Source organism: Neomonachus schauinslandi, chromosome 8 (genome assembly GCF_002201575.2).
Source record: "Neomonachus schauinslandi chromosome 8, ASM220157v2, whole genome shotgun sequence".
NCBI lineage: Eukaryota > Metazoa > Chordata > Mammalia > Carnivora > Phocidae > Neomonachus > Neomonachus schauinslandi.
Genome location: NC_058410.1, coordinates 103,495,065 through 103,567,153, shown reverse-complemented (window position 1 = coordinate 103,567,153; position 72,089 = coordinate 103,495,065). Strand labels below are relative to the sequence as shown.

Genomic DNA, 72,089 nt, shown 5'->3' with positions numbered 1-72,089 from the left:
ATGCAGGTTTTTTTTTTTTTTTTTTTAGAGAAAGTGAGACAGAGAGAGTGTGTGAGCAAGGTAGGGAAGGGGCAGAGGGGGAGGAAGAGAGAGAATCCCAAGCAGGCTCCACACCAAGTGTGGAGCCCAACATAGGGCTTGATCTCAAGACCCTGAGATCATGACCTGGGCTGAAATCAAGAGTCAAGAGGCAGATGCTTAACTGACTGAGCCACCCAGGCACCCCTCCCTCCCTCCACACCATTATTATGAAAGTCTACTGGTCAAGGAAGAAAGATGAAATACATTTTATTTGACAATTTGTTTGCTTGATTTATAACTTCAAAATATAGAGACATATGTTCTGTGGGCCTCTATTTATATTCTTGTCCCAGTTTTCACCAAAAGCAAGGATAGGGTCTGGAGAAGGCAGATTTGAGTTGGTCACTTCCTCCGGTTGCTCAGTGCCCATGTTTCTCTGACACTGAGTATGACTCTTGCCATACTGTGTGTGTCTTTAGGATTAAGAGATACATATTACTCATATCATATAGCCCCTGAATGCAAGTCAGCTACTGCACCTGATACCAGCTAGGACACAGCCATCATGTCTAACCCTGAGAGATCACGGGCCATGTTGGACTCACTGTGACACTGTGTCATGTTTGTCCCAGTCTGACCTGTCAATATGGGCTTTTACATAGCTGTCTGTGTCTCATGAAGGTATTTTTCAAGGTTAATTTTGACTGTATTTAAATGTATGTACATGCTGACTGAATGACCATCAGGCATCCCGGTGAAGGTAGTAACCCTTATGCTAGTCACTAGAGTGTGAAGGGAAAAAATGTAAGTAAGATGAATTGGGGATGGTTTCAACTGGAAGAAAAATAAAAGATGTGGGATAATTTAGATATTTTATTCTTTTGCCAACCCAAAGACAAATGAGAATGACCAAGGCAACTGACGTCAACCCTCTCACTTACCTACTTCAAAATTGATGAATTGATGAATTGATGGAGCAGACAAGCAAGTGCTTTGTGGATAGGATGAATAATTCTATTTATAAAGAGGGGAAAGAAAATATAATAAAAGGTCAAGTTCTAAAATCCCATTATGAGGATTGGATCCTCTGTTGTTCGATAAAAAGTCACAAGAGAACCTTCCCTCTCAGACTTAAGCCCAGCACTACAGTCCCTGAACCTTGAATTCAATAAGAGAAGGCCATGCCACCTTCTGATGAAACTGGTTCATCCTGATACTTTGAAGCAAGTCTCCCAGGAACAAGCTGTTGGAGAGAAAGATAGTTTTACTGAAACTGTAAGGGCTGATTTTCAAGAACTGGGAAAAGCAACATTGCTTTAAGAAGGACAACACTGCCAATAATTGAGTTCTTCTAAAGGAAGTTTGAAAAGATAGGATGGTAAACACTCAAAGAGAACTAAGCTTTCAAAGAAGTAGGTGCCCATGGCTGAAAACATAAAGGCTGTTTTTTTTCTGTCTGAAAGATGGTTCAGTTGCTTTTATTTCAGAAGAAATGTCAGCTATTATTTGGGAGCTGTTGATTATCTTGTTCAATGGGTATAGAGAATACAAAGTTCGCAGGAAATGAGACCACAAAAAAAAAAATTCAAAAAGAGAGGAATGTGCATCACGATGGTGAGCAAAATTCAGAGGTGGAATAAACTAGAATCCTAATAGAGTGGGCTTGTGAGAAATATATGGACAAAGTATGGGAGGGGGAATCTTAAAGATTCCCAAGTTTAGGTTTGATAATTTCTTATTAAGGCTACTAAACATAATTCTTTGAAAGTCAGATTTTTCTCCTAAATTATAATTTGAATATAACATCAAGACAGAGTCCATTATTCAAGAACAGATATTGTGTACAGCACCTTCAATTTTGTAAGCAGTAAGAGAAATGTAAGGCACAGTTCCTGACTTCAGAAAGTTGTTTTTTTTTTTTCCCTAGGAGGAATGCAAAACCAAGACCGTGGACTGAATTGTGTAGACAGTAGGAAGAGGGCTGCCCATTGGGGGAATCCGCGTCTGCCATTTACTGCACATGTGACATTGAGGAAGTTTCTAGGCCACTCCGTGCCTCAGCTTCATCCATAAAATGGGGATAAGCACTGTAAACCTCTCTATGGAATTGTTGTGAAGACTAAATGAGTTAATATATGTAAAAGTCCTTATACCAGTTTCTAGCACATAGTAGGTGCTCAATACTTTTGACTGTAATTATCATTATAGTTATTATTTACTTTTTTAAAAGATTTTATTTATTTATTTATTTGAGAGAGACAGAGTAAATGAGAGGGAGAGGGAGAGAGAATCTGAAGCAGACTCCACACTAGCACAGAGCCCGACACAGGGCTTGATCCTACAACCATGAGATCATGACCTGAGCTGAAATCAAGAGTCGGATGCTTAACCAACTGAGCCACCCAGGTGCCCCTACTTACTTTTTAAATAGACTTAGAGACATCATACTTCATTTTTTTTTTTTGAAACATACTAAGAACAGGTTTCCTTCAGTATGGAATAACATGTTTTTGGATATAAAATGAAGAACCATGCTCTATATATTCTTTTAATATAAATGATTACAATTATAATGGTTATAATATATTGCAAAGCAGACACTGGTAAGCACTTCACGTATACTGTATTTTCTTACTTAAATGCTCATTGCCAATTTTCAAGATGGGCATGGATAGGTACATTTTCATTGAGGATCTAAAAAGTTAAGCACTTGCCCATATTCAGCCTCACAGTTAGTAAGTGATGGCATTTGGACCATGCTGTCGTGCCTAAGCAAATTGGGAAACTCAAGGCTGTATCACTTTCTTATACAAGCAGTTGTGTTCTCATGAGAGACTATGGACTCTGAGAAACAAACTGAGGGTTCTAGAGGGGAGGGGGGTGGGGGGATGGGTTAGCCCAGTGATGGGTATTAAGGAGGGCACGTACTGCATGGAGCACTGAGTGTTATACGCAAACAATGAATCATGGAACACTACATCAAAAACTAATGATGTAATGTATGGTGATTAACATAACATAATAAAAAAATAGGATTTTTTTTAATCGAATAAATGGCTATTACTTCCAAAAAAAAAAAAAAAGCAGTTGTGTTCTGCCCGCAGCCCTCATAGCCATCACTTCTCAAACCCTTTGAAATACATTCAAAAAGCAAGAGAGAGCTGAGCCTGAAAACAAAAGAGGAGACACAGTTTTCCCTTGAGACCGAGGTCTAGGGTTAAGGGGCTCACATGCCTGAGAAGATAATTTTCTCCCTGGTTACTTAGGAGCACAAAGTAGGAGCACTTTAAACTCGACCTGTATTCCAAATGTGGTCTGGCTGTCTCTTCCTGGCTCTCAGGGTTCCACCTTCCTGGAAGAGTACAGTCTGCCAATGACATTTTTATTCTCTAGCCCATGAGTGAGGAAGTGCTTAATAAGTCACTCATCTGGAAAGCTCAATTGAGTGAGTTTTTTCCCCCCATAATGCTAACAGTGCAAATAAAAAGGTCTATCAGTCCAAATGAAGCATTGTGATAAGATACATTTTCTCCTATCAAGTTTTGCTGGAAACATTTCTTTTGTTGAAACTAGTGCTTCTCACACTTGTCTCAGGAATTCCTGACATTAAAAATTAGAGCCTTTGTTTGTGCTTATGTTCTTATACTCTTAATGTTTATCAATATTAACTATTTTAGGAATTAAATCTGAAATGGAAAAAATATAGTTGGTAATTCATTTTATTTTATCTCATTTTATTTTTTTAATTTCAGTATAATTAACATGCAGTATTATCTTAGCTTCAGGTGTACAATATAGCGATTCCACAGTTCTACACATTACTCAGTGCTCATCATGATAAGTGTGCTCTTAATCTCCTTCACCTGTTTCACCCATCCCCCAACGTGAGTGAAATCAAATAGTATTTGTCTTTCTCTGACTGACTTACTTCACTTAACATCATACCCTCTAGATCCGTCCATGTTGCAAATGGCAAGATTTCATTTTCTTTTATGGCTGAGTAATGTTCCATTATATATAATGTCATATATATATGTATATATATGCATGCCACATCTTCTTTATCCATTCATCTATGGATAGACAGTTGGGCTGCTTCCATAATTTGGCTATTGTAAACAATGTTACAATAAACATAGGGGTGCATGTATCTTTTTGAATAAGCAAATACCAAGCAGTAGAATTACTGGATCATATGGTAATTCTATTTTTAATTTTTTGAGGAACCTCCATACTGTTTTCCACAGTATCTTCACTAGTGTGCATGAGGGTTCCTTTTCGCCTCATCCTTGCCAATACTTGTTTCACAGGCGTGAGGTGATATCTCACTGTGGTTTTCATTTGCATTTCCCTTGTGAGGAGGTATCCTCTGGTTGAAAGGATCAGCTAAAGCTTCATGGAAGAAGAAACAACTGGACTTGATTTTAAAATTTATATCTGTAAATAAATATGTTTGGAAGACAAAAGCCATTTTGTCATGCCACTTAAATTATCAAGAAGGACTAAGGCAAAAATTATAAGCTTTTACAGTGGTAGTTCTATTTCTTTGCAGAGACCAAATGTCCTCCTTTAAAATGATTTTGCCTGCAATGCAAACATTTCAGCCTATTCTGAATGTGTTAATGAAGCCACTTCCTCTGATGTTAGCCCTTTTGCTAATAGCATGGCTATTCCTCCAGTTCTTGGGCTGGAAAGGTAGGGCTGTCTTTAACTCATTCTTCATGTGTCTATTTGTCATCTGTTTGTCTTCCTTGGAAAAATATCTGTTCATGTTTTCTGCCCATTTTTAATTGGATTATTTTTTGGTGTTGAGTTATATAAGTTCTTTATATACTTTGGATACTAATCCTTTATCGGATATGTCATTTGCAAATATCTTCTCCCATTCAGTAGGTTGTTTTCTTGTTTTGTTGATCGTTTTCTTTGCTGTGCAGAAGATTTTTATTTTGATATAGTCCCAATGGTTTATTTTTGCTTTTGTTTCCCTTGCCTGGGAGGCATATCTAGAAAAATTTAGCTATGTCCAATGTCAGAGAAATTACTGCCTGTGTCTCTTCTAGGATTTTCATGGCTTCAAGTAATACATTGAGATCTTTAATCTATTTTGAGTTTATCTTTGTGTATGGTTTAAAGAAAGTGGTCCAGTTTCATTATTTTGCATGTAGCTGTCCAGTTTTTCCCAACATCACTTGTTGAAGAGACTTTTTCCTACTGCATATTCTTGCCTCCTTCGTTGTACATTAATTGACCATATAATCATGGGTTTATTTCTGGGCTTTCATTCCATTCCACTGATCTATGTGTCTCTTTTGTATCAGTACCATACTGTTTTGATTACTACAACTTTGTAGCATATCTTGAAATCTAGGATTGTGATACTTCCAGTTTTGTTCTTCATTTTGGTAAATCATTTAAAATGGCAATAATCTACCCATCACATGTTAACAAAAATAACATTTTTATGAAAAATAATTGCCCATTCCAGAACAAAAACAAATTGAGTGACAAGAGTGGCATTGGTTTACATTTTTGCAAACCTCTTTGTGTTTAATAGAAGATAGCTGGATCCTCATATTTACTTCTGTATTCAGCCTTTGGAAAGTCTCATCATATGAATGCAAGAAAATGAGAGTAAAAAAGGCAAATTATATTTTAATGTTATGTTGAAAATAGATTTGACCTCAAAGACTTCTCAGAAACTCTAATCACTGGACCATGCTTAAAAACCTCTGGCTTAATGATCTAAGAAGGCAGGAGAAGGCAGACTAGAGAAACACAAAGTGAAAATCATTCAGATATGAAGAGATAAGACAGGGAGGTCACTGAAAAAAAAACCTCTTTAGTAAATTTTGAAGTGTTAGTGTGAGTAAAGAAAACTGCTTTGTTAAGATGCTATTTGTTTCTTCAGGTGGTTACACCAACTTTGAAATGTTTTTTAGCAATTAGCCACTGTTGACAGCTTTTCAGTTCCTCTTTGGGAAATCACCTCTCAGTGGGAGCCAGGACCTGGTGCATCATTTGCCTAGCCCAGTGCAAAATGGAAATGTGGGCTCCTTGTTCAAAGAATTTCAAGACAGTGATAGCAGAGCATTGATCCATTCATGGGCCCTTCAAAATGTAGGACTCTGTGCAACTTACAGTTCACACACCAGTGAAGCTGGCCCTGATGGGAATACTTAGAGAAGAGAATTGTTTTCTGGACTACATTGATAGTGAACAGGGAATTATCCTTGGAAATGAATGAAATCACAGGGAAGCCTCACATCTTTTCCCATCCCTTTCTAGGCCCATTGAGCATTGTCTCTTAAATATAGTAATTTCCATCAATCTTCTCAAATTATCTAGAAAAGAATCTTTGGAAATCTCACAATATTTGAACACTATACTTTTGGAAGGTGAATATGTTCTCCCTGATACCATGCTTACAATTTGGATGATAGCTTCCATCCATCCATTTATCCATCTGTCCATCCATTTATTTTTTGACATAACATTTATCAAGTACCTGCAGTGTGCAAGAGTCTATCCTGGGAGCTGAGGAGTCATTTGGAAGCTTCCATTAAAAGTGTTAATACAGGACACCTGGGTGGCTCAGTTGGTTAAGCATCTGACTCTTGATTTTGGCTCAGGTCATGATCTCAGGGTTGTGAGATCAAGCCCTGTGCCGAGCTCCATGCTCAGTGGGAGTCTGCTTGAGATTATCTCTCTCCCTCTCCCTCTGCCCCTCACTGCCAAAATAAATAAATAAATCTAAAAAAAACACTCTCTCTCTCCCTCTGCCCCTCCCACCCCACGGTCTCACTCACTCTCTCTCTATCTGTAAATAAACAAACAAAAAAAAAACTGTTAATACATTCTCATGGGAAAGCTTAGAACAATTTTCTTACTATTAATTTTCAGAAGAAAGACAAGCATTGTTTCAAATTGTGCATAAGTACTATAAGACTTTTGAGGTCTTAGTAGGTACCCTTATATTAAGTATCAAATACTTAAGAAGGCTCTGGGGTGCCTGCGTGGCTCAGTCGGTTGAGCATCCAACTCTTGATTTTTGCTCAGGTCATGATGTCAGGGTCTGGGATCAAGCCCCATGTTGGGCTCGTGCTCAGTGAGGAGTCTGCTTGAGATTCTCTGTCTCCCTCTCCCTCTGCTCCTCTCCCCACCACTCTCTCACATGTTCTCTCTCTCTCAAATAAACAAATAAATAAAATCTTAGAAAAAAGAAGGCTCTGAGTCTAGATTCTGACCATATGACATATAATCTGCTTGCTATTGACTTCCTCTGCATGCTCTGGAATAATCAACTTTTAAACTTAACCTTTTATAGGAGTTTCAGCTCCCTCAAATCCTTTGTGCAATGAGGTTCCATGGCAGCTAGACTGTTGGAAGGCCTGTCATAATGGGAGTCACCTTCTTAATCCTTTTCCTCAAATACTCACTTGTCCAAGCTTTCATTTGTGCAGCCCAGATCATTCTCTTACTGACCTCCAAAAGAATCTTATGCCTCCCTGCCTCGGTGCATTTGCCTTTTCTCCTTGGCCCATGTGGAAAGCCTTCCCTCTCTTCCCTATCTCATGCTACACTTCCAAATGCTTCCACTTTTTCAAGTTTGATGCCCAGGTATTTTACCTCATTAATTCTATTTTCATGAACCTAATGAAAGGAAATGATGAAAGATACAAACAGATGTGCATCCTATATATTACTATATTATTTACATTACAAAAATTGAAACAATTTGGCTTATTTTCCTAATTCTAAGAACTGTATTATAACACATTTTACCTCTTTAATACATGTTACAAATGATGTATACCTAATGTAATTTTTCCTTTATTCTACAAAATGCTATTTTAAATCCATGTTTCATTTAAAAATAATTGACAACTTAAAGGGAAATATGAATGCTCCTGTGAAATTAGGGAGTACAGTCCACAAAATCATCCTCACTTCTGATGCCAACTGTAGAGTTTGGGGATTCTTAAGGCCACCTTCAGTTTTGATAATTCACTAAGATTCACAGAATTCACCAAAAACTGTTATACTTATGGTAATGGTTTATTATAATGAAAGAATACAGGTGAAAACCATAGGGCAGAGTTCCAGAAAATTCCAAATATGAAGCATCTATTTGTCTCCTTCCAGTAGAATCATGGTCAGCGTGAAATCCCCTGGCAACAATGTGTGATAATATGACAAAGTATTGCCAACTAGAGAAGGCCTCCTGATTCTTGAATGTCTGGAATTTTTATTGGGACTCAAGCATAAATACACGACTGACTGCTTGTGTGACAGTTTGGCACATCCTACTTCATGTTCAGCCCCTCTGGAAGTAAAACAGAGGCCACATGGCCCTAAAGCCTCCATCATAAATCACATTCTTAGACTGCGCAGTGTGGCACAAATCCCCAAGGTAAACAAAGACACTCTTATCAGGCAGGACATTCCAAAGGCCAAGAGAATATCTCCCAGTAGCCAAAGTAAAAGCCAAACCTCTCTTTGGGTAAGATTAATTCATTACTACAGAGCCCTGCAAATGAGGGGTTGGTTAAATTATTAAATACAGTACAACAACGTGATGGAAGAGCATGCAACTCATTACAATTATGTTTTGAAACCTACTTATGACACGGGGATATTTGCAGAGCATAGTCTTGTGTATATCTTCTAAATTGTGTGTGTGTGTGTGTGTGTGTGCTTGTATGTATGTGATGTCTTTTAGCTCACCTGGGCTTTATTTACATTCTTCTGCATTAATGATTTTTTCAGTTGCCCACATTCAGTTTCCATGAAATGTATTTTTTTATTCTCCCATTCAAGTTTTGCATTTCCTTACAGGATAACAAAGACTTCTCCTTCCTTCCTATTACCTTTATCCCCATACCAGGCCTTGTGTCAATGTCTAAAGTCAAAGAATGGAAATTTACCTTGGAAAGTCAGTTGTACAGAGAAGAGAGTTTCTTGGTAAGAATTCTCTGTTTCTCTGCCTATTAAATTTAATCTTTTAATTTGCTGAACAAACCTTACAGAATTTGTGTTAGGACCAGGGGCTATACAGGTGAGTGAGCCATATATTCAATCTTACATCCAAAAGGCTGGGAATCTGGTGACAGAAAGAAACGTATAAAGGATAAGCTACCACATAATGACAAAGGTTTGTTCTCACCCCACGAAAACCCAAGTGCTCCAGCATGTTCCAATCTAGAAACTTAGAAAATAGTTGAGAGGTTACTCTAGCTGAGCCATAGAGGTAGGGCATTTGCAATAGAACAGTCATTCTTCCACGGATCCCATGCTATAGCTTCCAAGACACAACCAGATCCCAGGATGTAATATTAGGATGGGGCCTCAAGTGTCTGTCACCTTATGGACACAGAATCTGAATTCTATTTCTATTCTATTTACTTTGGAGTTTGACCTCTTGCCCTCCTTTCAATTCTCATGTTCAAAGGCGCATTACATTGCTATCCAAGCCATTAGGAAGGCAGGACGGACGTTTGCAGCAGACATCTCAAGTGAGGCCAGGGTTCCCACATTTTATCTTCACTGATTTCACAGTGGTTTACCAGCACCATTTCTGACTTTGCTGTTTGTTTTGGAACGAAGCAAGCAAAACAAAACAATGACAAGATAGAACAAAATAAAAATACATGTTTTTTTTTTCCAACAACGTAAGTGATTGATTGAAGGAATAAATGATAAATATTCTTTAATATATACAAGTATAACAGAGAGACACAAAGTGGAAAATACCATAACACCAGAAAAAAAGACTATAAGACTTGAGGAAATAAAATATCCCTCCCCCTTATACACAGATCTGCCTCGACCCCCAATATGATTTGGTTCTAGGACCCTTAAAATTTTCTTTGGCACCATTTCTAATGACTATCACAGCTGCTGTGTTTAATATTTAAGTCAGCTGTTTCCATGCAGTGTTAGGGGTTTTCTTAAGCACTCCAAAAGTCAGCATTGTTATTGCTGAGTTCAAAAACAAGTTCCACCTTTCTGCTCCATTCAAAGCCCAGGGGTGTGGGGGAAATCTCTATCTACAAGCCAGGCAGCGCACATGCAAATGCACGCAAACACAGGTCCACAGACCAACCAACCACCAAGAAGGAAATGTTTTTCATTTTGGCTTGTCCTGAAGGGCTTGGCAAACAGTGGAGAGAACTGAGATGGGAAAATACCAAAAAGCTGCTTGAAGCATGCATGTGTGTATTTAAAAGAAGAACAGGGAGGTGTGAGTGACTCTGGATCGCAGAGTGTTGAAGTAGATATATAGCCACATTAAATGAAAGGGTCTCACTTTCTTCATCTCCTTGACCATATTTTTTTCTGCCACACGCAGAGCTACTTTTTTTCCTACACCAGATTTACAAATAATACAGAAAGCAAAACCATTTTGATCAGTTGCTTGAAGAGGGAAATATCTGTGAATGGATAATTACTTAGGACTAGTCCACAGATTAATTGGCTAGTGTTGAAAAAATACAGGTCAATCTTCTAGCTGATTCTTTTCTACACTTCCAGCATCTAACGATCAACTGAATCATTTTTAGCTTTTATCCAGTCACCTGGTTTTCTTGTAGACAATTTTAACATGATATAAAAGTTGTCCAAAATAGGGCAAAGCTAGCCTTTCTTCTTATCAACCAAGTGTAATACACACCACACACACTCATGAAGGCACACTCACACACATACATACGTACATACACACACGCAACTTGATAACCAGAACCAAGAATTACGACATGGGGTTATTTTTAATTTCAATATTGTTGAATAGTTCCTTGGCCTTTCTTGACTCATTTTGGAAAATATGAACTCCTCAAGGGCATACATTGTGTTGACAATTTCCTTTCTATCCTCCCCCAGCACCACATCACTTTGGACATTAACAGGAACTCAGAATATGTTAAATGGATATATGTGTGAATGATTCAGAACATAACTCAATCATCAAAAGACTTTAATTAGCAAATGAAAAGATACATTTCAAGTGTATAGAATTCATATGCAAATCTAATACAATGGGCTAGCTACCAACAAAGAATAAAGCACAGTCGTTGCTGTGAAGGAGTGAGTAACCTAGCGGGTGAAACAAGATTAAAGGAGACGAAGAACAGCAAATGATAGGAAAGGAATGCCATAAATAACCCCCTGTAACATCTTGGTGGCTACTTGAGTATTACAAGGTTCAGAGGAGAGGGGAGCTGACAGAGGCATGAGCAGCAGGAATGTCCTCACGCAGGATATGGGTGCCACCTACACCATGAAGAGCCAGGGAGATTTGCCACGGTGGAAGAGACTGGCTGGGCTTTTTAGGCGAGTGAAACCACATGGTGAGTGGTTATGTTATTTACTGATGGGGCCTACGTATTCCAAATCCATAAAAATAACACCTTGCAAGATGGCAGAGGCTAGGAGACAGCAAGAAACTGACCAGGCAAGCTGCGAAGCTGTAGGCTTGCAATGGGTTGGTAATCATGTGGAAAGACAGGATGGGTGAGCAACACATAGGTTCCATATGGACAGGAACCTCACCTGCCTTGTTCATCTTGCTCACTATTATATCCCTGATACCTACAACAGTGCTTGGCCCATAATAGGAGCTCAGCATACTTTTGTTGAGTAGATGAATGAGTGAATCTTGGAAAGGCTCACAGGGAGTCTCAGGTTTGTATACTTCCAAGCAAAACCATCTTTAGAAACCTGCAGAGTGAGTGCTATGTTTGTTTTCCCGAATGGACTGGTCTCAGTAGTGTCTGCTAAAAACACAGACCATTAGAGTAAAGGTTAAAAAAAAGGTTAAAAAAAAGGTTAAAAAAAAAAACCCTCAAAGAATGTTCTTTCTCTTCCCTTCAGAAGTGCATGAAAGTAAATGTCCTTTTCTAAGCTGACCTACTCCACACCCAGGCCCAGAAGAATGAAGTTTGATTGCTCATTCCAAAGTTTGCATGACGACCAGTGTTAATAAAGGTCACAAAAGTATGCAGCCCTTTACAAACGAGTCAGTTATTTATTTTTCCTGTGTCATGTGTGCACTCTGAGGACTGAGTATGTGTGGTAGAGTTTATTGTGCATAATGGCTTCAAATCTAGTCAAGTTCCCAATTTAGCTTCAATTAAACACAAAGAAAGGATCTGTCCCAAGATTTACGGAATATATTCAGAAGGAAGAAATGCCCCAACTAAGAAAACATGGAATGAGTTGATATGTCAATTCATAAGATGAAAATAAAAAAGAGACCATATTTTATTCCTTATCCTAAAACTAAGGGTAACTGATATTTCAGTGTTTTCTGAAAATGACACTGTCCTCAAACCCTCATGCTCTTCACTCCTTCCAACCAGACCTTTTACTTCTGACACATAGAAGGAAATAAAGAGACTCCCCAGTATGCATCTCTTTCTTCTTCTGTGGTCTCACAAGCCCTTCAGGAAAAGATCATGCCCTCCATACAGTAACCTTCAATGTCTGCACTTTGTTTTCTTCTAGGAATATGAAACCTTTTATGATTTCTCCACAACATACTCTCAGCAGCAGTAGGAATATAAATCAATGTTCTCTCCCTCTTTTGGCTTTTTTTCCTCCCGCTCATGGCTTCATGCTTTCCAACACCCAAAAACGGATTTTCACATATGTGTTTGTTTTTCCTTTGTTTGCTGGCAGGTCTCCCCTGTGCCCAGGATCCAGGGAAAAGGGCAGAGAATGAACATGGAGTATTTCCTAGGGCTTCTCAGTGACTCGCCTTTTGACTCCTCCACTGGGAGAGGAAAGAACCATAGTTATCTTCCTATTCAGGAAATTCAGCCTGGAAGCCTGGCTTCCTGCGAGTGTGACCTCACGCTCCTCAGAGGACATTCAACCTTCTTGATGTTCTTGTCGGTCCAAGGATTGTGGGAGGTAAGGTTGGGGAAGCCAAAATTGGAGCCTGTGATGTCTGGCGTGGCTACACATCCGTGAAGGATGTAGGTAGACCCAACAGAAGACCACCAACTATGAATTCTGTGGTCAGTGTTTTAGTGGTTAAATGATGACATTTCTTGCTAGGGCTAAATCAACAGTTGACAGAAAGACATTAACCAAAGTAGAATAAGGTGATAGATATCAGAAGGCATCTCGGTAATCTCTCTCTTACCCGTGTTTCAGTGATTCTTGGATCTTGAGTAGTTTGGGAGCAGAAAGAACAAGGGTTTTGGAGTGAGAGAGTTTCTGAGCTTAAATCTCACTTTTGTTACTTTCTAGGTAAACTTGGTCTCTGTTTCCTCATCTATAGAACTGAGAGGATAATTATAATTAAGTCGCATTCTCTGTGTAAAGAATCTTATGCTGAGTCATGTAAATGGGACGCAGAAGATTTGCAATAGAAGGCTTACTGAGTCTAAATGGTGCTGATCTTTAATAAGTTGATTTGAGTGGACTCTTTCTGGACAAGGTGGAGATGATAACCATGAACATCCAGTCAGTAGTGGCACAAGGAAAATCTACCTGTACCTAGGCACATGTCCAACCAGGAGGCAGAGCTATATCTTAAAGTGGGGTGTGTGCATGTGTGTGTGTGCCCATGCGCGCCTTATCCTGGATTTCCTGCTCCCACTACCTCCTCCTAGAAATGTCGTAAGATAACTGAGCACACGAATACTGTACTTTATCCAGAAGAAGCATTTGCAAAGAAAAAGCTGGAATTCAGTAATGAAGTCTCACCTCTTGGCAGTAAAAGTTGCTGGCCCCTGCCAAGGTGCAGATGATGTCAGATCTTGATCAAAGTTGCTCATTGCCCACATCTATGTCTGCTATGTTTTTTTTACATGTGAAACTGGTTTATCAGCTGCACTGGAGGGGGAATCCCAGAGTTAATATATTGAATTGGGACTTCATTGCACTACTGAGCTGGCATGGAGATGGGAGGAGGAAGAGGGTGTGTGTGTATGTGGAGTTAACACTTCTGTTGGAGTTCTCTTCAGGGTCAGCATCACAATCTTCTGAATATCTGCTATGATGACAAAATCAGCAGCTTTGAGAGGGGTGTGAAGTTTTTGGGAAAATAAAAGTCATCCAGACAATTTTTATGGATATAAGTAGCCATATAAAACAAGGCAGTTTTTATTTTGAAAATTAGGTATAACTCTAAAATTTTAAACTTATAAGATCTATTCCCTCTGTATTTCATATCTAGTTCAATCTCATAGAAAATTTCCAAACTTCTTTTATGTGAATTTTTGAAATAAACATTAAATGTAAGCTTACAAGGGAGAATATATACAGTGGGTCCCATTTGTGGGCAAGGTTAGTCTTAAAAAATATATCCCAAATCTTTAACAATGATTCTTTCTTGAAAGGATGCGGGACTTGGGGGGGGGGCAAAAGTATAATAAGGAAAGGATTTTTTACTTTCTACCTTATATACTTTTTATATTTATGATAAAATAAAAGCTAAAAGTAAGAAGAGTTAACATATACTGAACACATACTATGTTCCATGAATTTTGCTACACGCACTATTTTATTTAATTTTCTTAATTACCCTGTGGGCAGGTAACATCACCACCTCAATTTCACCATCGAGGAAACTGAGGCCTTGGAGGAGCTGAATCACTTGCCAGGCACATGTTGCTGAGTAGAATTTAGTGCAAATGTGGAGTCCAGATTCTGTACTTCTGGCCACCATACTAAACGTCCTCAACTGAACGAATAAATACAAGTTAAAATTCCTTTTTGGGGAACAAAGAGCCAATCTCACTACCTCATAGTCACACCTCCCATACATCTCATGCTTATACTTGGAATGTAGTTTGGTTCATTTCAACACTCAATCAAGTGTGTATTACTGGCTACAAAACCCTTCCCAGCACCTACCATGCCAGGGTGAGGACAATGCGCACCTTTTGCAGGGGTGGGGATGGGTAGAAAACAAGAGAGCCCAGAAAAAGATATCTGCGGCTGCTGGTTGGTCTTCCTTAAAGTAGAAAACAAAAGGCAGAGGGAGAGATGAGCTAGAAAGATCTTGCAATTTAGGAAACTGAGAGCACCACACATTCGGAATCCTAACTAGAAGTTAAAGTAATGCTCTTTGATACACTTTTGAAGTCTGTTTTATGTTAGCAAAATAAAATCATTAGAACTTTCTTCTGGTTTGTAACTGTTTGGTATTCTTCTTTTTAAAAGCTTTCTTTTGCCTAGGGATTTTTTCTTTCGACAAATCAAGGGTCATTAAATTTTTCTATAGGATAATGAATAAGAAAAAGAAATACACGTAATGGGTCCCTCTCCTTCATGGCCTCCTCTGGTCTTTCCCCTCCCTTTTATATTTTTAAAGGTTTTATATATTTATTTGACAGAGAGAGAGAGAGAGCACAAGCAGGAGGAGTGGCAGGATGAGGGAGAAGCAGGCCTCCCGCTGAGCAGGGAGCCCAATGCGGGGCTCCATCCCAGGACCCTGGGATCATGACCTGAGCCAGCCTAAGGCGGACACTTCAGATGGCCTCCCCTCCCTTTTAAACAAGTATTTTCTATACCATCCTGATAGAATGTCCCAATACAAATATTTTGCTTGATTAAATCCCTGGCACAGTGATCTTCATACTCTTAAAATTTGGGGAAGGAAGGAAAAAGAAAATTTAACACCTATAGTGTGCGGCACTAAACAAGCTGCTCTATGGACTTCATTTGAGCCTTCCAGTGACCCTGGATCTTTCCCATTTTACAAATAAAGAGAGATAAGATAACCTGTCTTAGGTGGTCAGTAGCAGAACTGAGATCTGAAGCTTTGTCTATGGTTCCTGAAGAGTGCCTCTTTCCTTCCAGTGCACTGTTTTGATGCAATAACAATGTCATACGGAATCCATGCTTCATTATTAACATTAGCATTATAAATGCCATTAATAGCCACCATTTGTTGGATGTTTAGCAAATACCAGGCAGTATGCTAAAAACTTTCGGCTTCTCTGGGTGCCTCGGCGGTTCAATCCCATGAGCCTCCGACTCTTGGTTTCAGCTCAGGTCATGATCTCATGGGTTGTGGGATCAGGCCCCGCCTCCGGCTTTGCGCTCAGCTGGGAGTCTGCTTGGAGGTTCTCTCCCTCTGCCCCTCCCCCGACTTGTGCACGCACCCTCTATCTCTCTTGCTCTCAAATAAATAAACCTTAAAAAAAAAAAAAACCACGAATTTTCAGCTTTTCTCCTGTGCTCCCAGCATTAACTTTACATCGAGTTATTACCTTTGCTTTCAGATGAAATAACAGGTTTAAGAATGTAACAAGTTAATAAAATTAGTAAGTGTTAGAGCCAGGCCTCAAACCCTTTCTTTCTTAACAGTTATATTACATTATCCAGAATCCCGCCATCCAGCATTAAACACTTCTCTGCTCAGAAGTGTTGGCAATAGAAAATAAAATTGAAAAAAATCCTCATTCTCATGACCTACACTCCCACATAAGGGGAGGTTCCAGAGCCTGGGAATGCTAATCTCCAGCCTCAATCTGGAACATTTCCTCTCTGAGTCCTCGAAGTCAGTGGTTCCCAAATCTGAGTGTGCATCAGAGTCACCTGCGGGGCTTGTTAAAACATAAGTCCCTGGGCCCCACTCCAGGGTTTCTGCTTTAGGAGGTCTGGGGTGGGTTCAACAATTGACATTTCTAACAAGTTCCTGGTCATGCTGATGCTGCTGGTTGGAGATAACGCTTGGAGAATCACTGCTCTGGTCTGAGAGAAAGCAGGGCTTGGGCACTTCATGTCATGGCAGACTTTGATGTGTAAACAATTGTCAACATAAATTCTGGAAATGATTTCATAAATGCGACTTCGTTTTTATTCCTTTTTAAAATTAATGGGGAGGGAGGCCATGTAACAGTCTCCCCAGTCAGGTGAAGCAGAGGACAGGTGGGGCTGGCTCCCGGACCCAGGCAACTTCAGGAAAACAAACCCATATTATCGCCAGGGCCAGCGAAGCTCTCATGCCTCAAAGAGTTGTCCTTGGCGGTGCCCAGCAGCACAATGTCATGGAATTCACAGCTGCCTTGCTCCTACCCTATTGGGGGCCATGGCTGACATCTAAGAACCAGGAAACCTTATCCACAAAAGCAATGTGTCACTTGGCAACACATCACACTGGGGTGCTCCTCTGCTCTGGTTTCAAGCATCAGGTCAGAATTCCAAAGGGGTGTTGCCTCCCATCTGGTTGGCATAAATGTAGCTGTTGGCAATGCTTTATCTATGATTCCTACCCAGCTAGATAAGATCCTGCCAAACCCACTTGGACTGGTACTCTTTGGTGATAAATTTCTCTTCTCTCAGCCTGTGACTTGTGAAGAGACACAGAATCAGAGAAAGGCAGGACTGGCAGGGTTGTCTAAGTTTATCTAATGAATGCAGCTCTGTGGTTTTACTGATGGGAAACCAAAGCTCAGAGAAATGCCTGAGGCATCTGGAGGCTAAGCCTCATAAGGACTCCTTCCCAGAGACAACCCTCCACACCATCAAGGAAACGTAACTAGCCCCGTTGGTTGGGATCAAGCCAGGTGAAATGTAGACCCATTCTGGGAAAATTCGTTGTCATCTGTGAACAGGGGACTCTTCCCCCATCGCTCATGGTTTTGGTTGTTTCTCAAGTCCCAGCCCTTCCCCCAACCTTGTTCAAGTGATCAGAAGAATCTGGACTAAAGTTTCTGGATAAACAACATCATGGTATCTTGGTACCATGGTATCCTTCTAAAAGACGGCCTCAGGGGCCCAATATTTATCCCAAAGGGGTAAATCTCTATTCATAAAGTATTGCGGCTTGTGTGGATGGAGGCCGGGAAGCTTTCTGAACAAGGGAAGTGAGGCAGAGTAGGGCACCTTGGAGCAGATTCTTCTCCCTCCGTGTTCGTTCTCACCACAGGCAGGTCACCCAGACTCTGAGCCCCCACTTCCTTCTACAGAGGGGGAAATGATATATAACTTACTGTGTTGTTTTGAGGATCAAAGGAGGTCATCTATGCTGAGTCTAGCACAGAAACTGGATATCGAAGGCTTGCTAGTTTCTTCTCCCTCTTCCACCCTTTCTTCATAGCAAGCTGAGTGCTAAGGCGAGCGTTATCAGTAAGGTGAGGGCTGAGGAGTGCCCTTCCTGAGGAAGTTTTGAGGGCCTAGTAAATCCCGGCTCTAAATACAGTCAGTTTGATGTTTGTGTTATTTTGTTCCCTCTGCCCCTAGGACGTTGGGTACAAAATGGAATCTGTAAAGAGTGGATAGCTCAGTCACGGAGTGCGTGGCTCATATCTGACAAAATGATAAAATTTGCTAAACTGCTTCCTCCCAAAGGAAGAGATGAATCCAAAAAATCCAGAACATTCCCAATCTATTTTCTACCATGTGCTTGAATTAACTCTGTATTTGCCCAAAGCACCTAAAGATATCCCATGGATGCAGCCCAAATTTAAATAAAATACAGCCTTTCTATCAGATGGAAATCTCGAGCCAGCCATGGCTAATTCCTGCTTGGCTTAGAAGCAGGCAGCCTTCTCCTAACCACAGCAATCAGACAACAAAAAGAAATAAAAGGCATCCAAATCGGCAAAGAAGAAGTCAAACTCTCACTCCTTGCAGATGATATGATACTTTATGTGGAAAACCCCAAAGACTCCACCCCAAAACTGCTAGAACTCATACAGGAATTCAGTAAAGTGGCAGGATATAAAATCAATGCACAGAAGTCAGTGGCATTCCTATACACCAACAACAAGACAGAAGAAAGAGAAATTAAGGAGTCGATCCCATTTACAATTGCAGCCCAAACCATAAGTTACCTAGGCATAAATCTAACCAAAGAGGCAAAGGATCTGTACTCAGAAAACTATAAAATACTCATGAAAGAAATTGAGGAAGACACAAAGAAATGGAAAAACGTTCCATGCTCATGGATTGGAAGAACAAATATTGTGAAGATGTCAATGCTACCTAGAGCAATCTACACATTCAATGCAATCCCCATCAAAATACCATCCACTTTTTTCAAAGAAATGGAACAAATAATCCTAAAATTTGTATGGAACCAGAAAAGACCCCAAATAGCCAGAGGAATGTTGAAAAAGAAAAGCAAAGCTGGCGGCATTACAATTCCGGACTTCCAGCTCTATTACAAAGCTGTCATCATCAAGACAGTATGGTACTGGCACAAAAACAGACACATAGATCAATGGAACAGAATAGAGAGCCCAGAAATGGACCCTCAACTCTATGGTCAACTCATCTTTGACAAAGCAGGAAAGAATGTCCAATGGAAAAAAGACAGTCTCTTCAACAAATGGTGTTGGGAAAATTGGATAGCCACATGCAGAAAAATGAAACTGGACCATTTCCTTACACCACACACAAAAATAGACTCCAAATGGTTGAAAGACCTCAATGTGAGACAGGAGTCCATCAAAATCCTTGAGGAGAACACAGGCAGCAACCTCTTTGACCTCAGCCGAAGCAACTTCTTCCTAGAAACATCGCCAAAGGCAAGGGAGGCAAGGGCAAAAATGAACTATTGGGACTTCATCAAGATAAAAAGCTTTTGCAAAGCAAAGGAAACAGTCAACAAAACCAAAAGACAACCGACAGAATGGGAGAAGATATTTGCAAATGACATATCAGATAAAGGGCTAGTATCCAAAATCTATAAAGAACTTATCAAACTCAACACCCAAAGAACAAAGAATCCAATCAAGAAATGGGCAGAAGACATGAACAGACATTTTTCCAAAGAAGACATCCAAATGGCCAACAGACACATGAAAAAGTGCTCAATATCACTCGGCATCAGGGAAATCCAAATAAAAACCTCAATGAGATACCACCTCACACCAGTCAGAATGGCTAAAATTAACAAGTCAGGAAACGACAGATGTTGGCGGGGATGCGGAGAAAGGGGAACCCTCCTACACTGTTGGTGGGAATGCAAGCTGGTGCAGCCACTCTGGAAAACAGTATGGAGGTTCCTCAAAAAGTTGAAAATAGAGCTACCATATGATCCAGCAATTGCACTACTGGGTATTTACCCCAAAGATACAAAAGCAGGGATCTGAAGGGGTACGTGCACCCTGATGTTTATAGCAGCAATGTCCACAATAGCCAAACTGTGGAAAGAGCCAAGATGTCCATCGACAGATGAATGGATAAAGAAGAAGTGGTATATATATACAACGGAATATTATGCAGCCATCAAAAGGAATGAGATCTTGCCATTTGCAATGACGTGGATGGAACTGGAGGGTATTATGTTGAGCGAAATAAGTCAAACAGAGAAAGACATGTATCATATGACCTCACTGATATGAGGAATTCTTAATCGCAGGAAACAAACTGAGGGTTGCTGGAGTGGGGGGTGGGGTGGGAGGGATGGGGTGACTGGGTGATAGACACTGGGGAAGGTATGTGCTCTGGTAAGCACTGTGAATTGTGCAAGACTGTTGAATCTCAGATCTGTACCTCTGAAACAAATAATGCAATATATATTAAGGAAAAAAAAGAAGAAGAAGAAGAAGGTAGCAGGAGGGGAAGAATGAAGGGGGGGAAATCGGAGGGGTAGACGAACCATGAGAGACAATGGACTCTGAAAAACAAACTGAGGGGGGTGGGAGGATGGGTTAGCCTGGTGATGGGTATTGAAGAGGGCGCATTCTGTATGGAGCACTGGATGTTATGCACAAACAATGAATCATGGAACACTACATCTAAAACTAATGATGTAATGTATGGGGATTAACATAAGAATAAAAAAAAAGAGAGAACTAAAAAAAAAAAAAGAAGAAGAAGATGTGGTATATATATACAATGGAATATTTTGCAGCCATCAAAAGGAATGAGATCTTGCCATTTGCAACGATGTGGATGGAACTGGAGGGTATTATGCTGAGCAAAATAAGTCAAACAGAGAAAGACATGTATCATATTACCTCACTGATATGAGGAATTCTTAATCTCAGGAAACAAACAGAGGGTTGCTGAGTGGGGGGTGGGGTGGGAGGGATGGGGTGACTGGGTGATAGACACTGGGGAGGGTATGTGCTCTGGTAAGTGCTGTGAATTGTGCAAGACTGTTGAATCTCAGATCTGTACCTCTGAAACAAATAATGCAATATATGTTAAGAAAAAAAAAGAAGATAGCAGGAGGGGAAGAATGAAGGGGGGGAAATCGGAAGGGGAGACAAACCATGAGACACGATGGACTCTGAGAAACAAACTGAGGGTTCTAGAGGGGTGGGGGTGGGGGGATGGGTTAGCCTGGTGATGGATATTAAAGAGGGCACGTTCTGCATGGAGCACTGGGTGTTATGCACAAACAATGAATCATGGAACACTACATCTAAAACTAATGATGTAACGTATGGGGATTAACATAACAATAAAAAAATTTTTTAAAAAAAAAGGAAAGCAGGCAGCCTTCACTATTCACCAGCACCCTTGGGCATAAACCCAGAAAATGGAGGTATTGCTTGCCATCTCAAAACAGAGCTATTATGTTCTTAGCTCCCTAATCTCTTTTACTGTTCAAAACACAGCAGAAACACTGTAAATTGTTCCTAATTAGAGTAGTTGGATTAAAACGTCTTTTATTCCCCCAGATTCCAAAGTGCATGTCAGGTGTATTTAAGCTTTGAGCCATTTGTCCAGGATTATTTCTTGGTCAGAGTCCGCCCCCTGAAGTTTGATAAAGGTAAGTACAGCACAGCCCCGCTGCCGCCGCCACCTTCTTTTTTTTTTATTATTATTATGTTATGTTAATCACCATACATTACATCACTAGTTTTTGATGTAGTGTTCCACGATTCATTGTTTGCGTATAACACCCAGTGCTCCATGCAGAACGTGCCCTCTTTAATACCCATCACCAGGCTAATCCATCCTCCCACCCCCCTCCCCTCTAGAACCCTCAGTTTGTTTCTCAGAGTCCATAGTCTCTCATGGTTCTTCTCCACCTCCGATTGCCCTCCTTCATTTTTCCCTTCCTACTATCTTCTTCTTTTTTTTAACATATAATGTATTATTTGTTTCAGAGGTGCAGGTCTGTGATTCATCAGTCTTACACAATTCACATGTATTATGGTGAACCCTGCTGCCTTCTTAACAAAAGACAATTTGTCTTTCCACTTAAGAATCACTCGAAAGGACACAGATTTGGGAATCTTGCCAAAATCTGCATCAGTCTGAGAAACCTTCTAGGTGCTACAGAATGACTATTCCTCAGCCCCTTTATTTGTTCTGAAAGCAACAGGAAAACTTGGAGAAAATTAATCTTTCTAAAATTGCTAGGTACAGATCTAGAAGAGCTGATCCAATATAAGGCCAGGCAAAGTCTAAACATCATTCCATTCTATATATTCAGTGTGAAACTTTCCAACAGTGGGATTTCTTATTCTGCATGCTGATTATATTCTTATATCTTGATACAAGATGGGAATGAGCAAGTCAGGGTCTTTATCTTCCTTGTCTCTTGCATCCTTGAAATCTCTCTTGAAATGCTTTTCTTAGTCTCTGAGATGCCTCATTCTCCTGGGTTCCCTCCTACTTCACAGGCTGCTCCTTCTCATTCCCCTTTCCTGGATCTTCCTCCTCTCCCTACCTTTAGATGATGAGGTGCCCAGGCTCAGTGCTTGGACCTCTTCACTTCTGCCCTGTACTCACTAGGTGATTTCATCAGGTCCCATATCTTTAAGCACCATCTTTAGCCCAGTAGACTAGTATACCCAGTGGCCAACTTGACATCTCAAATTGGAGGTCTCATAGGCATCTCGAAGACCTGAAACAACGGGCCAAAGCCACATGAGCTTGGACAGTCCTGGGGCCTCTGAGTTCAAGGAAATGAATCAAGGGGACTTCCAACGTTAAGATATCCCATGCCCTCTCCAATTTACACACACACACACCACATTTATTTATATTTAACCACGGTTACATGGATATGGTTTCAAGACTCAAAAAACTATAATTTCCTGCTCTCAGGGAAAATCTCTGTTAACTGCTTTAGCTTATTCTTGTGATAGTTATTTCCATATTTCTAAGTATCATGATTATAGTGTTGCTTCTTGGTTTCTCAGTTTTATTGATTTTCAAACACAAAGAAAGAAGATTTAGATCTCTTCTGCCATCCCCCCAAATAGACATCCTATTCTCTATCTTCCCAAATACTTATATTGTTATTATGTCAGTTATAACAAAATCACTTTGCATGATTGGTATCCTATATACTCTATTCATAGCAGAGCTAGGTAGTTTGTTTAATTACTTTTTCTTTTTGGCACATTTTGTTTCTGTTAGATGTAACACTTGCTTTTTTTTTTTTTTTTTCCACTTGTTTGGATTTCTGTGTTCTCATCAAAAATTCATCCCAACCCACCCCCAGGTACATAAATCTCTTCTAAATAACACTCGGATGTATTAGGTGTCCTATTATTTTCATCTTCTTGAGCAAACTCCCTACAGATCCAGCCTGGATCTGCCCCAGGCTATTGTCCAGGTAGCAAGTTCTTTTACTGCCACCCTGGATGCTCTCCCTGCTCTCTCTTCCAATGCATCTCTGCATCTTTCATTTCTGGGGTCCCAAGTCTTTTTCTTTCTGGGCTTGTTGCCACATTTGGTATAGTCTATTTCCCAACAGCTTTTGGGAAAGGAAGAATTGCAGGAAAATTTACGGAGAATTTCTGTGTCTGAAGAAATCTTATTTCTTCCTCCCACTTAGTTGTTTCCGGGTTGCAATAATTTTTTCTCAATATTTTGAAACCATTCTCCATTGTTATCTAGCTGACAATGTAACTGTGAAGAGTTCGATAATATTCTGATTTTGACCTGCTACATAAAACTTTTTTTTTTCTCTGAAAACGTTTGGATCTTCTTTTTTGCTTCTGTGACCTGAAATTTCACAATGATGTTGTCTTAGTTGGTTCAGGCTGCTGTAACCAAATACAATAGACTGAGTGCCTTACAAACAACATTTATTTCCCATAGTTCTGAAGGCTGTAAGTCCAAGATCATGATGCCAATATTGTCAGGTTCTGGCGAAGGCCCTCTTGGAAGACGCAGACTGCCAACTTTGGGCTTTGTTCACACTTGATGGAAGGGGTTGGGGAGCTCTATGGAGTCTTTTATAAGAACACTAGTCCCGGGGCACCTGGGTGGCTCAATCAGTTAAGCGTCTGCCTTTGGCTCAGGTCATGATCCCAGGCCCCACTTCCTACTACTATCAGCTGGAGGGGTTAGGTATTAACACATGAATTTTGAGGGACACAAACATAACTGTGGGTCTGTTTTCACCTACCATCTCCTGAGTGTGGCCAGGACCTGTGACTTACTTCCAGCAGTAGAATATGGTAAAAGTATGAGATGTCACTCCCTTGATTACCTCATGTCATATTCTGTCTTAAAAGCAGACTGCAGTAAGAGACTCCTTTTGCAGGCTTAAGGGCATAATTGGTCATATTGGAGAATCCCATGTGGCAGGGAAGTATAGATGGCCTCTAGGGTCTCAGGGTAACCTCTAGCCAAGAGTCAGCAAAAAATCAAGGTTCTCATTCCCACAACTACAAGAAAATGAATTCTGTCAACAAACTGAAGAAGTTGGAGTTCCCCAATCAAGCCTCCAGTTGAAAATGCAGCCCTTGATTGTGAGACCCTGAGCAGAGGACCCAGTTAGCTGCACCTGGACTCCTGGTCCATTGAAACTGTGAGATAATAAATGTCTGTTGTTTTAAACTCCTAAGTTTGTAGCAATTTTTAAATTCAGCAATAGCAAATATTGCAAAATGTCTTACTCTTTCTGACTCTTTTTATCATTTTTAAGAGCATTTGGGAAAGGAGTTGAGGTGAATGTTGTGTGTAATCAATGGGTTAGATAAATACAGCATATTACATGTGATCAAACACACTTTTTTTTTGTCTCTCATCACCCTTATAAAATTCATTCAGTGGGAAAACTTTTCCTTCCCGCCAGATATGTTCCAGATATTACTCCAACATACTCCAGCAATAGCAGCATTGTGGTCACTTTCAATAGCCAACATGCTCTCAGTTTGGTGATTAGGATGCCCAATCTCATGTAATAGTAATAACTACAAATAACTTGGCATTAAATTTCTCTGCTCCCCCAGCTGAGTCCTGCTTTGGGTTGGCTGCTTGCACTGGCACATCTTTGCTGATGGACATTTTTGCTTAGCTTTTCTTATTCTCCTTCTACCCCATCTTGGGCACTGAGGTTTCTGACCTCCTTTCCCTCAAGTCCAGGGAAGAGATGTTTGTATTACAAGATGGGGTTGCCTTCACACGGTGTCAGGTCTTTCTGGATAATAAGGGAAGGTGCATTCAGGAACTCTTCAGAAATTCTATATCCCTGACCTCTCTCACATGTAATTCCTTTAACTCATGCAAATTCATCTGTATTGCAGGTGCTCACTTGTGGCTCCTTCCTCATCTCCTAATCTGGTTTCATCTCTAGCTTCTTGCTGCTCCACCTCCACCACTTTGGGTGGCCCTATATCACACAGTACCCAAGACAAACCCATATTGTCTCTCTCTTGCTTGCTGGTCTCACCATCCACCATGTGTGTGGGAAGCACACAGACATGCTTCACCCTGCCAAAACTTAGGCAGAGACCATTCAGGTCCCCACTACCAGAGCTGTGGCCAGAGTTCCAGGCAAGAATCAGAACCCCCCTTCCCTCCTCCCAGTCAACCATGTGATCTAATAGAAGGAGTAGAAATCTTTCGTTAAGTTTGAGGTCAGGGGACAAGCATTTCTTTTTCTCTCACCTTTTGGAGTAGTTGAGGAGGTTCATAGAGCAGCCTTCTCCAAGGAAATTCTCAAAAAATTCTTTTGATTTGTATATCTCTGTGGAGTATGAAACCGTCTACTGGTCCCCCATCATTTCCTTTGAATATCTCATTTTAGGATTTCACATGTGTTGCGTCTTGGTGCCACATGGAACCTTACATTTTCGTTTGCTGTATGTAGCCTATTTCATCCACCACCATTAACTAGAAGTTCCCCCTTGCTCTTTTTATTTGAATAGTATGAAGGCTATTCATGTTGGGAAGGCTACTCTCAAAATAGCCCATTCAGAAATCTGTTCTCTGTCCTACTTGAACATGCCCACTGAATGTTCAATGTGTCCATGGGACTGAATTCAGATGCACTGTCCTGAGTAGGACATGTCGTGGTAAACAGCCTTGCCTGAGTACCAAATGGTTGGCACAAATTCACATACTCTGTTGCCGTCCTCCAGCAGTGACTCCAAATGGGCATCATGAAAATGCAACCACATCTCCTCTCTTGTCAGCAGGAGAAGAGTGAAAGAATGTGGGGCAGGGACTGTCCAGCCTGGAGTTTGACCTCTATGGGCTTGCTCTTCACTAAGTGCTGGCACTCACATCAGACTCATCTAGCCTAAAAGAACTGTTGACTGTCGGTATACACAGGCTAAGTGAGGCAGAGACTGGGAGGAAGCTACCCTGAGCCAGTCTGATGCCATGAGCGTCGGGAGCCTTAGAGACATCTAGGATCAGAACTCTTGGCATGGGCATTGGCATGTCCGTGAGAGAGTGAGGTGTGGGGCTGATGCTTCACCAAAGAGATTCTGTAAGCAGCAACTGTGAATGTACCAGAACCAGGGAGGGAGGCCAAGGTGGGTGGCCCTAGTCAGGGTCACCACAAATGACTGTGCAGATTATGGCCTAGACCACTTTCGGTAGAACCATTAATAGTGCAGGTCTGAGAATGTCACCCTCTTCAGTACACAGCCTGTGAAGTCATATGCGGGGAACCTGTGAGGTTGTCCTTCATCACTCCCTTGGGGACTTCAAGAAATAACTGGGAGGACTTGTTGAAAGACCCTAATTTCAATTAAACAGACAAATAAGAACTCTAGCTACTTGTTATGGACTGAACTGTGTCTCTGCAAAGTTCGTATGTTGAAGCCCTAACCTCCAATGTGCCTGTATTTGGAGATAAGGCCATTTAAGAGGCAATTAAGGTTCAATGGATCAGAGTGGGGTCCTCATCTGACAGGATTGGTGTTCTTATAAAAGAAGAGGAGACACCAGAGACCTCTATTTACATACATACAGAGAAGAGGCCATGTGAGGACACAGCAAGAAGGTGGCAGTCTATGAGGAAGAGTGGTCTCATCAGAAAATAACCCTGAAGACAGCTTGATCTTGGATGTCCTAGCCTCCAGAACTGTGAGAAAATGAATTTCTGTTGTTTAAACCACTCAGTGGTGGCAGTTTCTTATGGCAGTCTGAGTTAATATACTTCCATAGAGAGACATTAAAAGTGGACATGACTTCATCTTGTAATCACGGGCTGCTGAGACTCAGGCCATCAGGGCTACGTGTAAAATAGGAACTAGATGATGCAAGACCGCTAGAGGATTCTACAGACCAAAGAGTGTAGGATTTTAATTACAAGTACATAAACAATGCCATTTCCTTCTAGTCTGACTTATATAACCTGCTTCCCATTATAATTCAACATCCACAGCTACTGTCCTGACACTGCCATTCCCCACATGTTGCCCTGCTCACATTCTTTAACCTCTTTGTGCCTTTGCTTCTGCAACTGTAAAGCAGGGGCACTAATGTTCCCCATTCACAAGCTTATTACAGAGTTTAAATGAGTTAATACAGGCAAGGCACTTAGAATAGTGGACACTTGCTTGAAATACTACCTGTGCAGATTTCTAGGATTTCTAAGATTTCTGGAAGTGGGGATGAATCACAAGGCTCAGCCCTTCTGGGCCCAATAATCAGGGTTGAAACTCAGGTGAGCCCAAGGGGTAAAAGTATAGAAAGGAAATGTCACTTCATGTGGTGTCTATCCACCTGCTGTTCTGTGTCTCATCTAACAGTGGCGCTGGCTATACATGCAAAGAATCCCAAAAGTACTTACAGTGGTTATCAAAGAAAACCAGAATGTGTTAGGGTAGCTCCCTGGAAGGTGACAACCAAAATCTCCTTCAATTTGCCTCTTACATAGAGAGAATTCTGGGAGTAATGAATCTCATTTCTGACCTTATGAATGTTATTAGGATTGCAGGTGATTTCCAAAGGCTATTCTGGGCTGTAGAACTGGACTAGGAACCCAGAATCCTAAAAGTCCCCAGTACCCCTTTACTGGCTTCCCAATCTCCACAAGTCACCCCACCTCTCTGAACATCTGTTTCCTCATCTCTGCTCTAGATCAGCCTGGACACCTCACTTCACTGGACTGCGGACCAGATGAAAGCAGAAAAAGACTGCATTACCTATGAAATCATATTATTATACATCCCAACTAATGCCTACAAAGCTGTCTGAAATGGAATTTCTTATTTTATTTCTGATTAAATTTCAAAATTAAGTGACTAAACCTAAAAGGCGAAAAAAAGCATATAATTCAACTGAAAAATTGGGGAGGGAAATGCCCTTTCTCTAGGAAATTTGCACCAATGACTTTTTGATAGAAAGCACACATGGTCCATCAATTTATCTAAGGTGACTTTTATGAAGTTTTCTTACTCCAGTTCAGATAACTGGAAATGCCACATGAATAATGCTATTTTATAAGAAAGGAACTCATAGTTTGTGGCAGTGAAAAGCTGGTACCACTGACGCAATTTCCAATAAAACCTACTTTTCTACACTTATGAAGCAATTCCTTTGAATCAAACCACATGGAAATAAATCATTCCATTTAACTGAAGATACAAAGAGCAGTGATGAAGCTGCTGAAACCTTCTTATTTTATTCCAGACTCCTAAATCAGAAAATTCCATTTAAGATTGAGCTAATTTTTTCACTGACATTTAGCTCTGAATGTCAAGTTGCACCAAAAATTTTTTCTTGATTTTATGGTTCGCAGCCTTATTCAGATGATAAAAACTGAGTTAGCATGATGTCGTTTGAGGATTCTCCAGTATGAGAAAGTGTATAAATGCCTAAGAGAGGAAAGAGAGGATAAGAGTTACTGTTTCTATGTTGGAATTAAGCACGAGACCAAAATGAAAATAAGCCTGTGCAACTCCTTACAACTCTGGCCAGTTCTGGGAAGATGGGAAGGCTACAGAAGGCAACTGGTTGACAGTATTTCATTAATGCCAAAGAGACCTGCATTTGTCAGACATCTCTCATTTGAGAAGAGAACCATCACATCTTTCAGATACTGCTGGGAAATGAGATAAAGTAGATTTGAGATCATAAAATGTTATTGCTAGAAGGAAATTTCGTGGTCTCTTCATTTTTCATTTTACTGATGAAGGACAAATATCCAAAAAGTTAAGACGTTTGTAAAAAGCACTCAGGCTGGTTGGTGACAGTGATAACGGGACCCATGCCTTCTGGGTGAGCATGCTGAACATTTTGGGAGGCAAGTGCCTTTTCAAGTTCAGAACCTTGAACTTTATTTTAGAAGTCAAATAATTTTGCTTGCAATCTAAAATGAAAGGCCCATTTCCCTGCTTTAATAAAGATATTAACATAATTTAACATGAAATGGAACTTGGGCACTTAAAGATGACTTCAGCTTGAATTGTAATGCAGGGACTCTTCCTCACCTCCCATGCTCCACTCTTCTCCTCCAGGCATAGGGCAACTATTTGCAATGCTTACATAGCAGTCTTCCAGGAGCTGAATATCATTGACTTTAACAACAGCCAATATATGAGCATAAAAACAATGCATGTCACAGGTGGAGGGGAGAGTGCTTTCTCACGCATAGCAGCTGGTGGCTTCTTCCGTGGCAGGAACATTTGAGAGGGTATGTCTGTTGGGGGACAAATACCTGGCCCATGCCCACTGCTCAGCAGCTGGCACAAGAAGGGTAACTCTCCAGTCAAGACACAATTGGTGTTTGTCTAACCACATTCCTGCACCCCATGACCCCAATGATCAATGTCACCGATTTATAGAATGTCTAAGTGAGGAAATGGCTGCCATTTGTGACGAAATTAAAAGGGACAATAGTGGTCTCCATGAGCATCAACTTCCCGACCATGTTCTATCAGCCCTGAGCACCATCCAGATGAGCTCCAGAAACATGGCCAACTGATTCTACTGCACTTCTCACATGAGGTTTTTAACAGTAGACCTTCAGGGAAAAATGGAGGGGAGGACATCAGAGGCAGAGATGAACCATGAGAGACTATGGACTCTGAGAAACTGAGGGTTCTAGAGGGGAAGGGAGTGGGAAGATGGGTTAGCCTGGTGATGGGTATTAAGAAGGGCACGTACTGAATGGAGCACTGGGTGTTATATGCAAATAACGAATCATAGAACACTACATCAAAAACTAATGATGTAATGAATGGCGACTAACATAACATAATAAAATTAAATTTAAAAAACAAAACAAAACATTAGACTTTCGGGAGTGCCTGGGTGGTTCAGTTGGTCAAGTGTCTGCCTTCAGCTTAGGTCATGATCCCAGGGTCCTGGGACTGAGTCCCGCATCAGGCTCCCTGCTCAGCGAGGAGTCTGTTTCTCCCTCTCCCTCTGCCCCTCCCCCCTAATTGTGCACTCTCTCCCTCAAATAATAAAAAATAAATAAAAATAAATTTAAAAGTAGCCCTTCAGTTTTCCTCATATGATATATTCACATTCTTCCACTTTTTATTAACATCTGGCTTACTGTTAACTCACCTTTGCTCTTCAATGGGTTGAAAGGTCTTGGGAATTTGGGTTTGGCAGGTACATCTGATGAGTCTTGCTGCATCAAAGAAAAACAAGTCGTTCGGACATTAGTACTATTCTTTTAGTCATGCTCTGCATTTCCCAACATCTTAATGTCATTAGCGATTCTTTACTTCACTTATGTGGTGCCCTATTCTCTTTTCAAGAAATTAGAGTACTCCTTTCTTACCCTTCCTCTGGCTTTTATCTATTTAAAATGCCTAAGAATGTATTTCTAAGTGAATCTTGTGTTCCTATTTATTCTCACAACTTTTAACAACAAACTAGAAAGCAGTTTTAAGGAAAGCATTACCTTTTTGCACGCCCGTGCTTACATTTCTTTGGTTCACACATTTCTCTCTAGAAGAGGAGCCCATTGAGAAAAAAATGATAGTTCTATAAAAATGGTCTCAAATAAAACTTCGCCTTATTTTCACTCATCTTAGCATTCAAATCCCTTTGTGAATAATCTTTTAGTAACTGGAACAGAGGCTAAACGGAGTTCCAAATTTTGAAAACTGAATTATCTAATGGAAATAAAATACTTAAATAAAAAACATGTACTTATGGGGAAAGGTAGAAGTTTAAGATACATTGTGTCTTTATCCACCTGTTAATTGGTTTATTCATTAATTTCACATCTCCTATTGAGTACCGCTGTGTGCTAGACACTAGGAATATTGGAAAGAATTAGCTTCTATTTCCTGCCATAGTCGATGTCATGAGGAAGCTAAATCAAGACAGGAGAAATAGGCTCTCGTTATATGCAGTGGACAGCCCGGTGATAGCTCCTGATTTTCACTGAAATATATAAATGGCTACCCCACACTGAGCCCTGGGGAAAAAAATTATCATAGAGACAGGAATGAGAAATGTCCAAAAGTTCCAACGCAAAATAACTGATTTTCTAGAATTCAGGACTCAGGAAACATATACTATAACCCTAAAGAAAAATTCTACAGTTGTTATCATTGCATTTAAAACTGCATCCCGCCCCATTTGGAGAGAAGAATCTTAGATTGCAACACACTCAGGGACTCTACACAGTCTGGGGAAAAGCAGCCTCTTCAGACATGGGGCTAAGCTGCTGGTCAAATAACAAGACCTGAGTCATTGGAACCATTAATAAATAAATCTCTTCTCTCTGGAGAGAGAATCAGTAGGGGCCACCAGTGTCTGTCTCTCGATGAAGAGTTACAGAGAACGTGGCCAGGGACAATGGAATGGCCAGGAAGGGGCGCTGAGCCTCCAGCAGGGAGAGGATTTTGAGAGAAACCACACTGTAGGTCCACACAGTGTCACGGTGGCTTGAGGGATGGTCCTTGTGGAGAACATTTTTGGCTTCTTTAATTCCTTTCATCTAACAACCCAAATTTTCACTACCCTTTTAAGACCTCTATTTTACCATCCATTTTCCCATCTTTTAGTGGATAGCCTTTTCTCCTACTTTAAAACAAAACAAAACAAAAAGGTATCCAGGTCTGAATTGTCTCACAACGTGACTCAATCTGCACACGTTGCTCTACCTGCCATCAGACTGATGCTTCCTGTGTCCGGGGAAGAGGCTGATCCCTCCATTTTCAGTCCAGCCACTCCATCTGCCTTTCCAGGAATCCTCTTCCCTCAGCCATTCCTCGCCCCCCAACCCCCATTTGTCTTCAGACTCTCTCAGACTCTCTTTACTGGCTCATCCCTCCCGGCATATGGACTTGCTCACATCCTCATGACTCAGCTGTACCGTCGCTGCTGGTCCCAAGTCTGCGTCTGGTTTCCACCCTCTCTTTTCTCTAACAACAAGTTTCTTGACAGGAACATTCCCACTGAGGTATCTCTTCCTCACCTTCTCCTTCCTCAACCGCTGTAATTTGTTTCCTGCTTTACACTCAAACTCCCTCAAAAAATTACAAACACCCATCTTCTCTTTTGCCAAATATACATTTATTTTAACGCAAATGAGCCACCTAACCTGAAAACAAAGTCCCATTTTTGTCATCTGATTTAAAAATGACATGGGGAAAGGAGTACAAATCCAGAAGATGCAAAGGAAAGTGTCAACAGTTTACATTAGAAACGGAGAGAAAAAACACTGTCTGGCATCCTTACTTTTGTTCTTGTTTTAATTTACTTTGGGGTGTTTTTCTCTCTTTGGTTTTCAAATGAGAAAAACCCTCACTTCCTGGCAGGGTGGGGGGTGTCGTGTCTCACTTTATTAACAACAGGTCTTTCTATACTGCAGTCACATAGGCTGTGGCTCCCTCCTTTTCTTAAGCATAGTGACTGATTTATTAGTTTCACATTCTCCAGTTCAAGAGATTTTAGTTCTTCAAGACATAAACTCACAAATCACAGAAAGTCAGAACTTCTGCTTTGAGAACTAGTCCAACAGTTAAGGTCCACAGTTGAAAAAAATGAAAACCGAATGGTACCATCTCCTAAGATCACTCAGCCAATCGGTTACTGAGTCAGAAATAACAGGGCAGGTCTGCGGGCGATGGGGCCACTGCTCCCTAATTCACAGCAGAGCCCCATACTAGGAAATGCAGACCCAGAGAAAATTTTTAAGGTCAAACGTTAATCTCCTCACTTTTTAAAAATTATTATTTCAAAAGATTATACCGTCCCTTGTAAAAATCTCTAAACACCATGTAGCTTTTCAGGCACTTAAGTCAGTTCACTTTTATCAGACCCAGAAATCTCTGCCTTAGAGCTCCTTCTGAAAGGCCTTCAGTGTTTTGCTGAAGGGCAGAGGTCTAAATCAACTTTGAAAATACAAAATATGAACACGAGGGCTTTTGTTGCTAACTCTACTCTCCTTCAACGGACTGCACTTTCATGGCAAAGAATGAAACAGGAATCCTCTGTCTCCATCCAAATGTCTCAGTTGGTAGATTTAGGAGCTCAAGTTGCAAGGGTCTGAGTCAGTTATGCCAGCTGAAGAGGGAAAACTCAGAGAACATCTCACATATTATAAGTTGTTTTTTTTTTTTTAAGATTTTATTTATTTATTTGACAGAGAGCGAGAGCAGGAGCACAGGCAGGGGGAATGGGAGAGGGAGAAGCGGGCCTCCCACCGAGCAGGGAGCCTGATGTGGGGCTCGATCCCAGGACCCCGGGATCATGACCTGAGCCGAAGGCAGAAGCTTAACAACTGAGCCACCCAGGCGCCCCTTGCATATTATAAGTTAACCAAGATTTCACCCTTTCCTTTTGCAAAGGTAAAATAATCTACAGGAGGTCCAGAAAGTCAGGCAGAGAAAAGGTTCTCACTGACTTTAGATGTTGGAAGGCAAGTCCGACTAAAGCAAATGATATGGTTCAAAGGCATTTGCCCACCACAACACGCACAGACCTCAATGCTTGAGCATCTTTGCCCTTTCCCATGGCTTCTCGTTCACTCATTCCCTGGGTCATTTTCTCACTCACTCAACTTTATGAGTAGTGACCCTGTGCTGGGCACACACCAGAAAGACTAAATAAAATGGTGACGGAGGCTTAGAGGGTAACACAAAAGTGGGCTCGCTGTGGGACTGCACACAGAGAAAAGTGTAAAACCGGAACTTCATGCATCAGACCTATAGAAGAAGGAGCTAATTACCTTGGACACTTGCTTCCAAGAGCTTAAAGGAGACAATTTGCTGAACAGCAATTGTCGCATCTAGAAGGCAACAAAGAAATATTGAGGAGAGGCACATATACAATCATAATAGACAAATCCAGAACAAAACTGCAGATTGGGAATGTTACTTAATAGAGGTATTTCCTGGAAGCACTTAATAGACCATCAGCATGGCTATCTGATGAAAAGATTTCTTTTATTTGTTTGCTTTACCTATAAACAAATCTAGATTTAAACAAAAACAGTACCAAAAGCCATAGTAATTCAGATTCTAGACAATAGTAATTGGCAATAATTGCTAAATTGAAATTTATCTCTGAAGTAAAGAATTTCCTAACCATGTGAATAGTGCCATTGAGAGAATTATTCAGTCCAATCAAGAACAGCAAATTGCTTCTTTGTAAAAAGGGATTTTGTGTATGTGCTACAATTGTGCTAATTATAAAATCTTCTTATCTTCTTATTAAAACAAAGTCTCTATCACTTAGTTTGCTTACTGTCTTTCCCTCTCTCAACAGAATTGCTCAACGCTTGGGAAAAATAACGAAACAAGTTTATATAAATTTTTTCTATCATCTTTTCCTTATATTGGTCATCCTTCATTAGAGATTTTATTTAATGTTAAAGGCTATTTATATTTACCATATAAAACTCCAGAAATGTAGAAGTAGATACATCTTTCAGCGTATTCTATGTAAATGAATGCGTTTAATAAAAGACCAAAAGGGAATCCACCCCTCCAGAAAGTATTTTTGCTCTTTGATGATTGCCAAACCATAGATTAAAGTAGCAAAATGAAAAGTAAAAACAATTTCCCTTTTTTCTATAATGTTTAGATTATATGTTGTGATTAGTTCTATATTGTTTTCTTATCAGCACATCATATATTTGTAATTAGTTCTATATAGTTTTCCTATCAACAGTGAGTGTTTTCACTGAGTCTGGCTTTTATAAAATTATAGAATTTGATGACAAGAGTACCCATGGTCTCACCTCTTATATGTGAGTAAGAGCCTAGAACTGAAGGGGAAGGGCTGGATGCCTGGATTAGAAGAAGGAGGTGAAGAGAGAAATCAACACACCTACCTTACTGTCCAAGAGCATTCCAAAACATAAGATGAAAAAACCCTTAAAAAAAAAAAGGAATAAATCACCAGTGTGGTCTTTTCTTCTTCAGAGAAGAAAGCATTGCTGTGTAATACTATTCTATCACCCAACATTGGTTTCTTGCCTGTCTCCCTACTGTGGATTCCTCGAAGGCAAGGACACAGGCTGACTCCACCATGCCTGGCATAACACAAAGAAAGCACTCAAAAAAAAAAAAAAATGTTTTTGTTGAAGGTATAAACAAATAAATGAGTGAATAAGGTTTTAAATGCATGCGGAGCTTTCTTTTCCCCTTTGTGTCATCCTAAACGCCAAACAAATAATTTCCATTTGCTTCTATGGCTTAGTCTTTCTTTAGAGCAGGCATTAAATAAACATTTACTAAGTGCACGTAAATCTGTGAGGGCAGCAGGCACTGAGGTCCAACCCTAAGCAGAGGACCTATATCTGCACCCTTTCCATCAAGTCCAGCCCTTGGGGAACTCTTGGCAGAGGCTTTCTTAGACCTGGAGATCTTCCTCCCAGTCAGAACACCCTCAGTGGATGCCTGTTCCCACAGCATTCCACCATGGACCTGCTCTAGGCAGAAGCTCCCTACACCTGCCACCATTAGGCACGTGCTCCGGGGTTTGCCATCTGTACCTACCTCCGAAACGTTCACTGGTGTGCTGATGTAGGTGTAGAACCAGCTGCTTTTATTTTTTTTAATTTTATTTTATTATTTTAATCACCATACATTACATCACTAGTTTTTGATGTAGTGTTCCATGATTCATTGTTTGCGTATAACACCCAGTGCTCCATTCAATATGCTTTTAGAAGACAGATTAGCACTTCCTACATGCCAGGCACTGTGCTGAGAGCTAAATTATGTCATTTAATTTACTTTATGATATAGGTAATAATATTATCCCTGTCTAACAGATGAGAGAACTGAAAGAGACATTAAGTAATTTTTTAGAGGTCACAGTTGATAACGTGACATATTTGAGCCCAGACCTATTTAACTCCACAGCTCAAACGTTTAACCACCCCTGCCCTGAATCACTGTGCAGAGGTGACCAGCAAACTTTCATTGAACCAAGATTAAAGGCTCTCTTCCAGACTCAGGGAAACCTAAAGATTACTTTGTCCACCTACTCTCTGAACACTTTTTGATTATGGAATGTAAAACCCATGCTTTGCAGCAGATGTGGGCAAACTTTTTCTGCAAAGAGCCAGATAGGACATGTTTTAGGCTCTGCAGGTCTTACAGGTGGAACTGCTCAACTTTGTCAGGGTAAAGAAAGCAGCCACAGACCGTATCTACACAAATGGGCATGGCTGTGCTCCAATAAAACTTTATTGACAAAAACAGAGCTGGCTACAGTTTGCCAGATCCTGCTCTGTTGTGCTCCAGAGACTTCTTGCACACCATTCAGAGTCAACAAGCACTCCTGAGTTCTTTCCCTTTCCCTGTGTGCTTTTGCAGAGGTCTGCCCAAGAGAAAGAGGACTAGATTGGCATCAAGAGGCATTAATATTAGCTCTATGAACTCAAATGTTTATAATCCTAGGATGGATTCCTGAAGAAGCCTAATATTCTGCTTCAGTATGAGAATAACTGCTGGAAAATACGGATCCTGCTGTCTGTTTATGTATTTATTTTCTATTCACTGTTGCCAGGCATTGTGGGTTACAGGCCTGCTGGAGGTGGGGAGACGCGATAGCTTCCAGAGTGGTATTACCAACCTCAGTTCTCTCTAATGATTCCAGTGACCTGATGATATAAGAAGTCATTCTTAAAAAAAAAAAAAAAAAGCTATTCTTATTGTTCTCACCTGGAATGCATTGAGTAATGCAAAAATAACATGCCAAGCCAGATTCTGGTTGTCCACTATTGTTCCTATGCCAAAGCCCCAGGTGAGCCCCAGCAGAGGGGTCAGGATGAGAAGGCTCTTCCCCATGCGGACAATAGTGACCTTGTTCTCCTGACCGGGTCTTTCTCCAACAGTGGGCCTCCAGAGCTTCGTGAGAACTAAGAACACCACCACCAAATTCACAGCCACAACAGTCAGTGCAGGAACAGCAAAGGCCAAGAGGGGTTTTCTCCTATCAGACCAGTTAAGCCAACACACGTCTTTCCTTTTGTAGTCATCGCTTGGCTGTGTGACTGCAATCGTGATGACAGATATGACCAGAGGGCACCCATAGCCCAGGCAGAAGCCGACAGCCATCATTGAAGGCATGGCCATGTGATGGAACACGAGGAGGATCCGATATGCCAGCAGGATGCCGAGCGTGAGCATCCAAAAGAACAAGGAGAGGTAGAAAAAGTGCATGAAGAACACTGCAGCTATACAGACTCCGGGAAGGTTTACGCTGGAGCCTCCAGTGGCAGCGACAAGAAACCAAACATCAGCAATCAGGAGGCACAGGGCTATGTTCACCATGCAAACATGACGTGTGTAGGAGGTTTGGTTTTTCTTGACCTGCTTCCAAAATAGAGCTTCAGTGATCAGGCATAAGGTGAGACTTCCAATGGAGATGCCCAGTCCCACAATGGTGATCCATTTCACCACGGGGATGATGGCAGGGGGGACAAAGGGTGACATCAGTATGGAGAAGGAGGTCAGGTGAGTACATCGGCACATCACCGTGTCTGGAGTTTCGTTCACCAGGTGGCAGCCTGCATTGTTCCACTGCAAACCACTGAAATCCCAAAACACACAATAAGGCTGGCTCAGATTTGACTCTATCTTGGAAAAAATCAGGAAAATCTCATTTATGGAATAGTTTTGAATAATCGTGGATATCATGGGCCCGTTGACCTGCGCATTTCCATTTTTGGTAACAGATAGGATATTCCCCAGGGTCAACGAGGTCATGCTGATAATAGTTTCTGGAAGGGGCCACTGGAATTGGTCTGACTCAATTAACACATGGCCTCTGACGGGAATGGAGGCATTTGGGGGGAGCATTTCGGTCTGATAGTTGTAACCCATCTTGAGTAGGCTTTGGGACGTACGAATACCTTCCCAGTTAATGAATTCCCTAGAAAAATTCAGAGGCAGAGCTGTTGGAGGTACGAGGCTACTGATGTTTTCCAGTGTCTTCAGTAACTGTGAGCTGGCATGCTGTTCTTCCTGCAGTAACACTGTCCAGTTGGCTATTGATGTTGAATTCAGGATGTGGTCAGCTATATTGATGACATCCTGAAATACAAGGACGAAAGTCAGTTTGTGTTTTGAATAAGCAGGTCAGAGCACTAGGAGGGGCTAGTCATTAGTATTAGGGTCAGCACAATTGCCCAGAGAGTTGGCCCAGATGAGGACCACAGCAAACTCATTGGCGAAAATCAGTTTAGTCACTCTGTACAGTGGAAGAGAAAGCTTTGGGTTAAGAAACTTGGGTCAGCGGAATCATATAAGTTGCAGAGTGATCTCCCCAGGGCATTCCTATGCACACTGGGGTTCCAGCATAGCTGAGAAAGCATCCTGTGATGTGCACTGCATCAGGGCCAACTTCCTTCCTCAGAGAAGACAAACATGCCTGTCTCACTGTTCAGGCTTAGGCTCAGAGAGTGAGACATTATTCTCAACTGCTTTCCAACATTATGTTTGTTTCGCTAACATCGGAAGTTCTAAATTCCTGTCATGGACATTCAAGTTGTAATTCATGTGGATTTATGAATTAATAGAAGAGAATATAAAGCAAAAGAAGAGAATATAAAGCAAAAATCCTTAAGCACCGGACAAGTGACTGAGAAACATGGAACTGTTGTGGGTTTTAAGAGTCAGTCTTAGTTTAAGAGATTCCTTTTCCAAACAAGTCCTTGAAATGTGTTGCTTTCCCCAACAGGGTCCTGTCTCTGGCTTAGAGCTCTGGTTCCCAGGCATTCTGCCCCAGGCATCATCACTCTGACCGAGTCTTACCCTAAATGAGCCCTCTGTGGCTTCTGGCCCCAAATCCCATAGCATGTTTCTTTTGCTGCCCTCTAACCTCTGCCTTCTTTTGGTTTCTGTTTGCCTGCTCTGTTTGTGCCCTTCATTTTATTTTTAGACTTTCTGTGTCATTTTGTTTTAGTTGGTTTCTTGTAAACAACACAAGGTCAGGCTTTTGAAAAAAACAAAACAAAACAAATTTGAGCATCTTCTCTTTGATTCACAGGGTTTTAACTTATTTACATTTAATGTCATCTCTGACATAATGTCAACTTATATAGCTAAAGTATAATCATGTGATATGTAACAGTGTAATTCTATAATCCACTTTTGCAAAAATATTATACACTTTAACATATAAAATGCACACGTCTAAAATGTTTGGAAGGACTTTTATTTAACAAATATTTATTGAGCGCCTACTATGTGTTACTTTTCATTTTCTAGGCACTGAGATGATACCTAAAATGCAAGCAGTGGCTACTCTAGGGTGACCAGATTATGATATCTTTTTTTTTTTTTGCCTATTTGCATTTCTTAGTTAAGCAAGTTTTATTTGCATAAAATTTAAGCTAACTTTTAAATACCCAACTAAATCATGAATTCTCCAGTCGAAAAGAGGAAGTTCTTAAAATATACGCTATTAAAGTCAGAGCTCATAGCCACAGAAAAGACAACTGCAAAGACATTAAACAGTGGGAACCTGTGTCATACAGTGTCATTTGGTGCAGATGCTCACCCCTCCTCTAAGCCTGCCTAGAGGTGGCTCCCTCTTGCTTTGAACTCACATAATTGATTCCACGAGTTTTTGGTACACCGTGGAGGACGCAATAAGGCTCACACAATGATTGTTCCATAACCCTTCATTCTTTTCCCATTAGTGAGACTTCAACTCGGGCTTTCGTCATTCCTCCTGAGAGATTGAGCCTCTAAAGGGAGTCCTATAAGCACAGACCATACCTCCATTGTGGAACTGGACACCTTGAAATGGCTCTCCAGTAACAGGGACAAGGCGTTGTCCAGAATTGACACCACTGAAGCCAGATTGCCAGCTGTGGTTGAGGGGTTTTGCTGAATCACGACGGAAAGATTTTGCACCAAGGATGACACAGCTGTCTCGGTGGCATTGCCTGTGATCACACTGAAATTCTAGGAATAAAAATGGTTAAGTTCCACAGAACAATGAAATGCTTGTGTTTCATATAAATTATTATCCTAATTATACAGAAAGTGATATTCGGTGAGATTTGGTGACTTTCCAAACAGTACCCAGCTAAGAAGTGGAAAGGTAGGGTCTACTGGTACTAAGTCCTGTTATATCCACTATACTCTGCTGAGAAATCCTTGTGGAATGAGAAGATACATGGAGATCTGACCACACTTTGTCATTGGGTTTGGAGTTTTGCTTCCTTGAGGCTCCTCTCTGCTTCCACTACACTGAGCTATCTTGGAAGGCAGCCAAATAGGGATATTCCTTTCCGTTCAAAACAAGTCAACCCAGGAACCAGATCCCATCTGTTTTCCTTTTTTTTTTTTTTTTTTTGAGAGAGAGTGTGAGCATGAGAGGGGTGGGGAGGAGCAGAGGGAGAGGGAGAGAGAGCCTGACGGGAGCTCAGTCTCATGTCCCTGAGATCATGACCTGAGCTGAAATCAAGAGTTGGACACTTAACCAACTGAGCCACCCAGGCGCCCCTCATCTGTTTTTCTTTTTGCTCTTCTCAGCTGACAGTGGTATTCTCTGCTCATAGCACATGGGATCTGCCTGCCCTCATATCTGGGTTGCACTAGTCCCAGCTATGGTCCATGTCCGGAACCGAGGCAAAGAAAGCAAGAGCAAGGATAGACTCCAGAAGCTATCTGGTCCAATCTCCCCCACCCAGTTTACAGATGAAAAACCTCAGAAAGGGAGCAGTAAACCTCAGAAAGCTCAGAAATACCATTCTGAGTCTCATCTACAGTAGTAGGGTCTCTGGCTGGGAGAGAAGTTCTGCTCAATCTGGACATCCATTTGCAGAACAATGTCTGTGAACTGGTCTCAGAGTCCCTCTTTTTCCTGACTTGAGTTCAAATTCCTCAACACTGCTTCCATTTTTGTATCTGTCTTGCCTTAAGAACTTGAACCTTCCTAAGAAAACATCATGTGGAGGTGATAGTTCTGCACTGGAAATCAAGTGACTGTTTCTAGTTCAACACTATTGCTACCAGAGGGACCATTAGCCTCTTAGTCTTTCATTACCTGATCTATAAAAACAGGTTGATAAGCCAGATGACCCTTAAGATCCAAGGTAGTTCGGTCATTGTATATGGTTCATCTCTGGCTGACCCACTCCCTGCCCAGACTTCTGACATGTATACATCCTTACTTGTACTGAGTTTACAGCTTCTGACTCACACCTCTACTTGGATCTTTGTTTCCCAGGCTTTCGGGACTTCTAAGACCAGCTTAGTTGCTGTTTTGCCATAGACGTCTTCAGCACTGATTCATTCCTCTGTAGTTCCCTCCCCACTAGAACCATCAACTCTGACTTTTTCTGACTCTCTTGGCTTCTAGCTAGACTCTGCTACTCATGCCAACACTGCCTATGTTTTCCAGGGTCTGATATACCCTTGACTTCTGTGCACTGACCAATGAGACAAACTGATATATTATTCTCCACCTAGCCATGTCACTGGAAGATGCCCACAGTGAAACTTAAAACACAAGACAGAGATGCTTTACCTTCTTCAGTTCTTCCAGCTGAGAGTGCACACACATCTCCCTGAGGATCTGCCACCCAGAGGGCTGGCACCTGGCTGTAATGTTCCCAGTGTAGCCGCTGCTACAGGGAACAACATACTCATCATTCCTGGACCCAAATCCAAAGACAATGCTGTTACACTGGGCTGGGGAAAAAAAAATGGAAACAAAAAGGAAAAATGTATAAATATCCTGGCACTCTACGTAAAGTATACAGCAGTGCTTTAGAAGTCATATTTTCAGAGACAAAACCCAGGCAAAAGTCAGGAGTAGAAATTTGTCCTTGATGCCCAGCTTCATTCTTCTCAGTACCCTTTCTCCTCTCTGATGCCCTCTCCAAGGCCTCTCCTTGCCGTCAGGTGTCTGACCTGTGCCAACAATTTTGCTTTTAGTGAGCTATAAACTAATAAGCATCAGGTGGGAAAAAAAAAAAACCAGGGTATGATCACTCTCAGGAAAGAGTTTACAGGAAATGTTAGAAAATCAGAAGATCCACAAGAAGCTATGGAACAAAGCAATAATGATATGTTTACACCATTTTAGAGTGACACATCCTACTTTTTACTCTTTGTAAAAGCTTTTCACAGTGTGACCAGCCAATAGTTATGCTTGCAGCTGGCCCTCAAGTAGTATATTCTGACCATGACTGGGACCAGGAGAAGGAAACCCTGAATGGAAGATCCTCCAGGGCTTTGATGTTTGCTTGTTTTTCCCAGTACTGTGTCCTAAGTGCCAAGACACTTTCGGCACTTAGTAAGTATTGCTGAATAAATGTTATTGAAAGTGGCACATATCCAGGTACAAGAGGCTTAAGAGTGAATGTAAAAAAGAAAGAGGAAAAAAAATCTGAAGAAAAGTAGTGGAGTGTGTGTGTGTGTGTGTGTGTGTTAAAGATCTAGATACATGCATTCTTTCTTGGGTTCCTTGGATTATGATTTAGGAACATGTCAGCCCCAGGGCTCTTTCAGCATGTGTCGCAGTACACTATTGCTGAGTGATTTCCATCAGAGCCTGCTGAGAAGTCAGTGTTCCACAATGTTACCCTGGGAGCTGGAGACCACATGGCTGGTCCGCAAGGATCTGAAATAGGCAGCTGAAATGGGGTTTCATCATGGTGGGAGTTGGGGGGAAAACAGCTGCCTCTGTCTTCTAAAAGTCAGTCTTAGAACAATTCTGTATCAGAAACATGTCCAGTCTACTTCCTGAAGACACAAATGAGCTACTAAGTAGAGGATCCCTGTAACCTCAGCGGGGGATGGGAATTCAGAATTACCTTTTCCAAATACTCTGAAAGAGCCGTCTTCCAGCAGGAACAGCTTGTGAAGGCCTGCCTTCACCTTCTCAGCCACCTGTTCAATGGCTGACAGCAGCTCAGATGTGCTGCTGGAACCCACGACTTCAAATCCGGCCATGATGCTTCCATCTCTATAATGACTATGTGGAAAGAAAAATGAGATTCATTCAGTCAGTCACTCAGGGCCTGCTGTGTGTAGGCATGTCACTGGGTCCATAGGAACACATCAAATAGATATGGTCCTTGCCTTCATGGAGCTTACATTCTAGCGGAGAAGAAAAGGCAAATAAGAAACCAGTAACCACCACATATAAGTAATAATATAATTGTATATAAAATATATATAAATTTAGTTAAGTGTTATGAGGGACAGATGCAGCGATAAGAATAGCAGGTGGAGATGAGGCCCACTTTATTTTTTTAAAGATTTAGTCGTTTATTTATTTATTTTACAGAGAGAGAGAGAGAGAGCACGCATGCATGAGTAGAGGGAGGGGCAGTGGGAGAGAATCTCCAGCAGACTCCCAGCTGAGTGCAGATACCGAGGCAGGGCTCGATCTCAATACCCATGAGATCATGACCTGAGGCGAAAACAAGAGTCTGACGCTTAACCTACTGAGACACCCAGGTGTCCCAATGAGGCCCACTTTAAATAAGGCTGGTCAGAAAAGGCTTTTCTGTGCAGCGGGTGAAAGCTGAGGCCCAAACCATGAGAAGAAAAGGCTTGTGTTACAAAGAACATCGATGTAGCATGCCAGCATTTGTGAAGGTCCTGAGGCAGGAAAATGCCTATGAGTTAGACAAAGTTAAAGACTAGCTGCCAGGTCAAGAACCAGAGTTGCTTCTCAATACTGAAAGGCTTCAATGTGGGTTTGAATTTTCCTGGGGAGAATAAATTGAGTTCAATGAAATCAGTTTAAGTTAGAAGAGAAAAATAAATTATTTGATTTCATCATAACTAAGTTTCAATGAGCAGGAGAGAAATGGTAGGAGATGATACTAGGTAAGTAGCCAGGAGCCAGATTGGGTAGGGCCTTAGAGTTTGAACTTTATTTTTATTAAAAGGTTTCTTTCTTTAGTAAAAGTTAGTGGCATGCTCAGGTTTATTGCTTCAGAGCGTCACTCTGGCTGCTGCAGAGAATGGACTGAAGGGAGGCAAGCAGGGAAACAGGCGGACCCATCAGGAAAGAGGTGATGGTAGCTTGAACTTGGCAGCAGTGCCTGTGGGGAGTAGTCAGGTTGTACTTGAAGACTGAGCCATAGGAATTATGAAGATTGCTGGGAATGGAGAAAGGAACCAGTCAAGAAAGACTGCAAGGGATGGAAAAACAAATTGCAGTGTATTCATACAATGGAATAGCACTGGGCAATAAAAAGGAAGGAACCACCACCCCCCTCTCTGGGGGCACTTGGGTGGCTCAGTTGTTGAGTGTTGACTCTTGGTTTCAGCTCAGGTCGTGATCTCAGGGTTGTGAAATCGAGCCCCAAATGGGCTCTGCGTTCAGTGGGCAGTCTGCTTAAGACTATCTCCCTCTCCCTCCGCCCCTCTCCCACAACCCCCTCTCGCTCTCTTTCCCTCTCTCTCTCTAAAATAAATAAATAAATCTTAAAAAAAACAACAACAACAAAAGGAAGGAACCCCTGACACTCAGAAAAACAAGGATGACTCTCAAAGACATTATGCTGAGGGAAAGAAGCCAGACACACACAAAAACTACACACTGGGTGATTCCATTTATATGAAGTTCTAGAATAGACAAAACTAACCTACAATGATAGAAATAAGAGCAGTGGTGATTTCTGGTGGGAGGTAGGGGGTGGGCATGGAATAGGCTGAAAAGGAGCAAAAGGGAACTTTTGGGGTGATAAAAATGTTCTGTCTCATTAACAGGTGGCCGGTACAAGCATTTGTCAAAGCTTATGAAACCGTACACATAAGGCTTGAGCTATCACTGTATGTAAATTATACCTCAATAAAAAATGATTACAAAGGATGACTCCAAGTTTGGGTGTGTGCAACTGGAAGACTAGCATTGCTGTAACTGGGATGGACACAGCAGTGGGAGAAGTAGCTTAAAGTTTTTAAGGAGAAAAGTTGGAGGACCCCTGTTTTGGACACATAATGTTTCAATGCCTACTAGAAAATCAAGTGGAGATGTTAACAGGCCGTTGGATATTTAGGTTTGGACTAAATATTTAGGTTTGGACTTTATGAGAGAGGCCAAGGTCAAGTAATAAATTTAGAAACCATCAGTGTACACATGGTGTTTGAAGTCATGAAAACTAGTGAAATCACATATATTAAGTAAATCCTGCAATAATGCCATGAGGTAAACATTGTATTGTCCCCATTTTGTAGATAAGGGAGCTGGAGTCCCAAAGAGAAGTTGGGTCAGGTAATTATTAATTATTAACTGATGGATTAGAATCTCTGATGTTCCAAATAACAAATTCTTTTTTTTTTTAAAGATTTTATTTATTTTTCAACACAGAGAGAGACAGTGAGAGAGGAAACACAAGCAGGGGGAGTGGGAGAGTGAGAAGCAGGCTTCCCGCTGAGCAGGGAGCCCGATACAGGGCTCGATCCCAGGACCCTGGGATCATGACCTGAGCCGAAGGCAGACGCTTAACGACTGAGCCACCCAGGCGCCCCCAAATAACAAATTCTTATCCACTACATTGAACTATCACTCACGATGTTTGAATAAATCCAAATACTCTTTTATGTAGTGAGAGTCATAGTGTCTTTGCGTTGATATGGCTCTTCTATCAACAAAACATTGTTTACAAAATATTGTCCTGCCTATTATTTCATTTGACTTAATGAATTAAATCAGATTCCTCAGGCTTTAACAGTCCTGTTCAACAGAGAAGTAAATTGAGACACTAAGAGATTAAGATTTACTTTAAATCATATACATAAAGAGTAAAACCTAAATAATTGTAATTTATAGACTTATGCCTACTTTATAATTTTATCTACAAATTATTGGAGACAGCTCATAAGATATATGGAATGAAATATGCATTAGAAATATAAATGGAAAACCAGGACAAAGGTAAAGAAAAATATGAATATTGAATACAAAAATTACTGTGATTGAGTTTCAAGTTTGTCTATGCATTCAGTGACTGCAAAGTCAGAAAGGAAAATATAATTAATTATATAGACCTTGGTATAAGAAAAAAGCAGTGTTTTTCCTAGCATTGAATTGTAAAGGAAATTATACACATGGGCCTTTATATAAGAACATGAGATAACTGGAAGGATAATATCCAGGACAGTATATTTATAGCAATGCTGTTGAAAATTTCCTATAGCTGTTCCTTAAGTTAACTGTGAAAAAAAAAATATATATATATATATATATAAGAAGTCAAGTTCTCTGACCTCTAAGCCACTTCCTCTATCAAATAGACCATTAATAGTAATCAATGCACACATGGCTAACTAACCAAATAACTTTTGGAATGAAAGCATAAGCAAAAGGATAATTTACTAAATATCTCTTTATTTGCTGTAGACAATGCCTACTGGGTTTTGAGCTATGGTGCATACATATCTACACAAAAATATAAGTTTACCCTAGGGTCCCCTCAGGGCTCCCAATTATACAACTTTTTATCATACCCCCCTGTGCTTGTGGACAGAGAAAAACCATCCCTCTGCAACCCACAACCCTCACCTCCACCCCTCATCCCTTCCCTTACATGCATACCATGATCTCCTGCTTCATCCCAAGTTCTGCAACTGTGGGTTTGCAGTTCCAGACTCTGATCTATAGCTTGGAGAATGCCATTCAACTTTTAAATTTCCTCTTCTGACTTTAAGAAGCACCACAGACTTTTGTCCAGTTTTAGTAAGAATCCTACTAGAAAGACCAGTTCTTCCCTGCTTTTTGTCAAGGTCATTTGGGAACTGCACTAGGCATTCTGCAGGATAGCTGCACAATTCTGGAGATGTCGTTCTTTTTTTTTTTTTTTTAATATTTATTTGTTTATTTTAGAGAGAAAAAGAGCATGAAAGGAGAGGGGAAGAGGGAGAGGGAGAGAGAGAATTTCAAGCAGATTCCCTGCTGAGCTCAGAGCCCAGTGCAGGGCTCCATCTCAGGACCCTGAGATCATGATCTGAGCTGAAATCAAGAGGCGGGCATTCAAGTGACTGAGCCACCCAGGCAGCCCTCTGGGGATGCCCTTCTAAGGTCATTGTGTTACTTACCGAAATTGGGTGACACGAACTGACTCAAAATCTTGAATTCCTTTGAATGCTTCTTTAAGCTTACAAAGAGAAAAAGAGGCAATATGTTGATCTTTGTCCCCATACAAGAAAGATATTTTAGCAAAAAAAAATTGATGCAGATAATAAATAAACCAACAGAACCACTGGAGAAAGAAAAGAGATACCACAGCAGGTAGTTAGTTGCATATTATACAAATACAGTTCAAATGACAGTTAAGAATTGTACACACACACACACACACACAGTCATTTATTTTGAGTTTGCTAATAAAGATGGAAGAACCAATTGCTTAGAATAGGGTATTGGGTGCCAGATAATATAAATGTATCCAAAATCTGTTTCCTCCTTCACAAAAAAAAAAGCCATACATTTCCATATGCATTTAAACTGAATCTATCTGGAAAGTATTTGTGTGTATGGCTTCAGTGAAAATGACACCTGAACCAACATCCTAGGCAGACAGACACTGATTTAGTTTTTCTGAGACTTCATTACACAGTCCAGAATTTTGCTCAGTAATTCTTTTTAGCCCCTAATAAGTGAGGCTTCTTTATGGAACGAATCCCAAATGCTGACAATTGAGCCTAGAGCATGAAAAATTTTCTTTTGACAAATAAAAAACAGAAAATAACCAAGAATCCTTGCTAGAATATGATTCACATAAATGAGCAAAAGTGAACACAAGAGAAATTGAAAGAAATCAACTGCTAAAACTCTCCCAGAAAGAAAGTGTTCAACATACATCAGTTGTGGGCAATGCGATTAACTGCTCTGTAATAACTCATTGAACGTTAATAATTAAGAATATGTATTAAATAAACATGCTGAATTGAAAACATCTGAACTTATGTTTAGCCAACAATTTCTTATGTAGTAAGTAGAAAGTGCTTACTTGAATTTCAATTCCAGTGGCATATTTGGAGTATGAAGGAGAAGATGAATTCAAAAGGTCTTTGGCAAAGCTTTCATTAATTTTGAAAGTGCCCCAAACCTCTATGGGAAATAAAAAGAGGTTTATAGATATAAAAATTACTCACTTGAATTTATTACAGCATAAAATTACAGAATTACATTTGAAGCCCATCTATTCAACAGCAGTATTTCAATTTCTTCTTGTAATGTATGTTCACCTAAAATAATATAGGAAGCGTACACAAAACTAGACTTCTCAGTTGTGGATTTGGAATATAATGAGAAGGTGCTGGTGATAAAGACAACCTTGTAAGTAGGTAAATGTGTGCCCCCCACATGTGGTTAAGAAAGGCAGTCACTTAACACTGAAATGTGTGCCCATCTAGGCTTTGAGCTCAAACACCGTCCTTATGAAAAATTTTTAAAAAAGAAAAAAAACAATAAAACACTACTTGCTAATTCCAATATACCCCTTGCTTGCCCATCACTGTTGCTTTTCTGTGCTGGGACAGGTTGTTGCCCATTTTCTTATGGACAAACCCCGATTATCCTTCATTCAGGGCTTAGTCAAATGTACCTCCTTTGCAAGACCTCCCCTGATCTCCAAATGCAAAGATTCTTTCCCTCCTCTAAATTCCTACAGTATTCTTTTCATATCCCTTTACAACCTCCTGTACCCACATATCTGTTTGTGAGCATTTATGTTTATATGTCCCCACTCCACTTTGGGGAGACCCTTGTGAGTGTAATCCCTGTCTGATCCATCTTTGTATCTCCTCAACATGCATCAGACACAGACCACCTTTCAAAAGGTAGGCTTTCGTTCAAATTTGTTGAAGAAATTACACTGTCTTCTTTCTTGTATTACAGCCTAGCCTCCCCAGCTAGGCTGCTAATTCAGAGAAAGAGAAATGCTTCATTGTGTCCTCCAGAATTTGCCTCAGATCTGGGTATAAAGATGGTGTTCAATAAATACATGTGGCCATCGCGAATTGGCATGGTCCTGGGAAGGGGAGCCAGGAATGCCCAGGAAAGCTGGGTTATTTCAGTTTCTCCCTCTCTTTGCACAGCTCTACCAGAATCCAGAGCTTCAAGATAACTGGAGTCGTCTCTGAGGAAACTTCCTAAACTCCTTCAGGCCCTGGAGCCCACGTCATTTGGCTCACTTCTTCGTCCACTGATCATAAACCTAAGGAAATTTAGCTCCCTCAGCTTCCACTGGTTTCCTAAGCTAGACCTTTAACTTCTCTTTTGTTTTGGTGATGCATTCAGTACACATACTTGTTGGCCATCTAGAACATACATTTCAGTATAATCACCCTGTGTTCCTCCCTGCTCTCTAGACTTCTCTTTTCTGGAAATTGATGTTGGCAAAAGCCATGAAAAGAAGGCAGGGGAAAAAAAAAAAAAAAACTGTATTTACTCAAGCAGTTCCCCTACTTGAGATTTTCATGAATCCCCCTCAATCTCAATAAAATCACAGAATTGCAGAGCTGAGCTGGATGAAGGTTGAAGTGATCATCAACTCACATTTCTGAATTTTCTGTACTTGTGAAGCTCTCCCTGTGTCTAGCTAGGTCTAGTGGGGTATATTGTCTTGTCCTTTGATGACCCTGCAAACACTAGTTCTGTTCAGGGAGACAAAGAGTTAACACATGGGTGAGGAGCTAGAGTTCCCTCCCTGTGGCATGTTGGGCCAAGGGCCCCCCTCCCCCCACCCCCACCAGAGCTCTCCTCCTAGTACCCTTCTGTGCTTACTTGTTCTTTCACAGAAATTGATGCTCTGGGTGAAGTTGTTGAGATGACAATGACAGCTCTGGAGCCCTCCAGCCGTGTGAAGGTAGCATTTGTGGGGATCAAGGCATGAGGGAGAAAACCAGGTGTAGCCATCCTCACAGGCACAGTGCAAAACCCCATTCTGGTTGCCACAGTCTGCACAAAAAAACAGGGCTTGGTCTCACAGGATCTGGTTTATAAACTAACCAACGCTGAGTTCTCACCCTTGGCTCTGACTTAGAATCTGAACCAAGTATGCTCATCAAGAGCTAGAAGGATAAAACTAGGATGGCAATAGGTTTAAGGTAAGGATATGTCCAACTCAATAGATTCTGAGCCTGATACCAGACACTTAGCAAACATAAAATCAAGTGGCTGGGTCTAGCATCCAAAAGAAGGATGGATGCCCAGTAGATAGCCCTTGGAATGGGAAAGAGAAGCAGAAGAGGGTGTGTTAACCTGACAGTTATTTAAGAGAGTTCTAGAAGGTATTTTTCCACTATTTTACTGGAAGCTCCTCCCATCCACCTATTACCATTCTTGGGTAGGTCCCATAAGCAAGATGGCAAACACTGAGAGACTTTTTCTTTTCTTGAGAGTCATGAAGAAAAATTCCATCAGTCAATTCTGTGTGCTCATTCCCTACTGACTGACCTAAAACACCCATTAAAAGGCATCCTTTATAATAGACCAAAAAATTGGGATGAAGTCACCAGACATCTTTGTGAAAATATGCATTATGATATATAGTGAATGATTCTCAAACTTTGTCATGCGTCAGAATCACCTGGAGGGTCTCATCCCAAAGTTTCTGATTCAGTAAGTCTGGGATGGGGCCTTTGCATTTCCATTAAGATCCCTGATACTGCTGCTGCTGCTAATGTGGGCACCACACTTTAAGAACTACCGCTTTAAACAAATTTAACATCTCTGAAACCCAGCATTGTAATCATTAGTGCTGTTTGTCAATTACTTCTAGCTGTTTTCTAGACACATAGTAGGATGACATATCCTGGCCTCCTGAGGTTGAATGGGGCCATGAAACCAGTTTGGGTCAATAAGTTATGAGCAGAATTAATGTGTGTCACTTCTAAGTTGGAGACTTCAACTACCAGTGTGAAACCCTTGAATATTCTATTTCTTTTGGGCTCCAACTGGGTACATTTGAGATAGTGTGTGATTCATTAGCCTGGATTCCCAAGTGACCACACCAACACAACCCTGCTGCCAACCTGCAATAAAGATGTAGCATGAAGAAGAAATAACATATGTGTTCTTTCAAGCCACACATATTGTGGGGATGATTGTCTCCATAGTATAACCTAACCTATCCCAATTGCTGCCCACCTTCCCCCTTCCACTCCCAGTCCCCAGAGGGCAGATTTACATGTAGTGGCCTTTGCTCTAATAATCTTCATTGGTTCCTGTAAGCATAATGATGGAGGCTTCAGAAGCTTCAGAAAATTCTTCAAGTCTCTCTTCTCCTTGGAATCTCTATAGGCCACCTGAAGCAGCAGCTCATACTCCTGGACTGGGCCTAAAGAGAGGAAGATAGTCAGGAGCCTCCTTTTTCAGTCTGGGAGAGAAATATTGCCAAGGAAACCACCAGGAAGTGTTTGTCACATGTCGTCTAGGGGTCCTGGGCTATGCCACGTGGCTTGTTACTGACTTCTGCTCATCCAGACATTAAGTAAAAATGAGCCTCCAGAGGAACACTTGCAGATAGCCCCACATGTGCCTGACCTATGTCTATTCTCCCATCCTGCCAGGACAGCTGCTCCCGCTCTCCCTGACCCATCCTGGCATCAATCACCCTCCTGACTTTACACAGTTCCTCAGGACACATCCAAGGTCAAGTTTCACGCCTCAGGACCCAAGGGAGAAGAGGTGAGAAAATCCTAGTCACTCTTCCCTCTTGCTTTCCCAGCTCCAGTCTCCTTGAAGGATGTTCAGTATAAAACCCCCAGTCTCACACTTTCCTCTCCAAAGAGCCCTTTTTTTCTCCTATGAAAAGGTTTCAATAATTAGCCAACTTTGAGTACCTTATATGAAATGCAAATGCAAAAGCAAAACCAAACCAAACCTTACTTGAGGCTTTCTGCATCCTCGTCTCTGCCTTATCACTCCTGAGCAGCACCTTTTGTTTCCCTAAGGAGAGGCTGTTATGTGTTCTGGGCTCAGGAGACTATGAATCCTAGGAGTAGTCTCCCTCCCAGAACTCATTTAGGCACATTCACATAAAACATAGTGCAAGATTTCATGGTGTTTCCAGACTGTCCCAAGCTCATCTATGCACCCCAGATTAGGAATGTAAGGACCTTAGAGAAAAAGAGGGAAGAGGTGAATATCCTTTTATCCTGGGTCTCCTTTGATTGCCACTGGCAGTGAAATCTCTTAGAAGTCTCAGATTTCTCAAGACATCCATGCTTTCTGCAGGGACAGATGAGATGGGGAGCTTCTCTGAGACTCTCCCATTCCTTAGGGGCCCAGGGAGCCAGGCAGAAGGGAAATTTATAGAGAAGGAAACCAGCGGATCAATCCCTTGACTTTTCAGAAAGCAGTCAAGAAGGTAGCAGGAAGTTGGCTGAGTCTGACATGTCCCAGAACATGGACAAGAGCTTCCTGTCTGCCATAACTTCCACCATCTCACTGCATAGAGCCTCAGCCCCGCCTTGTACTCTTCCCTCTCCTTGCAGGCTGGAACCTCTGTCCCAGGTCTTGGGAACCACACCAAGTAGGGAAAGCTAAAGGGACTCCTGCTCCCACCGCCCAAGCAGTTAAGAAGTCGGTGGTTGGGGGCGGGGGGGGGTGGACAGTCAGTGTCAGAGGCTCATGGCACTGGTTCTGGAGCCAGACTAACTAGGTTTGAATCATTCCTCCTGCCCCCTAGCCGTGTGTCTTAATTTCACCATCTGTAAAATAAAGATGACCATTGTGCCTAAATCAGAGGGTCATTGTGAGGATTTCATTCATCTAATGCACTTAAAATAGTGCCTGGCACCTAGGAACAGCTCACTAAATACTAACTGTATTTTTACTGTCAGGAAAAATGTTTTCACGGCATTCCAAGTTGAATTTTTATTTCATTTTCTGGAGAATTGCAGGATTGAGTGGTGGTAAGGTCAATGACACTATCAGCACACTGTTGTATGACAGATCACTGCCCTGGAGAAAGGCTTTTGTGGGCTGATCCAGGAGCCTAACAACCATCTGTGGTGTATCATTGTCTCCATGAGGAAATATAGTCAGTGCTTGAAACATCAGAACAACAAATTAAATTTCAGAACACAACCTATTCCTAGACTAAGGGCTGTGCCCACTAATTAACACTGTTAGGATTAAGATAAGGAAGGAAAAGAAGAGTATGGAATAGCTACTTGCCAGGTATGGTGCAGGATACTATGCTTTTATGTATTATTTAATCTTCACAAATGTTTTGCTTGTACGGATTGCAATTATTCTCATTTCCCAGATTCAACGTGTTTAATAGTGTGTTTAAGTTCATACAACCAGTCAGAAACACCACTGAGGTTGGAACCTTGGTCCCTTGGCACCAAGGTCTACTGCACCACACTCCCTAAGGGAGACTCACCTGGATGCTTTTTCTTATTCACACTGAGTCCTCTTTTTGTTTTGATGACTTCATTTCTCTGTTTGAAAGAAAACAAGAATAATTATGGAAGGGTTCTGTAAAGATGTACTTCCTAGGCCTTGTTGGCTCTCCCAGATGAACTGAAATTATGGATCTAAAATCCAAGTCAGGGATGGTGGAGAGGTGGCTAGGGAAGGCCTCCCTTAGGCAACTTTTGAGCACAACCCTGAAGGAGGTGAGGAAGTGAGGATCCCTGGAGAAAGAATTTTCCTGGCAGTGTAATGGCCCTGGGGTAAGAATATGCCTGGCATGTGAGGACAGAGTGAGGAGGCCAGAGTGGCTCAGTGGAGTGGGTAAGGGGAGAGGGACAGGCAGTGAGATCAGAGAGTATCTCCAAGGAGGTAGGCTGTGTAGATCTTTATAGGGCAACGGCTTAGTTTTCACTTGAGTGAGATGGGAACCCACCAGAGAGTTCTGAACAGAGGTGACAGTGCTCTACTTTACTTTTTGGAAGGCTCAATCCTGCAGCCATGTTAGGAATAGACAAGCACAGAAGCAATGAGAGCATCTCAGGAGTTATTGAAATAACTCAGGTGAGACATACTGTGAGAGATACTGAAGGTCTGGATCAAGGTGGTAGCCATAGAGGTAGTGAGAAATGTTTGAATTCTGGGTGTATTTTAAAGATAAAGCAAAACAAAACAAAACAAGAGCCAATGGTTTAGATAGGGATTATGGGAAGAGTCAAACATGAAAATCAGTTTTTTGCCCAACCATCCGGAAGAACAATGATATCACTTGCTGAGATGGGAAAGGAGAAGCAGGTTTGGTGAGGGAAAAAAATCAAGAATTTAGTTTTGGACATATTAGGTTAAGGGACCTATTCAACACCCAACTGGAGATACCACAGAGATAGTAGATACGTGGGTGTAGAGTTCAGGGGAGAAGGTCAAGATGCAGATGTAAATTTGGGAGCCATCAGAATATAGAGAACATTAAAACCATGATCCTAGATGAAAGTGTCAAGAAAGTGAGTGTAGTTAGGGAAGAGAGTCCAAGGATTGACCATGCCAATTTTTATGCCTTTCCTTGGTCAAAGAAACCATAGAAAGGAATGTACTGAGCTAGAAGAGATCTCTACGATGGCTCAGTTCCTTATTTTGCAGTTAGGTCCTCTAAATTTCAAGAGATAAAACTGTTTGTCCAAGGCTACACATAGCTAATGTGGATCATGTTGAGACAAGAACCCAGGACTTCTGATTCCAAGTCTATTAAATTATGTAGTTCCAGTGGCTGAGAGAGTGACGGGTTTTCAAAGTGCAGAGGAAGAGAAGAGTGGTGGTAGAGAGGGAAAACGGGGCATATGCCAACTCACCCCCAGGAAGCCTTCCTGGCCTTCAATGAGGGTGAAGAAAGAGATGAGCCAGAGCATGCGGACTTGCATCTTCAGCTGGCCTCGCTCCTTCTCCCAGACTCAACGTAAACAACTGGGGCCACAGTCTGTGGCTAGACAACGGATGTACCATGCAAAGCTGAGGCACAAAAACAAGTCATTCAAGCCAAAATTGAAGAATGTACACAGCGGTAGGGCTAACTGAGCGGATCAGAAGCCTGAGTGGTTGATGATTTTTCCACTTTGTCTACGTAGCCTGAGATACCATTACTTCCACTCCGGTAGCAGAAGTAGTAAGTTTCCATCTTTACAAACTGCCTAGAAAACTGATCGAGAGCTCTCTTCTCAATGATCACATTTGACTAAACAGAGGCTATTTTAAAATCATGACTTGCTTAACTTTGCAACCAAATGCATTTAACATCCAGCCTTTTTATATTTCACTGTTTCCTTTTCATCTCAGTAAAAACAAGCATTAAAATAACCGAAGATCCTTAGAACCATGAATATAAGGATAGAATCAGAGTGTTTAAGCATAAAAATAATAATGAACCAACCCAGCAGATTTCTTTCTTTATAGTTGATGTAAATATCAACAAATTATCCTCAAGTCATGCTTATGTCAGAATAATCTGGACAAAATTCAGCACATAGTCATGGTCACAAAATTAATCATGTACACCCAGGTTATTTGGTATCAACAAAAAATATCACAGTAAGTTAGAACTGTTCTGTCCAATACAGTAGCCACAGGATACATGTGGCAATCTAAATTTTCATTTTAATTACAATAAAATGAAATGAAATGAAATGAAATGAAATGAAATTTCTCAGTCACACCAGCCACATTTCAAGTGCTCAATAACCACATGTAGCTAGTGGCTACCAATGTCAGGCAGTGTAGATGTAGAACACTTCCATTATTTTTTTAAAATATTTATTTATTATTTAGAGAGAGAAAGAGTGCACAGGGGGAGGGATACAGGGAGAGGAAAGAGAGTCTCAAGCAGACTCCGCACTGAGTGGGGACCTGGACACAGGGCTCGATCTCACAACCCTGAGATCATGACCTAAGCCAAAATCAAGAGCCAGACACTCAAGTGACTGAGCCACCCAGGCGGCCCAGAACACTTCCATTATTGCCAGAAGTTTTATTAGGCATGGAATAGCATTCAGCCTTAAAATAGAAGGAAATCCTGTCACGTGATACAACATGGATAAACCTCAAGGGCATTAGATTAAAAAAAGAAGCCGATTGGAAAAAGACGAATCCTGTATGATTCCACTTCTATAAAGTATCTAAAGAAGTCAAGATCATAGAAATAGAAAGTAGAATGGTGGTTGCCAAGTGCTTGGAGGAGAGGAAAAACAGGGACTTGTTATTTAATGGATATAGGTTTCAGTGTTGCCAGACAAAAAAGTTCCAGAGATCTGATGTCCAACAATGTGAATATACTTCACACTACTGAAACTGCACACTTAATAATGGTTAAGATGGCACATTCTGCGTTATGTAGGGTTTTAACCACACTTTTTGAAAAGTTGTACTGGACAGCGATGACGGAAATGAAGGAATACATCCCTATGGCCTCTCCACGTTCTTTCACATCTCCATGGGAAACGATGAAAAACTCTAATTCCCAAACTCACTAACCCACCATTAAAATAAGTGTCCTCGGTTAGCAGCATAGAAAACACAGAGCTGGACCCTCCCTTCCAGGCCTCCCCTTGTTTCCCAGGTATACCTTAACCCTCATAAAACCCTGCCATGCCTGACAGCACTGCCCCACACTTTGTTCTCTGATCTGCAAGAAAAGAAAAAAGATGTTAGAGACAGGGTAAAGACTACCACTGACGTGGCCTACATGTCAGCAGAGACCCTTTCCAGGGCTTTCTAGGGAAGCATGAAAAGTAAGCAATGAAACACATACAACTTTTGTGTTTCCCTTCACCCCTTAGGTGAATAGTCCTCTCCTGTCCCTACCTTCCTGCTTGCCAAAGCTCCTTCAAAAATCTACTGATTTAACTTTGGGCACAGCCTGTGCTCCAGATTGTTCTTCTAGATCTTGCTTCTCAAAACTCATCTGCTCTGGGTCCTATTTCCTCTAGCCAGCTCTGTGCTTTCCAAAAGTGATGGACATTTATCCATAGAGCAGTGTTTTTCAAACATTTTGATCAGGACCCATAAAAAGAAATATATTTTATAACATGTGCATATATACACACACATATAATAAAATGTATTAGTGTGTATGTATAAATAACAGAAGGGTTAAATAACAGAACAATTACATGAAACAGAACTTAATTATTTCTGAGATGTTCCCTTAGATATTTTTACTTGGTTTTTTTCAAGTTTTTATTCAAACTCCAGTTAGTTAACGTACAGTGTAATATTAGTTTCAGGTGTACAATATAGTGATTCAGCACTTCCTTACAACACCCAGTCCTTCATCCCCATCACCTATTTCCCCATCCCCCACCCACCTCCCCTCTGGTAACCATCCGTTTATTCTCTATAGTTAAGAATCTGTTTCTTGGTTTGCCTCTCTCTCTTTTTTCCCCTTTGCTCATTTGTTTTATTCCTTAAATTCCACATATGAGTGAAATCATATGGTATTTGTCTTTCTCTGACTGACTTATTTCAGTTTAGCATAATACTCTCCATCTCCATCCATGTCATTGCAAATGGCAAGATTTCATTCTTTTATATTCTTTTATCTTCCTAATCCATTCATCAGTCAATGGACACTTGGTCTGTTTCCATAATTTGGCTATTGTAGATAATGTTGGTATGAACATTGGCGTGCATGTATCCCATTGAATTAGTATTTTGTATTCTTTGGGTAAATACCTAGTAGTGTAATTTCTGGATTGTAGGGTAGTTATATTTTTTTTAAGATTTTATTTATTTATTTTATGAAAGAGAGAGAAAGCAGGCAGAGGGGCAGAGAGAGAGAGAGAGAGAGAATCTCAAGCAGACTCCGTGCTGAGTGTGGAGCCTGATGCGGGGCTTGATGTTGTGACCCTGAGATCATAACCTGAGCTGAAACCAAGAGTTGGATGCTTAACTGATTGAGCCTCCCAGGCGCCCCTGGGTAGTTCTATTTTTAACTTTTTGAGGAACCTCCATACTGTTTTTCAGAATGGCTGCACCAGTTTGCATTCCCACCAGCAGTGTAAGAGGGTTGCCCTTTCTCCACATCCTCGCCAACGTCTCTTGTTTCCTGTGTAGTTGATTTTAGCCATTCTGATAGGTGTGAGGTGATATCTCATTGTAGTTTGATTTGCATTTCCTTGATGGTGAGTGATGTTGAGCATCTTTTCATGTGTCTGTTGGTCATCTGTATGTCTTATTTGGAAAAATGGCTACTCATGTCTTCTGCCCATTTTTTAATTGGATTATTCATTTCTGGGGTGTTGAGTTTTAGAAGTTCTTTATATTTTTTGGATACTAACCCTTTATCAGGTATGTCATTTGCAAATATCTTCTCCCATTCCATAGGTTGCCTTTGAGTTTTGTTGATTGTTTCCTTCACTGTGCAGAAGCTTTTTATTTTGATGAAGTCCCAATACTTAATTTTTGCTTTTATTTCCCTTGCCTGAAGAGACATATCTAGAAAGAAGCTGCTATGGCTGATGTCAAAAAAGTTACTTCCTGTGTTCTTCTCAAGGATTTTTACAGTTTCCTATCTCACATTTAGATCTTTAATCCATTTTGAATTTATTTTCATGTATGGTATAAGAAACTGGTCCAGTTTCATTCTGCCTGTGGCTGTCCAGTTTTCCCAGCACCATTTGTTGAAGAGACTGTCTTTTTCCCATTGGATATTCTTTCTTGTTCTGTCAAAGATTAATTGACCATATGGTTGTGGGTTCATTTCTGTGTTTTCTATTCTGTTCCATTGATCTATGTGTCTTTTTTGTTGTTGTTTTTTGGTGCCAGTACCACACTGTTTTTATCACTACAGCTTTGTAATATAACTATTTGTTTTTATTTTATTGGGTGGAGGGTTTTTAGTTTTTGTTTTGGTAAATTGTCACATCCTACTAAATTAATTTACCAATACCTTCTTTGAGTGCAGCCACATCGCAGAGGAAGCTTGTCTCTTTCCAACCCCATTCTTTTTCTCTACTTCCAGGGAAAACTATTTAATGTCAGTTCCTGACACTGAGCACTGTTTGGACCATGGTCTTTAGTGCTGGACCTTTCAAAGAGGGAAACAGTCACCATGCATGTGGGTGTGACCTACGCTCTCCTCGAGCCAGGGCCTGCTCCTAAATGGAAGGCCTGGCCCTTTTACGGCTCTTTCTCTCAATCATTTCTCTCAATATCTCTCTCTCTGAAAAAATCTTTCTCCCTCATGTTGTCCAGGCTTGAGGCTGCAAACCCAAATCAAGAAGGCCTGGATGACAGCCTGGGCATTGTGAGGAAACTCTCTGTCATACTCTTGGCCTCTTTTCCCCTCTTCCTCCCATGTGGTGGGTATATTCTGGGCTGTCTCCTTAGATTTGCTAGAAATGGTAAATTGTTACTTACAGTCAGGGTTTCAGACCTGTGATCCCCAGTCACTGCTCCGTAGGCCAATCATGAATAGCTGGACTTTAAAAAAGGAGGAGGAAGGGGCGCCTGAGTGGTTCAGTCGTTAAGCGTCTGCCTTCGGCTCAGGTCATGATACCAGGGTCCTGGGATCGAGCCCTGCTTCGGGCTCCCTGCCCAGTGGGAAGCCTGCTTCTCCCTCTTCCACTCCCCATGCTTGTGTTCCCTCTCTCACTGTGTCTCTCTCTGTCAAATAAATAAAATCTTAAAAAAAAAAAAGATTTTGATAAAAAAAAAAAAGGAGGAGGAAGAGAGGGACAGGGTGGGGGAGGAAGAGGAAGGAGAGAAAAGAATATATTTGGAAGCTCATTAGAAAATACAGGTGCCCCCCTCCCACCCTAAATCCTACTAAACCTTAGACAGGCCAGGCCCAGCCAGGGATGCTGACCTCCAGGCAGGTTTAAGAGTTGTTATTCTAGACTGGTTCTGGGATAGGAAACAGGAGTTTGGTGCTGAGGCCAAACCTGTGATTTGAATTCTACTCCGGGGTTTGGGACCAAAGCTCAAACTAATCAAAATGTTTTCTTTGCTTCCTTGGTACATACACCCCCTTCTGGGATAAGTTTGGAAGACTCAATTTCAGATAAATAACGACTAATTTTTTAATATTCAGTATGTGCCACACAGTATTTGAGACACTATTCATTGTCCATAATTATTTGTTGTTTTTCTGAAATTCAGATTTACCTGGGCATCCTCTATTTGACAACTAGTCAAAGGTGGGAAAATGGTATCTCAAGGTACATGGGACCCAAGCACTGTGGCTAGATTGCCCAGGGTTCAGGGACCAGCTTTGACATTTATCAAGTAGATGCCCTCTGACATTTTCTCAGGCTTTCCATACCTCAGTTTACTAATCTATCATATGGAGGAAATAGTATTAATTCAGAGGTTCTTAGGAGATTTGAATGCATTATTGCATGTAAAGTACCCAGAACAATGCCTGGCAGGTGGTAAGCCTCAATTATGGTTAGCAATTAATGCTAGCATTACTGATATTTTAATTTCATCACCACTATTTATAGTTACTTACTGAATTGTGTCAGAATTTGCCTTCAATTGTGAGTCAAATTAACTTATCAAATAAAAAGTGCTCCCGGGTCAATGGCCACCACAATGTAAATGGAAGGATGGACCCCAGCCTCAAGATGATAAAAATACATTGTTACAGTAACTGAATTATCTGACTAAAAAGAGAGTCCTGGACAGTGTGGATGTCAAGAAATACTCTGTGTGTGTGTGTGTGTGTGTGTGTATGTGTGTCTAGGGTAACCTTACATCCCACCTAACTCTGACTTTACTAGAGGCAACCCTCATGGTGTTTTCAGCACTTCCTTTCCAAGCTAAAAAGGTCCTTATTATTAAAACCTTCTCAGAATCTATGTGCCCCTGCCATAGACAAGGAGCTGTTGTTGACATCAGAGTATGTGTGTTTGCATCACTCGTTCTGCAGCAGCTGGGGGCCGATGATGCCTGACCCACAGCTGTGTTGGCACCAGCTGCAGTGGGAAGGCTTGGCCATGGTAGAACCCCCCTCACTTCCCTGAATTCATTCAAGTGAATTCATTCCTGATAATCCCTGTCCTTCAGTTTGCAGAGAACAATCATTAGGATTTGCTACTACGCCTCTAGAGAAGGCTGTCCATTGTCTCTCCATTTTTCCAGTTACGTCTTTATGGGTTCCAAATATTATTTATTTATGTCCACAGTTGTCACCTTATCAACAGCGGTTCTGAGTTGGAACTGCTCACTCCTATACTTGCCAGCATTTTTAGCAACATTCTAATCTTAGACACTGTTGCACACTTGGGCTGCTTTCCTGGCACCAATATTTAGGGGATTGTTTCTTCCTCTATAAATAGAAGAATTCCCAGTAGAGTTGTCTCCCTCCTCTCTGTCTTGGACTCACATGCGCACACGTGCATACCACACATACACACACACACACACACACACACACGTGCACACACTAATGGAAAACAGCCCATCTCCAGTTAGGATCTGAAGGACATCATGACTCAAACAGAACTGATTGTTTTACCAGCAGAGGACCTGTAAAGCCTTGGTTTTATTTCACCTTTTATTTTATAAAGTTTTGGTAACATTTTCATTGGGATCTATCTTTATGGAGGAATCCTTGGGCCTTTTGCCTTTGAAACGAGTTTCTTTGTTCTCTTTTAAGTAAGCAGATCTGGTAGCGGTCAGGTGAAAAGGTAGGTGGGGACAAAGAAGAAAGCCAATTCACATCTAGAAAAATATTGGGAGGTGTGGTGAATCTTGAGCTAGACACACTTCTTCTGGAAGAACTACAATTTAAAGTTATCTAAAATCTCAGTGAGTATCTACATAAATATGTGTGCACAGTATAATTTGAAGCAGATATTTTACATTTTAGCATGTTTTTAGTGGCTTCTGTTGTATCAGCATAATGGAAAAGAGCTAGATGAATTAGAATCTAACCCCAGGTTTGTTTTTTATCTGTCAGAACTTACGAAAGTTAAAGAAAAAAACAAACCATGCTGGAATTCAGTTTCCTCTTCTATAAAATAAGCAATATAGGATAAGGTGAGCTCAGATCCACTCACATTCAGATTCTATTGTTATATGCCCATTTCCCAGTTTCTCTTTGGGTATTATTTATTTAATTATTCTTTTCTTTAGTGTCTGTTGGTCATCAAATCTAAGCTGGGAATGATTAACATGTTTTATTGGGCTTTATACCTGTTTCCTCCTCAAACTGGTTATTATAATTCTGGAATATCTGCTGAGATTGGCTGAGTACCTACTAAGAATGAAGTCCTTGGGTTGAGAAGAGAGGTGTGATTTTTGAGAATCCTAAAATCATAAGGCTGGAAGAGACAAAAGGAATGACTTAGCTCCGTCATTCCTTCCCAGGACGCTTTACCAATCTGCTAAACCCTAATTTGTTCAACCACTGAATATTGAGAGCCTCCAATTTCCCAGGCACTGTGCCAGGCATGGGTGGTTCACAGCACAGTCAGGCCGGGCATTCATACACATTAGCTCCGCCCATTAAGGGAAACTCCAAAAGCAGTGACCCAGACCCACTTTTGAAACCAACTGCTGGGTGGCTGGGGTCTCTTTGTTCCCTATTTTAAACCTTGCAATGTTTCCTTGAATGGATGTCCCTTCAGAGTCCAGTGTGTGACCCTACCTCTTCGTCGGATCCTCTTCGATCCAAAAATTGAGAAACATTTTTTACAAGTCTGTGTGTCCTTTCCCACTCATGGGAACTTTGGCTGCAGAGCATTTCTCATGTTGCTGATGCTGTCAGCCTAGCACGGCTGTGTGCTCCCCACTAACAAAGATTCTGGGCTTTTTAAAGCTTTTTCCTCTGTACTTTGTATCTCAGCAAAGATACAGGATGATCTGTTGTTCTTAGCTCATCACCCAATACTTCTTCCGATGTCCTGGTAGAGTTCATTTCCCACAGACGAGTCCAGCTCAGTCCCGTTGTAAGAGCCTGACCGCCAGCCTCGGGGCTTGGCTCTTTCCCAACCACTTGTAACTGAAGATTTTCTCCTGTCATTTATGGTTCAGTAGAGCCAACATCAGCACCAAGCCCTTAAAGGACAATTAATGGCATTCCAGAGAAGGTGCCAAGCTGTTTCTTTCAGCCAAGCCTTTGGCTCAGCAGTAGGGACCCAGCCTTCCGGGAATCCCCAGGTCAGGTTTATTTCCCATCTTCCCCACATGACTCTGCTTACTTAGAGCAGGTAAAAACCCATGGAATTTGAACTTCCTCTTAGATTGTTCCCTTGAAAAAGTACTTGAATAGCACTTGAGGGAAGTGATGGTTACATAATAAGAAATAAGAAAAATTCTTTGTAATTTACTAAATGCTCTCCTATGCATTGATTTGGTTGTTTTGGCAATCTTGTAAATAAAGTGGGGATTATTTCTGTTTCATGCTTGCAGAAAATGAGAAGGGTAGACCTAAATTCTAAATAAAAAGAATTTATCAACTATTTCTCTCAATTTCTCTCCCCGAAGAATCTAATATTTCTCTTGGACTCTGAGCCAATGCATTTTGTTGCTTGGGAGATGATTTTAATAAGGTCCTGGATTGTTAATTTGATGTCCATCTGAGTTCCTTACAAATAAGCTTTCTTTGTTCAGGAAAAAGAATAATATACATTTCAAAGCTATCCTCCTAGCAAATGTGAGTGTTGTCAGTGTCTAAGGATGAAAAAACACTTTATCAGGCCTATTGGAAAGAACCAGAGAACAAGCTTTGTGGCATCTTCTTATGTGGATGGTCAGATTAAAAATGCTACAAGCTCTTCTTGGGTACCTTTTTAAATAAGAGTAAAACTGATATCCAACTTTCGTTCAATGCTTAGACTGATAAATCTTAATTATTTCAAATATACTAAAGAACATTCATTCTTTGTTTCCCAATGCCTAGTAACAGTATTTTCATCATAACTTCCTAATGAGTAAAAGCAAGTTTGCCAAACATATTCCCCAAATGATTCTTCTAGACAAAGAACCAGCTTCCTGGCATTCCACCTATCCTGCAAATATTATGTCAGTCCATATTCCAAAACCTCCCAGGCCCCACACTATGTTCAGATAAAAAGCACACGCATTATGGCGGCAAATGCGTTATTTGGACTCCTACAATCTGCCCTCAAACGTTCCTTCTGTTAAACTTCTTCTTGGGCATCCTTAATTCTGGGAAAACTGGGATTTTTCCAGGTCAGAGTAAAGTGCCGCTTCAAAAGGTCTATACATTTTGAATTTTGATCAGCGTGGTTAAAATGCCCTCCCCATAGTTTTCCTATTGGAATGTTTACTTTTTCTTAAGAACTGCTTCTTTGGAACTTTTACATAACATGGATATTAGCTCTTTGTCACTTCTGTTATAAATTCTGTTAAAATTTTTTTAACTTTCTATGTTCTGCACAAGAGCTCATGAAATCACATCTGTCACTCTTTTCCATTATGTATTTTAAACTAGGAGTCACGTTCAAAAATCTTTTTTATAGAATGAGTGTAAAAATATTCTTATATATTTTCTTCTAAACCTTCTTTAATTTTAAAATGTGTTTAAACTTTTAATCCTTCTGGAGTTACTTTAGGTTTTGGTATGAAATAAGCATTTACTTTCATTTTCCTCCGAAGGAACAACCAGTTATCCCAACTACGTTTCTTGACTAAACCGTTCTTTTAGCAAGACACCTTGATAATTCTTTATTAGTTTTAAAGGCCACCTTCAATATATAATAAAAATCTGACTTAAATATTTGTAAATTCTTCTGCTGTGTCTTTTCTTCTCCTACTTACTTGTTTAATTGGAATTTTGGTCAACCACATAGTAGAGTGTTATATGCCTAAGAAATATAACATTAAGTTTCTTATGAGAAACAATTAGCGTGATTCTCTAAGAGATTAAGCACAGGGAAGTCTTCAGGCAAAACTGGGCTAAACTGCAAACACAAGTATGCAGGGCTTTCATGGAAAATATAATCTACTTAATACAAAGTCTCTTTACCCAAAACTTTGCAGGTATGGATCTGTTCCATTGTGACAAGCTACCTAATACTGTAAATTTATAGTAAACACCTGCTTATCCCTAAACAATAAAGGAACTTTTACGATCAGTTTTTTTATTTTATCTTATGATAAAAAAGCAACAAGTTTCATCACACTGTCCCCAGCACCTTTTTTAATGTTTGCCAAATTGATAGGCAAAATTTTTGTCTAATAGTTTTAATTTCCATGTCTTTGATTATCCCTAAGATTATGCCTTCTTTTTTTCAGATGTTTATTAACCATTTATATTTTTTTTTCTGGCTTGACTTTTTAAGTAAGCAAACAAGGAAATTATCTTAGACTTTATTTGAAGTCTTTATTTTAAAAGACTTTATTTAAAACAAAATGAAAAACTAGAGTTTCCGAGGTTTGTGGGCCTCAGAGATTAAAAACGGGCATTTGCACTGAAGACACAGAGACCCCACGGGGGCCTGAGAACCCCCATCAACAAGATTTAACTCCAGTTTGCACAGTTTGAGGGCTACATACCTCACTGCTGTTCTGTTTACATATCATTTATTCAACCGACTGAATGAATGCCATGAAATGCCAGAGCATTTTCACACTTATTAATTCTTATGGATTTTCATTTTCAACATCTCAGAATTCTGGGTTTCCGCCTGCCATCAGACAGGAGCCTCTGAGATGCTCTGTCATTTGTGCGGGGGTGGGGGGGTAAGAGAGCCTCGCTTCCCCACGGGTTTGGGTACCACGGTTGTGGATTTCAGCAAGCCTGGAACCTGCAGGGCGTGTCAGAGAGGACGTGTCAGGCCATGATGCTATAGACCTTTTGCACTATCCCTCCAAGTTTCTAGATTCTTTTCACAGCTGCTAAGACCAGGTATCTAGCTCATCTCGAACTGTGGAGACCCTGACATCCTGAGAGCGCTTCCCTGCTCACACACAACTCAAACTCCGTGATGTGTTTGGGAACAGGGTTTCCCCTTTTCTGTAGCTATGGGTATTTCCTGCCAAAGAACTTTAGAAAGACAACAAGGTAGAATATTGTTAAAGTTGCAAATACATGTTTAGATTGGGTGGAACATGGTTTCATTAAGGAGTGGCGTTCAGAAAAACTGAGAATTCAGTGACATTGTCCCAAGGATGCCACTTGTCCACCTTCTGAGCTCTTTCCCCTTGTGACACACCCCTACCACTGGTGACACCCATTAATACCCAGGACCCTCTTGCTGCTTCCAGTTTGCCCTCGCTCCCAACCAAAGTGCTAAAATCAGTCACTTATACCCTAGTTTAAATGAATGTGCTCATTTATTTTTTTCTAGGAGAATAGTTGCATTCCTTTAATTGTGGAATGAATGACATCAGAGGGTGTATGGATGCAAAAGTCTGGTGTTCCCCTTGCCTTCAGCACAACAAGAGATAAATCCTATGATGGGAACCTTATCCCTACTTGAAAAAAAAAAAATTAAAGAAATTTACTCTCTTTTTAGAGAGTAGGACATGCATACCTATGAGGCATGTCAACAACAATCCCCATCAATTTGTGGCTGTGCACGAAATAGAAGGGTTTGCAAGTCAACCTGAGAAGCCTCAACATGCATACATGTATTTTAAATCTTAATTTAAATCTTATTTTAAATCTTAATGCTTATTGCCACCATTCTGCAAATTAAGTATCCAGAGCACAAAAAGCTAAATAATATGCTCAAAGTTATAATATTTGCTAATAGTTGAATAAAGTATTATTTTTGTGGCCATTTTTATAAGACTGTTTTTAATTTTGGTTATGGTTGGATAATTAGCAGTGGCTCTATTACAGAAAAAACCATAAAAGGCTCTGCTAATATTCAAATAAATTATAGAATATATGTTTATCTATTTTTATTATTTCTTTCCTATCTCTAATTTCCCACCTATGTGTGTTATTATCAGGATTCCTTTAATGGATATTGTCATGGAAAAGCCACAGACATCATTTCTCCACATCTCTTCCAATTTGACCTTCTTTCTGTATTTTCTTCAGTAACTTCCCATCATCTATCTAGGATATCGGGTTTACATAAATAGATTTTTCTAAAAAAAAGAAAGGAAGGAAGGAAGGAAAGAAGAAAGAAAGAAGGAAGGAAGGAAAAGAAAAGAAAAGAAAAAGGGAAAAGAAAAACTGCCAATTTTCAAGGACTGTCAGTCAGAAAATACAGTGTATCGCTTTATATTTATTAGGGAGAAGGAATAGGGAAATGATTATAAAGGTCAATTTTTCGATTTTTCTAAGTCCAAGGAGGGAGTTAAGTTGGGAAGTATTTCCCAGATTTACACTGGTTCAGGCAAAGCTTAATTATGAATTCATCTTAAAGTGAAAATAAACTTAATCTGCTCAAACATATTTTTATTTTAAGAGATTGCTAAAGCTAATATGTTACTGACCAGTGGAAGTCGTGAAATTGATATTTTTAACACGTATCCCTGGTGGCACCTTCTTTATTCCAGTGAATCTACCTCCCAGGCACACCTGAAGAATAGGGGGTCCTGGGTTGTAATCCATAGAGAGAGGTGTGTGCTTTGAGTCAGGGAACTTGGAGTCTGCGAATCAGCAAATCATCTCAATTAATACAGGCACCAAGAGGATGAACTCTCTTGTCTCTGCTCATTGCTTTTTCCATTCTCTGTTCCTTTATTTAACCTTTTTCAGGAAATGGGATCTTGAAATCAGAGTTTTCCCCAGGGTTAGGGGAAATTATCTCAAATTAACAGATCGTACTGGTGACAGTAATACATATCCTAAGGAATCAAATCACAGATTCCAGGCTTACCTGGTGATTCCTCTCTTCACAGCCTCTGGGAGCCCTTCCTCCAGTGTACTTGCAGTTCAATCACTTCTTAATGCTGTTTGGAAAGACACGGCTAATTAATATCTGCACAGCGGCCCAGGGGCATTCATGCAGGTCCACTGATACCTAAGCAACTCCTGGTTCACGCAGCTGCCCTTGTAGGCAAAAAAGCCTAGGACACACCCCCTTCAAGAAGGAAAAGAGAAATGCTTTGCTGCTGACTCTCCCTCCCACTTGAAGTCACTACCAGGCTGGTATGAGGAAGGAGCTCTGAGTCCAAGACCTAATGATTCTTACCACCGACATACACAGATTTCTGAAACCACAAAAGGAAAGTGGGAGAAAAATGCTCTAGGGGAATGCAGAACACTTCTGCCCTAGATCTGTCTGCTACAAAATGCCGCTCTGTCAAGCTTTTGGGTCCAGCCTCAGGACACCCCTGGTCATACCCCATAAAGTAGGAGGAATGAGACCTTCATGTATCATTCAATTGGGGGAGGTGGGCAATTCCAAGGGAGTGAAGGGAGGGGCCATATTATTCTTCCTTTTCTTTCTCACTCAAAGCTGAAGAACCAACTTGGTTATTTTCCAGACAAAGGAAGCTCAGACCTACTGGTGGGATAATACAGAATGGGGGCCAGCGAAACAGAACAGCGTACATGCTAAAGGTGAATGCTTTCTGTACATTCTTTGTCCTTAGAAAACCTAGAACTAAACCTTTTTAACTTTTTAATAAATGTTTCTTTCCTTCCTAAGGACCCATCTGGTTAGAAAACTAACACTGTATTACAAATGACTTGAAGTGGTCTTAAGCCACTCCCTGTTTCGCAAATGACTTGAGCTGGCTCACAATGCCAGTGCACTAAAAAAAACTACATTAGAATAGAAATAGGGAGGGCACCTGGGTGGCTCAGTCGTTAAGCATCTGCCTTCGGCTCAGGTCATGATCCCAGGGTCCTGGGATCGAGCCCCGCCTCGGGCTCTCTGCTCGGCAGGGAGCCTGCTTCTCCCTCTGCTTCTGCTCCTCCCCCCGCTTGTGCTCGCTCTTTCTCTCTGTCAAATAAATAAATAAATTCCTTAAAAAAAAGAATAGAAATAAGGAAACGCAACCTATAAAATTCTATATAAACTACACAAACTACAAAAAGGGAAGCTATAAAAGTAGAGTGTCAATTAAGAAAAAGAATGCAAATAAAAACCTATGAGGTATCTACACTATTTTCTAAATTTGAAACGTCACTTTAGGAGCAAAGCTTCCTAGCATTTAAAGAAAAGGGGGGGGGTGCCTGGGTGGCTCAGTGGTTAAGCGTCTGCCTTCAGCTCAGGTCATGATCCCAGGGTCCTGGGATCGAGCCCAGCATCGGGCTCTCTGCTCAGCGGGGAGCCTGCTTCTTCCTCTCTCTCCTTATGCCTCTCCCCCTGCTTGTGCTCTCTCTCTCTCTCTCTGTCAAATAAATAAAATCTTTGAGAAAGAAAGAAAGAAAGAAAGAAAGAAAGAAAGAAAGAAAGAAAGGAAGAAAGAAAGAAAGAAAAAAGGTGAAGCTAATCAGGTACATTGTTCTTTTTTTTTTTTTTTTAAAGATTTTATTTATTTATTTGAGACAGAGAGAATGAGAGACAGCATGAGAGGGGGGAGGGTCAGAGGGAGAAGCAGACTCCCTGCCGAGCAGGGAGCCCGATGTGGGACTCGATCCCGGGACTCCAGGATCATGACCTGAGCCGAAGGCAGTCGCTTAACCAACTGAGCCACCCAGGCGCCCCCAGGTACATTGTTCTTACCACAAAAGAGGAAACATTCATCTTCTTAGGAAGGAGAAAATGATCTTCAGAGTACTAAATTCTAATAGAAATATCTTTTATAGAGTGAACAATACTCCTAATAAAATTGGAGCCCATAATTTCATGTTGAAGACCTTTTGTGCCAAGAAGGCCCAATCACAATGTGACCCTCTTGTTACTAACACCAGCTGAGCCACTTGGTCTTTGACACAGTTCTTCATGATCAAGTCAAAATCTGGTCCAGCGAAAAGTTGTCAAGAGAACAAGGCCTACTTGACCATCCCTAACTGTTCAAAGGCATCAACCAGCCTTTGTCCCCCACCAGCCTGGGTAGAATAGAGCTGACCTCATAATTTAATCAAGTTAATCCCATTCTCCTCTGTGCCCTTTCTGCAGGGTTATGCCTCTTTCCTGATCCACCAATTGTAAGTGGAGACCAAATACAAGAGTGGAAAGCTTCCGGAAGGACTTCACTCAGTTGATCCAATGTCTGAAGTCCTAGGATTAGATGCTATCTTTTCAGTTCAGTGCTGCTCTTTTCCTATTATCTATATTAAAGTATAGTGCTGCAGGAGCACAGAAGTCACTGATACCTTAGTGGGAATGTGTTTATAAAATGGGACTAATAATCTACTGATAACTTAGGGAGAAAAGTGGTTGTCGAATTGGACAGGGATAAAGGGAAGGAGTAAGGCAGACGAAATGGCCAGTCACTGTGGAGCTTCATGTGGGGAGGGCTTGAAGCTCACACAGAAGCTCTGTTACTGACCTCCAGCTCATTGTATTGTAAAGCCCAGTTACTTCCTAGGGGTTGACCTATGGCCCAAGGAACCGAAGGATCCCTATAGTTTCTTATTAAACCAAAAACATCCTAGCAGATAGTAGAAAATTAGGCAAACAATAGACATCAATAATTTCTTAAGCACATTGGTTTGGGGGAAAATCTGAATCCAAACAAATGAATATAGTTAATAGTTTGTTAATTCCATATTTAATGGAAGGAGATCATAGTGTATGCCCAATATTTATGTTGTTTCATAAATAGGGTGTGCTTTTGAATTACTGATGACTCACCAGTAAGCCACTTACCTCTTCTAGCTTCCTCTTAATGATCTACTAACACATGCGATGCTGAATTTCTCAATACTGCCTGGTCAGGTTATGGGGCTCTCCGGTCTCTGCAGAGGACAGAAAACAAAAGAAAGCAGCATGGATTTTGAGCACAGTGGTGGCACTGTGACATATCATTGTTCTGTGCCCAAGAAGAGCTGACCTTCTGTGAAGGCAGAGTTGAGGAAGCCTTGCTCCTCTGGCATAATTGTAATTCTCCTTCTGCTACGAAATCTCACACACACTCACCTGTGAAGCAGGAACAAGGTGTTCACCTGAGCATACAAAGGCAGCTAAACAAATGTGTTTTGGTCCATCTGGTCTACTTTACATTTCTTCTCTGGTAATCTTGACCACTGAGCTTCCTTGACTAGGCCGGGTCCAGAATCCTATAGATGCCCAAGAGAACAAGGAGGAAGACCAGAGGCTGAGGGAGCACTTTGAGACCTGCCATGTCATCTGTTTGTTTGTGTTGGTTTCCTGAACAGTCTGATGGCTTGGCTTCCCAGTGAAAAAGCAGAGTCACAGGAATAAACAGCAACAACCTGAGGCCCTGGAGAAAGGAGCTGGCAAACAGAATCATGGTATTGGAACTCGTTTTCTAAATCTCATCCCATCTTATCACTGGGTGTGAAGCAATATCTAAATGAGGTCAGTAGGTGAACCTAGAGAGGACTCTGGAGGACAGTGTGTATCCATCATAGGTGCTAGGCATTCTTTGCCCTCGGCCGTAGAGAAGCTCTAATCCGGGGGCTGCAAACACAATTGGTCGCCCTGAATGATATGGTGACTCAAGGGTGAGATAGGCCCTGAGCTGTTTCAGGTGGCTTCATTTCATATTGTGAAATGATTCAATGCAGTAAGAAATATTTCAGGGGTCCCTGCGGGGGCTCAGTCAGTTGAGCATCCAACTCTTGATTTTGGCTCAGGTCATGATCTTGGGGTCAGGGGATCGAGCCCCACATCGGGCTCTGTGCT

General features: G+C 41.0%; 1 protein-coding gene across 1 annotated transcript; it reads right to left on the bottom strand.

Moving 5' to 3' along the window:
• Positions 1 to 28,738: 28,738 nt before the first annotated feature.
• Positions 28,739 to 68,290, bottom strand: ADGRF1 (adhesion G protein-coupled receptor F1). Its single transcript, XM_021692067.1, has 15 exons — positions 68,205 to 68,290; positions 55,257 to 55,413; positions 53,882 to 53,939; positions 51,677 to 51,826; positions 50,272 to 50,445; positions 48,494 to 48,594; positions 47,580 to 47,638; positions 43,340 to 43,491; positions 42,049 to 42,212; positions 40,290 to 40,478; positions 37,227 to 38,600; positions 35,387 to 35,428; positions 34,280 to 34,339; positions 30,655 to 30,721; positions 28,739 to 28,955 (listed from the first exon to the last, which is right to left on the bottom strand). The coding sequence occupies exons 2-15, from the start codon at positions 55,323 to 55,325 to the stop codon at positions 28,882 to 28,884; spliced, it is 2,733 nt and encodes a 910-aa protein (XP_021547742.1). The 5' UTR covers positions 55,326 to 55,413; positions 68,205 to 68,290; the 3' UTR covers positions 28,739 to 28,881.
• Between the last annotated feature and the right edge of the window lie 3,799 nt (positions 68,291 to 72,089).

Bases quoted from the DNA above. Each gene is read 5' to 3' on its own strand.
- ADGRF1 (XM_021692067.1), bottom strand. From the start codon at position 55,325: ATGCAAGTCCGCATGCTCTGGCTCATCTCTTTCTTCACCCTCATTGAA. The intron at 38,601-40,289 runs GTATGGTCTGTG...CTTGTATTTCAG, and splicing joins TGTCCAGTTCCACAATGGAG to GATGTCATCAATATAGCTGA. The intron at 34,340-35,386 runs GTAGGTGTGTTG...GTTGCCTTCTAG, and splicing joins GAATGCTCTTGGACAGTAAG to ATGCGACAATTGCTGTTCAG.